General features: G+C 45.0%; 1 protein-coding gene, 1 non-coding gene and 1 pseudogene across 2 annotated transcripts; 2 read left to right on the top strand and 1 right to left on the bottom strand.

Annotated features, from left to right (window-relative positions):
• Positions 1 to 7,810: 7,810 nt before the first annotated feature.
• On the bottom strand, positions 7,811 to 7,976 carry LOC146349449 (U1 spliceosomal RNA). Its single transcript, XR_014789806.1, has one exon. It is a non-coding gene; the product is annotated as a U1 spliceosomal RNA (small nuclear RNA).
• Positions 7,911 to 35,747, top strand: LOC146349448 (interstitial collagenase-like; annotated as a pseudogene).
• A 5,377-nt stretch (positions 35,748 to 41,124) lies between these two features.
• LOC146349447 (interstitial collagenase-like) lies at positions 41,125 to 55,407 on the top strand. Its single transcript, XM_084842670.1, has 10 exons — positions 41,125 to 41,292; positions 44,585 to 44,850; positions 46,208 to 46,356; positions 46,438 to 46,566; positions 47,412 to 47,573; positions 48,717 to 48,834; positions 49,998 to 50,128; positions 51,738 to 51,897; positions 53,226 to 53,329; positions 54,716 to 55,407. The coding sequence occupies exons 1-10, from the start codon at positions 41,152 to 41,154 to the stop codon at positions 54,817 to 54,819; spliced, it is 1,464 nt and encodes a 487-aa protein (XP_084698796.1). The 5' UTR covers positions 41,125 to 41,151; the 3' UTR covers positions 54,820 to 55,407.
• Positions 55,408 to 67,595: the final 12,188 nt, after the last annotated feature.

The raw sequence follows: 67,595 nt of genomic DNA, 5'->3' as shown, positions 1-67,595 counted from the left end.
CCTCATTTCGAGGCCATTTGACAAGAACTACATGTTCAGATGAGGGGCAATTCTTCAAATGCACAACACTCGCCAAACTTTTAGCTCTAAGCCCTTTGGGTGCAAGATTGTAGACTAGTCTTGCGAATATTCAGTTCAGCTCCAGTTTAGAACCATACGCCATTTTCCTGCAGAATGCTTTACAGAAAACAGAGGATAACAAGATATGTCCCTTCTCAGATTTAGCAAAAAGGCAGAAGTGTGAAGTGTGCCAATCAGAAAGTATCAGATCCAGGTAAACTGTTCAGAACGCAAACAGATTCTTGGCTTGTACAAATGTGGCACTCCTTTCTTTATCCTGTAAACAATCCAGCTGTTTTCAGTTAATGATGATGCCATGTTTGGGTGTAAATCATTGATGTGTAACACAGTGTGTATCATGCCAGAAGGCTGTTGTTCTTTTTACGATAGCAGATTAATTTTGCTGATTCAAGGTGCACTACAGCATTGAAGCATAATCTATGCCCATGGGCAACACTGTCTCTGTCTAAAGGTGTGTCATAAAATACCCGAAGCTCTTAGTAACATTCAAGGGAGACAATACTGCCCTTATAAAGACCAGCCAATTAATTATCTTCTATAGAATAATAGTTTCTGTGAGAAAGGGTTTCAGCACTAGTTCACTGGAAAATGTATGAATCATTTATTTGCACAAAGGTACCCAAGACTTTATACCACAAAATACATCAACAACTCTTTTCTCGAAACAATCACACACATAAGAAAGTATCAGGAATACATTTACTTATTTATTTGATTTGGATCTCACATTTCTACTGAAAAAATGTCACTCAGGGTGGCTAAAAAGAAGACTGAGATTAAAACAAAAACTTATTGGAGGGAGCAATCCTATGGCCGCTAGACAGCGGCTAGACAGCCAAAGGATATGTTGTTTTCCAGGAATCAACCTCATAGCCTGCACTCCAAGGTCAGTCCCTGGAGAATCAACCTCCCCACACCTCTGCGCTTCCTCCGAGGCAGCGTGGAACAGCTCCATCCTCCGCACTTGCAAGAGGAGATTGGAGCGGCTGAAAAGGGGCGTGGCTGGGGGTGTTCTGGGGTGGGGAGGGCAGAACTGCCTGTATGTGCAGCAGTCTCCTTCCCCACTCTGTGCTCCCATGGCTAGACAGCCGCAATCAGCTGTCTAGCTGAAAATGAAGAGCAAGAGTAGCACGGAGGGAACGATTTTCCTGCCCTGCTTTGGATAGGCAGTCGCCTCCAAGTTTGGAGGCGGCTGCCTATCTTGATAGGATTGCACCCTAAAACAATCATAAAAAGAGATACATTTAAAGCACAGTGAAAAACGTAATAATAAAAGAAATAAACAGCACCCAACCAATTAAGAAACCCCTTTAGCAACAGGCCAGCTTACGTGCCAAAGCCTGCCTGGATAAAAATGTCTTTGCCTGCTGGCGAAACAACATCAGAGACAGAACCAACCTAGCCTCCTTCAGCATGGAGTTCCAAACCCTGGGAGCAGCCACAGAGAAAGCCCTCTCCTCATCCCCATCAATTGCGCCTTTGGTGGTGGTAGGACTTTGTGAAGGCCTCCCCAGAAGATCTTAACACATGGGCAGGGTCATATGGGAGAATGTGATCTTTCAGGTAACCTGGTGGTCCCAAGCTGTATAACCAGCCCTTCGAGTTGTGTCTGTAAACAGACTGGTAGCCAATGAAGCTGTTGTAACAAGGAAGTCACGTGCTTCCTGTAACTGGCCCTGGTCAACAGTAAAGCACAATAAAAGAGCAATCCTAGGGCCACTAGACAGTGTCTAGAGGGCCAGAAACTGCACTCCTTTCCCCCTCACCCACTGCCTCATAGGCAGTGCAGTTCTCACCGGTCTTCACGCTTGGAAATGGAACATGGAGAGGGCACAAAGTGTGTGTGTGGGGGGGTCTCGGGGGCGTGGAGGGGAGGAGACTGCACAAGCTTTGTTATGAAGCTTCCTATGTGCTGCACAGTCCCATCCCCCCCCCCCCCCGCATCCCTCTCCAAAGTACCCTGGCTAGACAGCCAAAATCAGCTGTCTAGCCACAAAAGCAGGGTAGGCAAAGCATAGCTGGCTGCCTCTGACTTCCCAACAGGATTGTGCCCTAATTTGTACCCCACCTTTCTAGCAAGAAACATGGAACCCAAATCCCACTGCATTTAACACTAAATAATACTAAGCAAAGTAAACAGCTTTTCACTAGAACACTTAAATTATGCATAGTTTTTTGTGGATTTACCGAAAGAAATGCTGCGTCCTTTCAGCGTGTTTTCAGCGCTTAACATGTTGACTTATTTGTTTACTTTGCCCCCTGCAGTGATGCCAGCAGGTAGCCAAATACAAATGGCTCCATTGTAGAGTGATGTTGCACTGTTCACTGCATCATCCCCAAGTTGATGAGATCACCCAGGTGACTAATCCATGTATTCATTTCATTCGGACATGTGACATGTCCCTCAAGGACTCATAGATATCACAAGTGGCGCCGTGGTAAATTTTGAAGTGGTCCTCATGACAGTCTCCATAGCCACGCCCCCCAAGGAGAATCCAAAAATGCAGGCAGCTGTGTCAATAAAACGTATTTTTAGTTCATCTGTGCCTGTCCCATTCTTTCTGTCTTTCCTTAAACTATGTTGCTTTTTAAGAACCCAGCAAAAGCAATCAAAGAGCTCTACAAACATCAAAAGTTCTGGAGAAAGATAACCTCCCTATGATACAGGAAATAACTTTTTATAGAAGACAAAAAACACTTCCTCGTGTAATAAAGGATCAAGTATACATAAGGGGAGGGCGTTTTAGCTTTGAGTCGGAGAGTAACTGCTGGATGTGACCAAATACACATACACATCTTTTTATTTATTCATAAAATGTCAGGAAGGAAAAGGGATTTTTTAAAAAGAACTTCTTCTAGATGATACATCCAGTAATGGGGGGGGCGGTATTTAAGGCCAATGGAGATTAAGACATCATGAGTTGTTAGGTTGCTATCACATATTTCAACACAACGTTGTCATGTTCCTTTGTCCCAAATCATCCTGTCCTCTCCTCATTGCCCAGAAGAAATGTTAGTCTGCTGCCTATGCAGTGATACCATAAAGCAGGATATTGGCAGAAACCTGCCATTTCTTATTTTAATAACTGACAAATCACTTCTGATTCTTATTACAAATCTGGAGGAAGCTGACTTTGACAGAGCTAGTGGTGAGCATGTTGGACTTCAGCTGGGGAAAACTGGGTTCAAATTCCCTCACAACCACAAAGCTTATCAGCGGTTTGGGGCCACTCACCGTCTCTCAGCTGAACTTATCCCACAGAATTGTCTCTAGGTTAAAACAGGGGGACAATATATGCAGCCCTGATCTCTTTAGTTGAAGGGTAGGATAAAAATAACTAGATAAATTATACTTAATAGAACAAATCCAGAAGAGCACATGAGGGATGAGGAGGAGAGTGTCATCAGAAAGAGCTTGTTGTCACTTTAACTCAGCCTTGCAAAAGTAACTCCATAGGAATGATTAATCCCAGTGGAGCCATTTGGGCAAGACTTTGAGACAGAGTTTCATGGCCCTCCCATCAGAATGAGCAGGAGCTAAGGACCTCCAAGTGCAGGCAGGATGGATAAGAATCTCAATCTCTCTGTTTGGATAAGAACTTACCAAAGTTTGCAAATGTCATCATTTATTATTTATTTATTTATTTGTGGCATTTATATATCACTGAATATAATAAAATCTCTCAGCGGTTCACAGTATTAAAATACAATACTAAAAACACAACATTAAAACACCACAATGAAAACACTTCCAACTACAGTAAAATTATCTATCTATCTATCGATCTATCTATCTATCAAGAAGCAGTAAAATGGAGCAGCATAATTAATTTACGTACAGCCCAGGGAAAGCCTGAGTGAACAAGTGTGTTTTCAGGAGGCGTTTGAAGATGTCACATTTTCTGCCTCCTGAACGACATGAGGGAGGGTTTTCCGGAGGGTGGGTGCCGCTACAGAGAAGGCCCACCATCTGGGTATTTCATGGTGACATTTTGTTCATTATTGAATGACCAGCAAGGCCTTCATTAATGAAACAGAATGACATTGAGATTTTAAAAAAAAAAAATCAGCGTGGGAGAAAGCAAAACTGACAGATTTGCCCATCCAGGAAGAGGGCTTTGCATTCTTAGCTCTTAAAAGCCTGGCTTTGAATTCCTGTATATTCAACCATGTCTTTGGTATTGAATTAGGGTTGTCATGTCTTTTTTTTCTGACACACTCCTTATGTTTAACAGCAACGTGGCAGGCAGGTACACCATGATCCTCCTCTCCATGCTGGGAATAGCTGTACTTATTGAACTTGGCTGGTACAGATGGGTGAGAATCCTGCTCCTTTTGTTCACAAATGTCTTCATAAATGGGAAGAAAAACAATCACAAATTTCTTCAGGAATGGGACAGAAAAAACTTGAGATATCAAAAAATTGAAGGTGGAAGAAGGCAAAACTGACAAGTGCTTCCATCCCTAGGCACAGCAAGACAGGCTTGCTACATCTTGGAGCCAGTGAAGCAATACACATTACCATCTAACAGGTGGCTGGTGGCTCCGATTTCAGTGGGGCTGTCAATCCCTTCTGGGTTTCAATCAGAACCAGTCAGGACTCTAAAGGATCAGCTATCCAAGGTGTGGAACACTATCCCCCAAATGGGTTCAGCATCCAAAGTGCTGAACCCTATCTCCAAAATGGATTCAGCAGCTTGGATAGCTCCTTTAGAGTTCTGGCTGGTTCTGAATGAAACTCAGAATGGAATCACACCTCCACCGAAATCAGAGACACCAGCCCCCACTGCCATCTAAAGAGGAAGACACTGTAAGACCATTACATCTAGTGACTAATAGTTTAATCCTATGCACATCTACTTGAAAGTAATTCCCACTGAAGTCAGACTTACTGCTAGTTAGGTGTCTACAGGATTGCGGTCCACAATTACCTAAGTGCACCACTGATTAGCCCACCCTCACAGCCCCAGATCCCTGTCTTAGAAACAACTTCTGGAAAGCTTCTTCACCACGTCACCTAGAGCCAGATTTGCCACAGGCAATCAACTGAGTGGCTATTTATATAGAATCATAGAATAGTAGGGTTGGAAGGGGCCTACAAGGCCATCGAGTCCAACCCCCTGCTCAATGCAGGAATCCAAGTCAGAGCATCCCTGACAGATGGCTGTCCAGCCTCGTCTTGAAGGCCTCCAGTGTGGGAGAGCCCACCACCTCCCTAGGTAATTCATTCCATTGTCGTATTGCTCTAGCAGTCAGGAAGTTTTTCCTGATGTTTCCTGAAGTACTAGGGGAACTAGTACTTCCCGGGATTTGGAAGCTATGCTTCTATTAATGCAGCCCAAAAGAGCATTTGCCTTTTTTGCAGCCACATCACATTGTTGGCTCATATTCAGCTTGTGATCGACAACAATTCCAAGATCTTTCTCGCTTGTAGTGTTGTTGAGCCACGTATCCCCCATCTTGTAACTGTGCATTTGGTTTCTTTTTCCTAGGTGCAGAACTTGGCATTTATCCCTATTAAATTTCATTCTGTTGTGTTTTCTGCCCAGCGCTCCAGTCTATCCAGATCACTTTGAATTTTGTTTCTGTCTTCCAAAGTATTAGCTATCCCTCCCAATTTTGTGTCATCTGCAAATCTGATCAGCATTCCCTGCACCTCCTCCTCCAAGTCATTAATAAAAATGTTGAAGAGCACTGGGCCCAGGACTAAGCCCTGTGGTACCCCACTCATTACCTCTCCCCAGTTTCAGAAGATCCCATTGATAAGCACTCTTGGAGTCCAATTCTGTAGCCAACCGTGGATCCACCAGATCGTTGTTTCATCTAGTCCACTTTGAGCTAGTTTGCTCATCAGGATATCATGGGGCACTTTGTCGAAACCTTTGCTGAAGTCGAGGTATATGATGTCTACAGCATTCCCACAGTCAGACTGACTGGTCTGTAGTTCCCACGTTCCTCCTTTTTACCCTTTTTGAAGATAGGGACAACATTTGCCCTCCTCCAGTCATCTGGCACTTCCCCCATCCTCCATGATTTCTCAAAGAGAATAGACAGCGGTTCTGAGAGTTCTTCTGCCAATTCCTTTATTACTCTAGGGTGCAGTTCATCTGGCCCTGGAGATTTGAACTCATTCAAAGTAATTAGGTGTTCCCCGTATGCCTATCGATCTCAAGTTGCAATCCTGCCCCTTCAGCCTGTACTTCGCTTTGCCAGGGCGGTCATAGACCCTCTTTTGGGAGAAGACTGAGCCAAAGTAGGAATTGAACACCTCTGCCTTTTCTTTGTTGTCTGTTATCATTTTGCCATCCTTATTTAATAGCTGAACCACCATTTCTTTCCTCTGCCTTTTACTATGCACGTAGCTGAAGAAAGCCTTTTCGTTGTTTTTAGCATCCCTCGCTAACCTCAGCTCATTCTCAGCTTTAGCCTTCCTGACACTATCCCTGCAATTCTGTGCTACCTGCCAGTACTCTTCCTTTGTTGGTTGGCCTTCTTTCCACTTCCTATATGTGTCCTTTTTTTTGTTTTCAGGTCATCTCTAAGCTTTTTGTGAAGCCACATTGGCTTCTTCTGTTGTCTTCCACCTTTTCTTCTTGTTGGAATTGTTTGTAATTGTGCCTTGAGAATTTCCTTTTTTTAAAAGCTCCCACCCATCTTGGACTCCTTTTCTCATTAGCGTCGCTTGCCATGGGACTTTACTGATCATTGTTCTGAGTTTATTAAAATCAGGTTTCCTAAAATCCAGGGTACGCGTTTGACTACACTCGGCTTTTGCTTCCCTTAGAACCAAGAACTCAAGTATAACATGGTCGCTTTCCCCCAGAGTTCCTGTGACTGCTACTTTATCCACTAAGTCATCTCTGTTGGTTAGGATCAAGTCAAGGATAGCCGATTCTCTAGTTCCTCCCTCTACTTTCTGTAGGAGGAAGTTATCTGCCACACAAGTCAGGAATTTCCTGGAGGAGCCGTGTTTTGCAGAATTTGTCTCCCAACAAATATCAGGGAAATTGAAGTCCCCCATTACTACTACATCATGCTTCCTTAAAACATTGGCTATTTGCTTTTCAAAAGTTTCATCCTCATCTTGTCCTTGATTGGGTGGCTGGTAGTAGACTCTGACCATCAGGTTCCTTTTATTCTTTGCTCCATTTATTTTGATCCAGATGCTCTTGATGGGGCTACCAAGCTCATCCTCCTATATTTCTGTGCAGAGATATGTATTTTTCACATACAGTGCAACCTCACCTCCCTTTCTGTTCCTCCTGTTCTTTTTGAACAAGTTCTATGCTTCAATTGCTGTATTCCAGTCATGAGAGTCATCCCACCAAGTCTGAGTTATACCTATCAAGTCATAATTTCCCTCCTGTATTAAGAGTTCAAGTTCGTTCTGTTTGTTTCCCATACTCTGGGCATTAGTATATAGACATCGAAGACCATGTGCTTCATAGTCTGGCTTTCTTCCTACATGTGTCTGAAGACTATTATTGGGCGCTATCAGAGCTGTTCTCTCCGTTGCAGTGCATGCGCCTACATCCATTGTCACCCCCAACGTTACATCTCCCATCCCTGTAGGATTCAATTTAAAGCCCTCCTGATGAAGTTCTTCATTCTGTGGCCAAACACATTCTTCCCATCCTTTGTGAGGTGCAACCCATCCCTTGCCAACAGCCCATCTTCCAGGAAGTATAGCCTGTGGTCTCAGAATCCAAATCTCTCTTGTCAGCACCAAAAAAAATAAGCGCAAACGCAGTCTCCCACACTACCACAAATTATGCAGTCGAGTTTCCTGCATTTGGGGAAATTGCAGGGGTCAGTACACCCGGAGTGCAATGGATGAGCCTCACCCTGGGAAAACCACCTTCGTGATCATGGTATCTCCCCTGCCAGGTAAGTATGGAATTAACTACACAAAGGCCAATCTTGACCTTATTTTTACAATCCCATATCCTCCAACATTTCACAGATGAAGAGCTATTAACACCCTAAGTCTCACCCCAAGGATCACTGCCTGACACCATCTCCTGCCACATGCACGCTATTTCACATGTTGCTGCAGACTCCATTTCCCCTGCTTTATGCTCCATCTGTTTACCCTGCAATAGTACTCTTGTCTACTGATTTAAAAACTAAGAGGGATCTTTCATTAAAGATAAGACTTGAAAAACATTGTTCTATGATATGTTCAACATATCCCAGCAACGTATCCCAGAAGTTGCAGCACGGCTCTTAAGAACATAAGAAGAGCCCTGCTGCATCAGACTACAGATCCATCTTGTCTGTTCCCACAGTGGCCAATCAGCTGCCCACTGGAAACTCGCAAGCAGGAGTTGAGTGCAACAGCACCCTCCCACCCATGTTCCCCAGCAACTGGTGCCCATAGGCATATGGCCTCTGATACTGGAGGTAGGATATAGCCATCAGGACTAGTAGTCATTGATAACCTTCTCCTGCAGGAATTTGTCTAACCCCCTTTTAAAGCTATCCAAATTGGTGGTCATCACTATGTGGAAGTGAATTCCATAGTTAACTATGTGCTCTGTGAAGAAGTACTTCCTTTTATCTGTCATGAATCTCCTGGGTTCTATTATTAGGAGACAGGGAGAAAACTGTCTCCCTTTCCACTTTCTCCACACCATGCATAATTTTGTACACCTCTATCATGTCTCCCCACACTCACCTTTCTTCCAAGCTAAACCTCATGATATGGCAGGCTGTGCACTGCATGGTACTTTATTCCCTCTGCACATGCTTTTACATGAATGTGCACTAGGGCCAAGATGAATTCATTCCCAACTCAGATGGAGATTTACTTCTAGAGACCCTGGGGAGGGGACTAAACACCGAAGAATGATCACTCTAGCAACTAACAGATATCAAATGTAAACCTAGTGTTCCCAGATGGCAAAAAAGAGGGACCAAAGAGGCACAGTCGTTTATCAGGGACAGATATCAGAAAATGGGGAGTGTCCCAAGTCAAGAAGGAGAGCTGGGGCATCTGCAATCCAATCTCAGAAATGCAGAAGAAGAATGATGAGTTCAAATCAGTGTCCGTGACAAATTTTCACAGATTTACAGTGCAGACCTATAATGTTGACTCAGTAGGCACACTTGGAAGAAACTGATTATCTAGACCCATTTCAGTCGGGCTTCAGGCCTGGGCATGGGACAGAAACGGCCTTGGTCGCCTTGGTGGATGATATGAGGAGGGCTCTGGATAGGGGTGAATGCTCCTTCCTTGTTCTCCTCGACCTCTCAGCGGCTTTTGATACCGTTGACCACGGTATCCTCCTGGACCGCCTGGAGGGGTTGGGCATTGGAGACACTGTATTGCGGTGGTTCCGGTCCTTCCTCTCCGGCAGGTACCAGAGGGTAGCACTGGGAGAGGAGGTTACGGACCCGTGGCCACTTACTTGTGGGGTGCCACAGGGTTCCATCCTCTCCCCGATGCTATTTAACATCTATGTGAAGCCGCTGGGGGCTATCATCAGGAGGTTTGGGGTGCAGTGTCATCAATATGCGGATGACACGCAGCTCTACCTCTCATTCAAATCTTCACCAAGGTTGGCCGTAGAATCCCTGTCCAAATGTCTGGAGACTGTGAGTGGCTGGATGGGGAGGAATAAGCTGAAGCTCAACCCTGACAAGACCGAGGTACTTTTGGTGGGAGACAAGAGGAGGCTGGGGGATGTTGACCTGGTGTTGAATGGGGTACGGCTACCCTTGAAACACCAGGTCCGCAGCCTGGGGGTCATTTTGGACTCCCAGCTGTCCATGAAGGCTCAGGTGTCAGCTGTGAGCCGGACAGCGCTGTATCAACTCCTTCTGATACGGCGGCTGCACCCCTTCCTTCCCGACCATCTGCTCCCATCGGTAGTACATGCCCTGGTCTCCTCTCGTTTAGACTACTGTAATGCGCTCTACGTGGGGTTACCCTTGAAGACGGTTCGGAAGCTGCAGCTGGTACAGAACGCGGCGGCTCGCCTGATTAAAGGCAGCAGCCGGCGAGATCACATCACTCCAGTGCTGAAGGAGTTGCACTGGTTACCAGTTGTTTTCCGGGCCAAATTCAAGGTGTTGGTTTTGACCTTTAAAACCCTATATGGTTCCGGCCCAGCCTATCTTAAGGAGCGCCTCCAGCAACACCAGACAGGCCGCTTAACAAGATCAGCCTCGGATGGCCTTCTCTCTGTCCCATCAGCCAGGACAGCTAGACTGGTGGGGACGAGGGAGAGGGCCTTCTCTGTGGTGGCCCCCACTCTGTGGAACTCCCTCCCTAGGGAACTCCGTCATGCCCCCTCTTTAATGAGCTTCCGTCGTGCATTAAAAAGTCGTTGTTCAGGCAGGCATTTGGGGTGGGTTAGGGTATTTTTTTAAAAAAAAAATTTATGGTAAAATTTTATTGTTTTAAATTGTTTTATGGTGAGTTGTACATTGCCCAGAGTGGCTGGGTGACCAGTCAGATGGGCGATTAATAAATTTAATAAATAAATAAATAAATAGAGCCTATCGAGTTCAATGGAAGTTACTTGCAAATAAGTGTATATAGGTTCACTTCCTGGCATATGGAAGGGGAAGAAATGGAAGCAGTGACAGATGTTATTTTCTTGGGCTCCAAGATCACCGCAGATGGTGACTGTAGCCATGAAATTAAAAGACGCTTGCTCCTTGGGAGGAAAGCTATGGCAAACCTAGACAGCATAGTAAGAAGCAGAGACATCACTTTGCCGACAAAGGTCCGTATAATCAAATCTATGGTTTTCCCAGTAGCAACGTATGGCAGTGAGAGCTGGACTATAAGGAAGGCTGAAAGCCGAAGAATTGATGCTTTCGAACTGTGGTGCTGGAGAAGACTCTTACGAGTCCCCTGGACTGCAAGGAGGTCAAATCAGTCAATCCTAAAGGAAATCAACCCTGAGTGCTCATTGGAAGGACAGAGACTGAAGCTGAAGCTCAAATATTTTGGCCACCTAATGCGAAGAGAAAACTCCCTGGAAAAGACCCTGATGCTGGGAAGGATTGAAGGCAAAAGGAGAAGGGGACGGCAGAGGATGGGATGGCTAGATAGCATCACTGATGCAATGAATATGGACTTGAGCACGTTCCGGGAGAGAGCGCAGGACAGGAAGGCCTGGCATGCTATGGTCCATGGGGTCACGAAGAGTAGGACACGACTGAACGACTGAACAACAAATTCTCTGCTGCCAACGTTTGAGTCCAGGATTGGTCTTTGGAATATATGCAGTATCGTGCATAGGCCAACAGAATAGGTGACTTTAACCTGTAGGTTGCAACTGTTGCAGAGGTCTTTCCATATGCTTTTGCTTTAAACAAAAGGGTGATGCCAGATGGTTGTTAATTTATCGTTTAAATATGAGATGGCACAGTGCCAATGGTGGCTATCGAGCTACAAGAAGGTGGGTTCTTGAACAGGGCCACACACAATGATTTCAGTAAAATTGCTTAACCTAGAAGTTGAGCAATTGTTAAGCAGAACTGCCAAGGCACACACTGTGGATATTACACATAATAAGTCTGGATGGGAGAGGTAGTTTCTTACATTACATAACAGGAGTGAAATGATGACAGCATCAAGAGCCATGTATAGACCTACAGAAGAGGAGCTTCATGGTGAGTCAGATGTCTGGGAAGAATCCAACAGCGAAACGGACACCACTGGTGGAACAGATTCTCTCTTCCCCCCTGCAGCCCCCATACCCCCAAAAAAATACTCTGCAGGTTGGGGACTGCATGGAGCATATTTGGGGGCATGGGGAGTGCAGCGGGGAGGGGAAGGGAAAGTCCTGTTCCATGAGCTGATGTCCGCTCACAGAACATTGGATAAAGCCCTATCTTTGCAGGAAAGCTTTTTAATCCATGTTCTATTAATCCATCATCCTATAGGTTCTGTTATATTGACCATGTTTCAGCTGGGATTCTATGCAACTGGAAAGTCAGGAGTCGCATTAGAAATAACCGGAAATGAAACCATTTAGGAAGCAATAGTAAAAGAGGAATGAATGGGGAGAAAGAAAGAGAATTGGGGGTAGGGGGGCTTGAGTGTCAGTCAGTCAAGTTTATTTGTTTACATTCACAAAACAAGGCTCCATTTAAAGGCCAAGAGAGGAACAATGGAGAGTTGTTTCGTGGATGTCAACAAGTCAAAAATAATAATGCAGGCCAAATGAATATGACACTTAACTTGACTAAAGTTACCAAACCAAGAAGACATCAGTGTCAAGATGGGACATAAGTGTTCATTTTATCTGGTGAGAGGACTTCCAGTCACGCTGAAATCTCAAGTTGCTAAGTTGCAATGAAGAGAATTTCCCTCTCCTCCCTGTCCTTGTTCCCCTTCCCTCTTTATAAAAACACCAGTATTTTCACTGCTGCCAGCACATGTCTGAATCATTTGAATGGGAATTAGACTTAAACCCAAGTGGAGCCTGCAGAATAATGTTGTATTGTGCTGCACACCCTCCTTGTGTTCAAATCTGCCCTCCAGACCATCTTCGTACAGCCCCCACTCCCATGTGCCCCTAACCCATGTTTCCTCTTCAGCACTGGGCTGGGTGGGGATGGGGGCGCACAGGGTAATTGGGGCTTTCCCAAATTGGGAAGATGAGGCGATGTCACCATGGAGAGCAAATGAAGTCCCTCAGAATGAGTGCATTGTCCACCATGAACTCTCATTGACTAAGAGGTGAGTTCACTCTTTTTTGGAAGAAAGCCGATTTTGACAAAATGGTGCTGCACACAGCCTAAAAAGGGAAATGGTGTAATGGGGTGATGTGGAAGTGGTCATATCTTTGTGGTACAGGAACACTGTTGCCACTTTTCATGGAACCATCCCCAGTTGGTGAAACAGGGAGCACATTTGACAGGGTGGCAATCTTCATGAAAAGTTACCCCTGTCAGGATTCCTTTTGCCCCCACTGAACTTCAAATGCAAAATCAAACACAGGCAAGAGGCTTCAATCTATGGCTTTTAATCCATTACTTCAACGGGTCGTACAGATTAGGGTTGGCGTAGAATTTCTCCCCGAAACTTCGGGGGGCCGAGCGCCAACGCGTTCGGCCCCCCGAACAAGTTTTGGGGAGAAATCCTCCACACACCCCCGCACCCCGCACCCCCCCCCGGGACGGGACTTACCTTCGCCGAATGTCCCTCCCGGCGGCAGGTCCGGCCGGCGGTTCGGCGGGTGTTCGAGTGAGGCGGGAGCGGCAGGCGGTCTTTCAACCGGCTGCCACCGCCGCCATTGCAATGAAAGAAAAAAAAAACGCCCCCTGATAGGCTACATGACGATTCACCTAGCCTATCACGGCTAGATCTGCAAAGTCAGCCGTGATAGGCTACGTCAATCGCCACGTAGCCTATCACGGGTGACTTTAAAAAAAAAAAAAAGTGTGTACGGATAATGGCGGCCCCCATAGGGAGCTGCCATTCCCCTTCCTTATTTGGTCGCTGTAGTCTACATAAACATTTACGTAGACTACAGCGACTAAATAAGGAACGCGAATGGCGGCTCCGTATGGGGGCCGCCATTAGCGTACGCGCTTTTTTTTTTTTAAGTCACCCGTGATAGGCTACGTGGCGATTGATGTAGCCTATCACGGCTGACTTTGCAGATCTAGCCGTGATAGGCTACGTGAATCGTCACATAGCCTATCAGGGGGCGTTTTTTGTTTTGTTTTTTTAACTTTCGCGTTCGCGGCCGGGCGAGGCGAGGCGCCTCCTCCCCGGCCTGAATTTCGGCTGGGCGAGGCGGGAAGCCTCCCCTCTGGCCTGAATTACGGCCGGGGTGAGGCGGGAAGCCTCCCCCCCCGGCCTGAACTTCGCGGGGGGACCAGCGAAGCGCCTCCCCCCCACCGCGAACGGCCTTCGAGGACAGGTAAGTGACTTTCATCCACCCCTAATACAGATGCAAATTCTCAGTGACTCTCAGTCTACAAGGAAATACCTTCAAGGGGCTCAAAAAGATAGCTACGAAAGTTGCCTGCCGAAAGGAAGGCAGTCTCGCTAGCCTAACGTAAGGGGTGGGGGGAGGTCTCTCTCTCTCTCTCTCTCTCTCATGAGGCTTCTAAGCACTGCTGTTCATGCAGGGCCAATTGGGAAGACCTTCTAAGTTCTGCCCCAGCCTTCTCCCTCTTAGCTCTGCGTCTGTGCCTGGCAGCTATTAATTCAGACTCCCCAACCCCCCCTCCCTGTTTGCTATCTCTCATGGGGGCTGTGTGAAGAGGGACCCACCTCCTCCAGCTGGACCTTTGAAACCTGAAACAGGAGTTGGCCAGGGGAGTTGCAGTGGTAGAAGAGACAAAGGAGACAGAGGCAAAGAGGCAAGTGGGCTGCAGGAAGCCCAGGGGGCTGCCTTTTATCCTTCTGAGTGGCTGTGAGCTCACCAGGTGCTCCTGAGAGCTCCGACTGAATTGGGGGTGTGCGGCGTGAGTACTTCCAGCAGCTGTGGGCAGGAGGCTTCAGTCTGTTTCCCACCTCACCCCTGAGCTGAGCAGAGCAGAGCAAGCTGCTCCAGCTGGTACAGGGACTACAGAAGCAAGCAAACTCCCAGAGAGCGAGCGACCAGAGCGAGCAAACAGGGGGAGCAAACAGGAGTTGGCCAGGGGAGTTCAGCAGGGGAGATCAAGGGAGAGGCCCCTAACATTTTTGTAACACACACTTCCACACCACTGGGACTCTGCTTTTAACCTCTACTGAGTAGAGGAGCAGGCACAGGCTAGTCTAAAACAATCAGAAAGCTAGACACAAAAAGGGAATAGAGGCAATGGAAGGACAAGACTCTCCAGTGGTGGTGACCTGCAAGGTCTGTGCAAATTTTGTTTTCTTGTCTGAGATCAGTATGGCCTACATGTGCAACAAGTGCAAGTTGATCACGCTGCTGGAAGAAAAAGTAAGAGGACTGGAGTGGTGACTGTCGACCCTCCGGGGAATAAGAGAACCCGAAGAGTTTGTGGACAGAATGGTGGAACTACAGCAGCAAAGTGAAGACCAGAAGCTTGAAGAGCAACAGCAAGCTGAGGCAGAAGTGGGAAATGCTGAGGTGAGGAAAAATGCAGTAGAGGATACTCCTTGGAAAAGGGTGACAGTTAGGAGAAGAAGAACTAGACCCCTCTCTGCACCAGTGGAAGCAGTGGAGCTGTGGAACTGATTCCAGGTACTTGCAGATGAGACTGGAGGACAGCATGCAGAGGAAGAATCACAGGGGAACCTGCATGAGAGTGAGCAAGAGGCTGAAGGTCAGTCAAATCGTTGATTTTCAAGACGAGGCTGGACAGCCATCTGTCAGGGATGCTCTGACCTGGATTCCTGCATTAAGCAGGGGGTTGGACTCGATGGCCTTGTAGGCCCCTTCCAACCCTACTATTCTGTGATTTTATTCTATGAAGAGCCTGCCTAGCCATATCTGGACCAGCCTGGGAAAATACCTGCCCCATGTCTGGCGGTTCTTCTTCAGAATCTGAACTACTATCCCACTCCCTATGTTCAGAAACACTCCTGACAGCCACCATGTTTTATGTTTGGAAAACACAGGACGTCATCCTGAATGTCCAAGCCTTAATTTCATTGCATTTCAAGCCTCTGTAGGATACTGTCAAAGTGAACAGAAAAGGGACCCTGCTGGATCAGACCAATAGCCCAGCTAGTCCCAGACCATGTCCCACAGAGGCCAGCCAGATGCCTAAGGGAAGCTCAAAAGCAGAACATCAGGATAATAGCAGCACCCTCCAACTCGTGGTCTCGAGCATCTGGTGTTCAGAGACCTACTGGCCTTGTTTGCATATAACGAGGCAGTGAGCCTATGTACAGCCATTTCTGGGGAACATGGGCGGGAGGGTCCTGTTGCACTCAGGGGTTCCTTTTTGTGGGTTCCTGGTTGGCCACTATGTGAACAGAATGCTGGACTAGATAGACCCTTGGTCTGACCCAGCAGGGCTCTTCTCGTGTTCTTATGTTCTTATGTCACTGTGGGTGAATTTCCCTGCAGAGCTTCTTGTTGCGGCAGTGGCCATTTTGAATTTTCTTCTCATTATTTGTGAACCTGGTGAAGGTTGGTTGTTGGGGTAGTTGACAAGCCACCCAGAACCCATGGGCTGTTTTAGGGTTGTGGGTAGCTAGTCAATCACCCCAACAACCCACCCTCACTGGGTTCACACATAACAAGAAGTTGCAGTGCTGGGTGCTTGGATCGCCAACCTGGGTTTCACAGAAGCCACAACCCACCATGGTTAATAAACGATGTTGGGCTGCGGTGATTGTGCAAACCAGGTCATTGTCTCCAAACCGTCAGACTCATCCTCCATGATTTTGCCAATCTTCTTTAAAGCAAAACTATCTTAATTGAGCAGCCGTCACCATATCGTGTGGCCTTAAAGTCCATAAATTAATAGTGTGCTATGTGGATAAGTAGGCATTCCCTATATTTCCTGTAGCAATATGTACTGTCCTGAATTTCCCCCAGGCAGACTGAAAAAGAAAGTGTAAATGACTACAGGATGTTTTCCTATTAGGTAAGTCCTCTTCCTTTCTGATTATCTAAACTTTCCTGAGAATTATTGTTCTGTTGCTGTTACTCAGTAATAAACCCTTCCTTATTATTCCCTTATTGATAATAATCATCATGGGCTGTTGTGGCCTGTGAGTCATGTAAACAAGAAGCACTCAACTTCTATGTAAGCGGAGGATGGCCAAATGGCAAGTAGAGTTACAGAATAAGCATTATAAGGCAACGTAACAATGAAGCAACCTCCATTTCTGTCAATTTTGCTGCTCAGATTCACATTCCCCACTGCCTTTCCAGTTGGTCCGGACAACAAAGATGGAGACATGGATTTTGCCAAGGTAAATATTTATTCTGAATTACCAACGTTCTAAATGAACAGCAATGCATTTTCCTTGCTATCTTTTCATCTCTCCCCCCCAAAAAAGCATATGCATTGTGCTACCACAAAGAATGGCATTTCAAAAGGCCTATAACTGGCATTCTCTTACAGCTAATTGAGGTTGCTTCTACACTAGAGGTTGGATCCAGATTTGGTGAAACTTGGAGCAGACCCATTGAAATCCATGGGATGTAAGTTAGTGCTCTGACCAACATAAGTGCCATTGAGTTCAATGGGTCCACTCCTCCAAGTACGACTAAACCTGGATCCAACTCTACCTTGTTTCTGTGGAATGGACATAATTTGTTTGCTCAGTTATTATGTAGAATCCAGATGATTTTATTCCCAACCCATAGCATTCCAGTGTTTCCTGAGTTGTCCACCATCTTTTAAAGACCTGATCTGTGCCATTTTTTCTGAGTTTAAATGCAATTGTGTAGCATCAGCCTGCTCGTTTCTAAAATAAAAGTTATCTTCGTATCCAATCCTGTCTAGAATCCAGACTGAGGGCGCAATCCTATGCATGTTTAGACAGAAGAAAGTACTACAATTCCAAGCATTTCCCAGCCAGCATAGCTGGCTGGGGAATGCTGGGAGTTGTAGGACTTTCCTCTGTCTAAACATGCATAGGATTGCACCCCAAATTAGTCATGCTTATGTTAGTCATGACGAATTTGTCTTATTGATTCCAGTGGGGTTAAAGTACAACTAACTTTGCCTAGATCCAACTTACCATACCCAAGATACCCATACCTTCCAGACCCCCGATTTAAGATTCACAATTTTGGTGCACTTCAGCTTTATATACAGATATTCCCTGCAAGTCTTCCTTCTCCTTCTTCTGCCTGTCCGTGAGACTACTGAAACAGTGATGTGAGGAATGGCATCATTCAGATGGAAGCATTTGAAATGTATGCTTAAACTGTTGATAAGAGGAGGGGGAAATGATTGGCTTTTGTCTGCTTCTTTTTCCAGAGGGATACATAGCTGCATTAGTCTGTTCCAGTAAAAACAACAATGGGTTTTGGTCATAGGGATGGGGGAGAATTTCTCCCGGAAACTTCGGGGGGCCGAGTGCCAATGCATTCGGCCCCCCGAAATCGGCGGTGAAATTCTCCCCCCCCCCCCGGGATGAGACTTACCTTTCACGAATGTCCCTCCTGGCGGCGGGTCCCGGCGGCGGTTCGTCGGGTCTTCGTCAGGGGCGGGGGCGGCAGCCGGTCTTTCGCCATTACAAGTGCAGTAAAAAAAAAAAAACATGATAGGCTACGTAACGATTAACGTAGCCTGTCATGGCTAGAGTTCCAAAGTCAGCCATGATAGGCTACGTAAATCGTCACGTAGCCTATCACGGGTGACTTTGGAAAAAAAAAAAAGCGCGTACGCAAATGGCGGCCCCCATAGGGAGCCGCCATTTGCGTTCCTCATAGAATCATAGAATAGTAGGGTTGGAAGGGGCCTATAAGGCCATCGAGTCCAACCCCCTGCTCAATGCAGGAATCCAAGTCAGAGCATCCCTGACAAGTGGCTGTCCAGCCTCATCTTGGATGCCTCCAGTATGGAAGAGCCTACCACCTCCCTAGGTCATTGGTTCCATTGTCGTATTGCTCTAACAGTCAGGAAGTTTTTCCTGACATTCAGCCGGAATCTGGCTTCCTGTCACTTGAGCCCATTATTCCATGTCTTGCATTCCAGGATGATCGAGAAGTGATCCTGGCCTTCCTCTCTGTGACAACCTTTCAAGTACTTGAAGAGTGCTATCATATCTCTCCTCAGTCTTCTCTTCTCAAGGCTAAACATGCCCAGTTCTTTCAGTCTCTCTTCATAGGGCTTTGTTTCCAGTCCCCTGATCATCTTTGTTGCCGTCCTCTGAACCCTCTCCAGTTTGTCTGCATCCTTCTTAAAATGTGGTGCCCAGAACTGGACACAGTATTCAAAATGAGGCCTAACCAGTGCTGAGTAGAAGGGAATTAGTACTTCACGTTATTTGGAAGTAGGGTGTACGAAACCCCGCTTACCTGGCTCCGCCGGGTTCCGCTGGGGGGGGAGGCGCTTTGTCCCTCCCCCCAGAATCCTCGCCGGGGGGGAGGCGCTCCACGCCTCCCCCTAGAATCCTCGCTGGCTGGCTCCACGGGGATTCCATGGAGCCACCGGCCGGCTCCGCCAGCAGTCGGACATCCAGCCGCTGGCTAGCAGGGACGCAAATGGCAGAGGCCATAGCCGCCGCCGTTTGCTTCCCTGAATTTAGCCGTGATAGGCTACATAAAGACTTATGTAGCCTATCACGTCTGGGTTTAAAAAAAAAAAAAAAGTGTACACAAATGGCAGCGGCTATGGCCGCCGCCATTTGCGTTCCTTATTTTTGGCCGTTATTTATTTATTTATTGCATTTATACCCCGCCTTTTTTCCTCTTGCAAGGAACCCAAGGCGGCTTACATTATACTCCTCCTCTCCATTTTATCCTCACAACAACAACCCTGTGAGGTGGGTTGGGCTGAGAGTCTGTGACTGGCCCAAAGTCACCCAGTGAGCTTCCATGGCCGAGTGGGGACTAGAACCTGGATCTCCCAGCTCCTAGTCCAACATTCTTGCCGCTACAAGAAAGGGGAACACAAATAGCGTAGCGGATGCTATTTGCATTCCCCTTTATTTTCACCGTCTTATTCTACGTAAATATTTATATAGACTAAGAAGGCAAAAATAAGGGGGAACTAGGGATGGCAGAGAATTTCTCCCCGAAACTTCGGGGGGCCGAGCGCCAACATGTTCGGCCCCCCGAACAAGTTTCAGGGAGAAATCCTCCGCACCCCCCCGCACCCCCCCCCCGGGACAGGACTTACCTTCGCCGAATGTCCCTCCCGGCGGCGGGTCCGGCCGGCGGTTCGGCGGGTGTTCGTGCGGGGTGGGAGCGGCAGCCGCCATTCCAATAAAAGAAAAAAAAAACGCCCTCGTGATAGGCTACATGAAGATTAACGTAGCCTATCACGGCTAGATTTGCAAAGTCAGCCGTGATAGGCTACGTCAATCGTCACGTAGCCTATCACGGGTGACTTTAAAAAAAAAAAAAAGCACATACGGATAATGGCGGCCCCCATAGGGAGCGGCCATTCCCGTTCCTTATTTGGTCGCTGTAGTCTACGTAAATCTTTACGTAGACTACGGCAAAAATAAGGGCAACGCATAGCGTTTGCAGATCTAGCCATGATAGGCTATGTTAATCGTCACGTAGCCTATCATGGGGACGTTGTTTTTTTTTAAACTTTCGAGTTCGCGGCCGGGCGAGGTGGGAAGCCTCCTCCCCGGCCTGAATTTCGGCCGGGCGAGGCGGGAAGCCTCCCCCCCGGCCTGAATTTCGGCCGGGGCGAGGCGGGAAGCCTCCCCCCCCGGCCTGAACTTCGCGGGGGGAGCAGCGAAGCGCCTCCCCCCCACCGCGAACAAGCTTCGACGAAAGGTAAGTGACTTTCGTCCACCCCTAGGGGGAACGCAAATAGCGTCCGCTACACTATTTGCGTTCCCCCTTATTTTCGCCATCTTAGTCTACGTAAATATTTACATAGACTAAGACAGCCAAAAATAAGGAATGCAAATGGCAGCGGCCATAGTCGCCGCCATTTGCGTACGCGTGTTTGTTTGTTTAAACACAGACATGATAGGCTACGTAAGTCTTTACGTAGCCTATCACGAATGGGGGAAAAAGAAAAAAAAAACAGACTGCAAATGGCGGAGGCAGCCGGTCGGAAGACCAGCTGCCTCCACCACCGAAGCCACCGCTGGAGCTGCTGCCATCCGGAACATCCGCCCCAGGTAAGTCTCGTCCTGGGGGGGATCCGCAGGGGGGCGGGGGGGTGGCAGGCCATTCCGCCACAGAGTTCGGGGGGCCGAATGCACTGGCATTCAGCCTCACCAAGACCCGTGGCGGAATTCTGTGACATCCCTATTTGGAAGCTATACTTCTGTTAATGCAGCCCAAAATAGCATTTGCCCTTTTTGCAGCCAAATCACATTGTTGGCTCATATTCAGCTTGTGATCTACAACAATTCCATGATCCTGCTCACTTGTAGTATTGTTGAGCCAAGTAGTCCCTTCTCACCACCACTGTCACCGGCTCCTATTGCTCCTCATCCTCTTTCTCATCACTGCTACCACCTGCTTGCTTGACAGACAGAGAGCTAGTAAGCAAGTAGGCAGGGGCTCCTCCTTCTACTGCTCCTCCTTCTCACCATCACTGTTGTCTGGTCCAGAGCAAGAGGCAGGTGAACAAGCAGGTTGCAATGGTGAAGAGGAGGAGCAAGTCCAGGGGGCTCTTGTCAGTGAGTCCCTGCTTGGGTGTGGGCCCTTGACAGATGCCTGACCATACCTACCCTTAATGTTGGCCCTGCATAAGGTTTTGTGGACTTGAGTCCAATTTTTCAGATGCAAGAAATGTCACGATGAGTTACAAGTATTTATCCACATGGTTGAAGCAGGGATTGCCCATTGCCGGGAAATCGGACCTTTTGGGGCTTGCCAGATTTCCACAGTGCCTCTGACTGGCATTTGGGAGCTGAGCTGGGGGTTCTTCCCAAAATCCAGGAACTTCTTTGGTTTTTCTTTTTAATTGCATAAAAAGCAATTTGCACAAACTGCAACCACATTTTTCACAAATTATGGCTGCAATTTGCATAATTTGTGCAAATTGTTCTTGTAATTTGTGCAAATTTCACTTGTAATTTACACAAACTGCCTGCAATTTGTGCAAATTGCTTTTTACAACAAGAACAAAAAAAGAAAAAACCCAGATATCCATGATTTGATGCAGAACACGTTGGGCCAGCTCATGGGAAAGAGAGCTGAAGTCTGGGGCGCGGGGGAGGCTGAGTTGATTAAAGCTCACCAAGCTTCACTCTCCCTGAAGCTGGATTCCTTCCATAGATTGAAGTGGGTGGAATTATAAACCATGAGATCAGACTCAGAGGGAAATGAAATGCAGAAAGCACAGACAGTAATAATTACCTTATTAGCAGGGAGGGGCCATTCACAAAACGGTTCACAAAACAGAGACATCCTTGCATTGGTTAGTTGATTAACAGATGTAGTACGATTTTTTAAAAAACAAACCCCACCACCTTTGCTATTGTTCAAGCCACAGGAGATAGCCTTGAACATCTTGACTAACTGTAGTACAGCTGTTTCACATTGCAATCTGTCTTTGGAGTTCCTTTGTTCAAGAATGGCCAATCTAAGGTCAGTTACAATGTGCCCTGGGAGGTTGAAATGTCCCCCTGCTGGGGGGGGGGGGTTAGTGGCCATTTCCCATGTCAGATTTGTGTCCATTTATTCTTTTGCATAGAAACCAACCTGTTCGTCCTATGCAGAATGCAGAACGGTACTGCTGAGCAATGATGGCATGTCTCACATTGGAAGATATGCGGATCTATCAATCCCTGATGTTGTGTGTGACATTATTAGCTCCTGTAATAGTGCTGCCAGAATAGACATGGGGACAGAGTTGCCTTGTAGCAGTCCTATTGCCAATAGGGGGGATGGCTTTGATGTTTTCCATAATGTCACATAGAGTCCATGCAACGTGCATTAGTTTCAATGGGGCTTGCAAAAAATAGATTGCTGCCTGGTACCTATGATGAAATGTTGCTAGTGACTTGCAGTTGATTCTATGTGACTTGCAGCACAATTCTGTTCCTAGGGTGTCTGAGGAAGATCTTTGTCCAGTGTGCCACTACACCAGTGCCTAACAAAGCAGGCCCTTTTTTGCCCTCACTGCAGTTGCCTTCACTGCTCTGCCCTCGCTGCAGTCAAGAATAGCAATGGCATTGTTCCTGTAACTGCCCTGCTGCTGGATCTCAGCTGGAGAAAAATGCTGCAGGTCCAGAAGGAGGAGCTATTCATATGATCAAGCTTTACATCTAACTGGAAATATAAGATCCAACCATATAGGGTCTCCAACTCTTCGGTTATTTCATATTTTTTTTTCAAATCAAGAATGTTTGTCTTTGTTTGGAGGTGATGAAGAAGCCTATGTGTGACAAACTCAGTTTGGCAGATGGGAACCTCAAATGGAAGAGAACCAATCTGACATACAAGTAAGTGTATTTTAGCCAATTTTTTGGTCAAGATATGAAAGTTTAAGGCACAGTAGGAAATTATGAGTTTCAGTCTCATTTAAGGCTGCAGTGATATGCAGACTTTGATGCACCATCTATACCCACTGTTTTCAATGAGAATATGCCTATTCCCCCCCCCCCCCCAATGCAGGTGGTGTGCGTGTTAGGGTGACAGTGTATGGCCCTGACAGGGATTGCCAAAGTGGTGATCTGTATGAGAAACAGGACTTCTGTCTTTTTCTAACAGCAGTGCATGCATGCACACACACACACGTACGCCCCTGCTTTCCATGGCCAGTTCATGCAATGAGAACAATCAAGTTTTCCTAAACTTCATAAATTAAGGCTGCAGGTGGCAGTTCATTGTGGGCGGCCTGGTTGAGCCACCCACAGTTCTGGCTGGGAACACTATTTGTTCCTGTCACCGCATACAGAAAATGGGCATTTAGAAGGTTAAGGAATCAGCCTATTCGATCCCTAACATGCTAGATTTCTATATGCAGGGAATTATTGTGTGTTTGTTTTGTACAGCCCAGCAAAAGCTTTACCAGTTGATTTTGCTGAGCAAAATCTCAACAGTGACTTGAAAGCTGCTCACAGGGGGGAGGCAGAAAAGTCAAAAGCATTGTTGTTCCAGCTCTTGCACCTAAAGGACCTCTAAGGCAGCCCTCTTCAACCTGGTGCTCTCCAGATGGGTTGGACTGCAACTCCCAGAACACCCAGCCAGCATAGCCAATGGCCATGTTGGCTGCGGATTCTGGGAGTTGCAGTCCAACCCATCTGGAGAGCACCAGGTTGAGGAAGTCTGCTGTAAAGATTATGGTCCATCTGTCCAAAGCTACCATCTCATTTTATATTTAAGAGTGCAATTCTATGCATGTTTAGGCAGAAAAAAGTCCTCCAATTCCCAGCAATGGGCTGGGGAATGCTGGGAACTGGAGGACTTTTTTCTGCCTAAACATGCATAGGATTGCACCCTAAGTAGTCTAAAGGAACGATCTAACTCATGTTTCTTTTTAAAGGATCGTGAATTACACACCAGATATGCATTCATCTGATGTGGACAAAGCAATCCAGAAAGCAGTCAAAGTTTGGAGCGATGTGTCACCCCTGACTTTTGAAAGACTTTATGATGGTGTAGCAGATATAATGATCTCTTTTCAAGAAGGAGGTAAGCCACTGCCAGGCACTGCCTGCTAAACAAAGAGGAATAATTATTGCACTCATTCTTTTTTCTTCATACAGACCATGGCGATAATTCTCCTTTTGATGGACCTGATGGGTTTCTGGCACATGCTTTTCCACCAGGAGAAAATGATGGTAGAGACGTCCATATTGATGAGGCTGAACACAGGACGAAACATGGCCCAGATGGTACATGTCTAAAGCTCTTTCACTTAACACCAAATAATTTTATTTATGTATTACTTATTAATATCACTTCTGTACCACCACATTTGCTAAAAAGCCATCAAGGTGGTACACAGCAATTAAAAACAATACAACCTTAAAACAATAAAAATAACAATGTAACAACACTAAAACTGTAGAACATTGAAAACTACATCATTTAAAAGGCTAGATCAGTGGTGTAGTGGAGGCAGGGCTCACAAGGACACAGCCCCTGCACTTTTTCATGAGCAGGGACTCTGATGTCATCTGCCACCCCCCTCAGAATTCCCTGTTCCCTCTGAGCTTAGCTGCAGTCCTCACTGTGGCTGTGGGGGGAATGAATTTTCCAAGAAACAATATATCATTCCATGTTGGAATGCAAAGTATTTGGGATGACTTGATCTACAATGGGCAATTAAGACCTATTCACTTTACCAAAGACGTGCTCCTGGTGGAGATGAAAACTCCTACAACGGGTTTGTTGATATGGATCGACACAGCTGCCTGAAATTTTTGGACTGCCCTTGGAGACTGTCACAATGAGCTCTGGCATTTCCAAATTTACCACTACACCACTGTGTGTGTATGTGTGGTTCAATCCAGCTGGGTGTGTGGACATTTCTGTTCGAGGGGGAGGACACCCTGCATTTTTTTCTCAGACATCCAATAGAAATACCACTGCCTTACTCTCAGCTGCACTATTTTTGGATCCGAGTTGAAGGCTGTATATCTTACAGGGTTGTATAATCTTAGAAGGGGGTGTGGCTGTGAGGGGGCATGGCTGTGACTGTCACGAAGAGACCCTGCATTTCTGAAGTTGCTGCTATGCTATTGGGCTAGATTACAAAGATGTGTCTTCACACTTTTTCGAAAAACCAAGAGAGCAGAAGCCAGTCTTAGCTTTTGAGGAAGCACATTCCGTAGCTTGGGAGCAACACAGGAGAAAGCCCTGACTAGCAGGCCTCTGTCAGAAGGGCCTCACCTGCAGATCTTAATACCCAGGGAGAGTCCTAAGGAGGCAGGTGATCCCTTAGATAGCCAGGTCTTAAGCTATTTAGGGCACAACCCTATCTGGATGCCTAGTAGCCTCCAAACTCAGAGGCTGATGGGCATCCTATGCAGGGCAGGGCTCTGCAGAGTGGGAGGGAAGGAAGCTGGGGCAGCCGGAGGATTCTTCATCAGCCAGCTGCCCCAGTCTCCTCTCCTCCTTGCCCACAGAACTACCACCTTTCCCTCCTTTCTGAGCTCATGTTTGCGAACTCGTGGAGGCAGCCAGTGCAGTTCTCTCTGTGCCAGCTGCAAGGGGGGGAGAAGGAGCCCGGACTCATGGGTCCAAGGTCAGAACACAGTCCCCATCCTCGGATCAAGGAATCCAAAGTGTTGCATGGCCCTCCAGACTCCTGTCTAGGAGCTATAAGACAGCTCTCCCTGGATTTTACAGGTTAAAACCAACACCTTGAATTCAGCCTGGAAAGCCATTGGCAACCAGTGCAGGTCTTTCAAGACAGGTGTAATATGGTTCTGATACCATGTACCGGTTAGCAGCCTAGTTGCTGGGTACTCTTCAAGGGGAGCCCCATGTAGAGTGCATTGCAGTAGTCTAAACATGATGGAACCAAGGCAGGGGCAATTGTTACCAAGCCAGAATGAAAGAAGATCGATAGCTTTGTGAATGAGGAGTGCTATATAAGTAATACAATGATACAAGGGCCTGCCTTGTACTGAAGCTGGATCCGCACTTAGAGCACAATGACATGGAAGAATGGACTGCATCTCTTCAGATTATGGGTAGGGGATATAATGGGCCTTTCCCTGCTGTGCTACTTTCTATTTATGATTACTCTTTTACAAAGGGGAGTATTCAGAAATGGTATCTCCCAACTGCAGTCCAAGTGGTTCCCATCTATTCTACCACTTTAGAAATGTGATGCCTCATTCTGCAGGACGTGTAGACCAGGCTTTGAACCAGCATGAGTTGGGCCATTGTTCCATCAAGCTGAATATTGCTTGCCATGAACCTCAGTGGAGCCCCATGGTAGACTGGTCTCTTTCCCATCCCTGTAGGGGTTTTGACCTTTAGAGCCCCAGAGATATCTGTTGGACCACATTCTCCCATATCAACTCACCATTTCATGAAGATCATCATCTCAGGCCTTTCTCTGGCTACCTGCGCCATCTGAAGCATGGCAGGGTGGCAAGTGGGGAAAGAAAGATAGAGCCCTTCCCGTGGCAGCTCCTCAGCTAAATCTCACATTATCATTTCGGTGCCAAGCAAAAATATTCCTGTTTCCCAGGCTTTTAAGTATCTATGAGATATTTGGAACTCCACATTTCTTTTAGCTTTTCAAAAAACTAAAGTGTTTTTTTAAAACACTTTTAGGGTGCAATCCTAGGCCTGTTTAGACAGAAAAAAGTCCTATAACTCCCAGCATTACCCAGCCAGCATGGTTGCCTAGGTCATGCTGGGAACGGTAGGGCTTTTTTCTGTCTAAACATCCATGAGATTGTGCCTTTCAGTAGTTTTGTGGTTTATACTGTTTTATCTGGGGGTTGGATTTGATGATCTTATAGGTCCCTTATAGGCCCCTTCCAACCATACTATTCTATGGTTCTATGATCTGCACAGGTTTGAAGTTGCTTTTTTAAAATATGTTTTTGGGATTATAATTATTATATTGTATATTGGTCTTATTACATTTCTATTAGCCTCCCGGGAAACATGATTGTGTTGAATATGCAGGCTCATGCTGGCTGGGGATGATAGGACATGTAGTCCAACATACAGGCACACAGATTGGGGAAGGGTGGTATGAATAAATGAAATCAAATTGAACTTATAGACAAACAGTTCAAATCTCATTCATTTTATTAGTCATTACTTCTTTAATCATTAACAACTTTTGTTTGATTGTTGTCCTGGGTCTGCTTCATGCAACGTATGTGCTCTGACTCCAAGCTGTGACCACCAGTGATATATTAGAATACATGATCTTATTTTGAAACATACATGATAGATTCCGACACATTTTTCATTGTTTTCCCAAATGAAAACATGACTTCCTCATCTGTTTTCCAGGCCGCAACCTATTTCTTGTAACTGCTCATGAGATTGGTCATTCTCTGGGTTTGAATCACTCCACTGATCCTGGGGCACTGATGTACTATGCCATCGCTTACAGCGACCCTCGCTTATTTCAGCTTCCTCAAGTTGATATCAACAGCATTCAAGCCATCTATGGTAAGGCCAAAAAACATTGAGGGAGATGCAGCAGGTTATTGGGAGGTGAGGGAAGGCATGGTAGAAGGTTGGGAGAAGCAGCAGAGGGAGATATGGTGGGTTGCTGAGAGATACCGGGGTGGGGTGGGATGAGACATGTCAGGGGATGAGACATGTCAGGGGGTGGGCAAACATGGCTGTCCTGTTTCCACACTGGCAACGGCCTTAGGCAAGGCACAGATAGTCCCAGGAGCAGTGAGAAAGTGACCAGTTCAGTCTAGGGTCATGCACAGGAATTCCAAGGAGGTTTTGCAGGCACAGGTGAGGTCAAAACAGTCCAAAGGTCAGTTCACAAGCATCAGTTTTATCAAGCATCAAGACAGCCCAGGGGGTGTCTGAAAGTATCACACAGGTGGGTACTAACTGTCTAGGAGCCTGTCAGGTGCAGTGTCTTGAAGCACACTGCCAAGATTAAGGCACTTTTGTTCACAGCACAAAGCTGGCGTCAGCTGGGCTGATTTATAGCTGGTCATTAATCAGTACAGCTGACTAATGAGGTCAGCTTGTTGCTTTTAAGGGAGGCCCCATGCTATGATTTCTTTTTGTTCTTTTGCTGCTCATGTCCGGTTCTATGCCGTTCAGAGGGATGGATTATCTCAGGCTCTGCTTCCAGCATTTGGGGGAATTCAGGAACTGTTTGAGATGGGCCAGGTTGCTCCTGTAATGTTTCCAGGGGAGGCCTGTCAGCCAAGGCCTCCTGTTCCTTGCTTAGCATTGGCTGGGGCCCATTGTGCTGGCTCTCCCCCTCCTCTTCCAGAAGAATCCTTCTCCAGGTAGGGCATGACAATGGCAGAGACACATATGTGCTCTCCTGTCTCAGGAAGCAGGAGAGCACCAGCCATGCAGCAAGCAGAACTCCTTGATAGATTGTTCCCGTTTATTATTGCATGAAAAAAAAAGTCTGATTTGCTAATGAAAACAGGGATTAATTATGTTGCAGCAGGAGCCTTTCCCCCCTTCCCATTGTATTTTGCTGCCCTGAACTCTGCTTTAAAGGCTGACCTTGTTATCTAAGATATTGATTTCTATAAATACAATGCATATTTGTATCATTGCTTTTCTTTTATGGGGTTGCTGAACCTCAGGAGCCCGTGTTGCTGAAGGTGCAGTCTATAAATCTAGCAAACCTATTTCAGCCTGAGGGCAGAATTCAATTTCAGGGAAGCCCTTGAGGGCTGGATTCCAGTGGTAGGTGAGGGTGAAGGCAAAAGGGGTGGGGCCAAAAATTAGCCCAAATACCAACATACTTTAGCGTAAAGCTCTTACTGCAAGGAACTAAGCCTTAGAAGAGGTATTTCTACCTTTTTGAATGGGGGGGGTGAACCATGTGCAAAAGCTGGGAAACCACCAATCTGTGGTCAGAGGAAAGGGGGTGGAGCCAGGAGAAAGGGTCATGGCCATCTGGGAAATCCTGAATGATCAGGTTGAGACCCCAAGTGGGCAAGATTGGCCCAGGGGTTGAGGCCCAACACCCTTGCTTTGAAAGGTTTGGAAGAATAAGATATGTTTTTGCCTGATGCTTAAAAGATAACCAAGCTGGAAAAAGTGGAGAAAAGGGCAACTAAAATGATCAAGAGGCTGGAGCATGTCCCTTATGAGAGAAGGTAACAACAGCTGGGATTGTTTTAGCTTAGAAAAAAGGAGGGTAAGGGGAGCCATGATAGAGGTGTGCAAAATTATGCATGGTGTGGAGAATATGGATAGGGAGACATTTTTCTCCCCCTCAAAATACTAGAACTCGGGGTCATCCCATGAAGCTGTTTGCTGGGAGATTCAGGACAGATAAAAGGAAGGACTTCTTCACAGAGCACAGAGTTAAACTATGGAACTCGCTACCACAGGATGTAGTGATGGCCACCAACTTGGATGGCTTTAAAAGGGGGTTGGACAAATTCCTGGAGGAAAAGGCTATCCATGGCTACTAGTCTTGATGGCTATGTGTTCCCTCCAGTACCAGAGGGAGTGAACCTATGTGCACCAGTTGCTGGGGAACATGGCTGGGAGGGAGCTGCTGTGCTGATGCCCTGCTTGTGGGTTCCTGGTCGACAGCTGGTTGGCCACTGTGTGAACAGAATGCTAGACTAGATGGACCCTTGGTCTGATCCAGCATGGCTCTTGTTATGTTCTTAAGTCAGTGTAAGTTGAGTTTCTTTTTGGGGAAGGGGTTTTGCAGACAGGTTGCCACCACTGAAAATGCCTTTCCTCTCCGGTTGTCACCTGCCTTGCCTTTGATGGTGAGGGCAGCTGGAGGAGGGCATTGTCAGATGACCTCAGTGTATCAGGGACTTGACATGAAACAGGCATTCCTTTATGTGCCTGCATCCCCTCCTGAGCCATTTTAACCATTTCCATATGATGCATCAGATAAGCCAGCACCCCCTGGACCAAAAACTCCAAAAGCTTGTGACTCCAATACCACCTTTGATGCTGTCACCACCTTTGGTGGAGAAATTATGTTTTTTAAGGACAGGTGATGTAGCTTTCTTAAAACAAGTGCCAACTTGGCACGTCATTCTCCTCCCTCGAGACAGGGCTTGCACCTCAGTTGCCCTCATCCAGAACCACAGGGCGGTACAGTGCAGACCCATAGCTCCTGCGAGTGTAAGCTTCCCCATTATTTTCAATGGAGGTGCCAACTATGAACATGCAAAGGCACAAACCTGCAGAGCCTTTAGCAACACCATTGAAATGAATGGGGAAGCCCTTGTGGGCTGTGGAGGAATGTACACATATTGGAGACCCTGTGCACACAACAGATTTGCTGACTACAGGTCAGATCCAAAAAGGAGTTTGGTAAACAAGCATGAGGGCCAGTGTGGTGTAGTGGCTAGAGTGTTGGACTAGGGATGGGGAGATCTGGGTTCTAGTCCCCACTCGGCCATGAAGTTCACCAGGTGACTTTGGGCCAGTCACAGACTCTCAGCCCAACCTACCTCACAGGGTTGTTGTTGTTGTGAGGATAAAATGGAGAGGAGGAGGATTATGTATGCTGCCTTGGATTCCTTAAGGACGAAAAAAGGCAGGATATAAAAGTAATAAATAAATAAGAATATTTCATTTTGGCACAGGTCTGGATCATGCAAAAACAACTAAATGACATGTCATTCCCTTTCTTTCTTTCTTTCTTTCTTTCTCTTTCACTCACACACACACACACACACACACTCAAATTGTCACATCCAACCCCCCTGCTCAGTGCAGGAATCCACTTTAAAGCATCCTTGATATATGGCTGTTCAGTCTCTCCTTGAATACCTCCAGCAACAGAGAGCCCATCACCTCCCTAGGCAGTTGGTTCCATTGTCTGACTGCTCAGTTTTTCTGATGTTCAACCAAAATCAGCCTATCTGTAAGCTTCTTCTACACTGCAATTCTGGTAACTGCCTAAAATGGTGGCCACTCCCTGTCTCACTCCTTTACTGAGCATGTGCAGGAATATTCCTCAGAATTCTTAAAGAAAAATATACCAGTGGGTTACACTGTCATATCCCTGAAAGCTTATGCTAGAATTAATTTATTAATCTTTAAGGTGCCGCAAGACGCTTTCTGCTGCAGTAGACTAATGCAGCTACCATCTGGAATATACTATATTGTTTGTCTATGGAATATGGCAAACTCTTTGAAATGTACAACACTTGTATTTTCAAATTAGTTTTCTCTGGCGAAAACACCCTCAGAGGGAAGATGTGATGCTGTCTTTCATTTCCATCTTCTGGCCAAGTCTGCCATTTGGAATTTGGAAGAAGCTGCTTATGAAAATTATGAAAATGGGCAAGTTCTTCTTTTTCAAGGTGAGGGGTAAAATTCTCAAGCTTCCCTTCCTTGTATATTTTCTGGGATATATTGATGCTACAGTATTTGAAGAAAATTTGGTCAGTGCTTCAAGTACAGTTATGTGAACCACATGTTAAAGCATTTAATGCCACACTCTTTGACATACAGTACATGCCCAGTACGAATAATTTCATGTAACTTTCACTGCAGGAAACAAATATTGGGCTGTATATCAATCTGATGTCCTATCCAGCTACCCTAAGAGCATCTACCATCTGGGATTCCCACCAAATGTGAAGAAAATTGATGCTGCATTTAGCGAACAAGAATCTGGGAAGACATATTTTTTTGTCGGTAACAAGTACTGGAGGTATGACTAAATGTTCTTGTATGTAGCCTTAATGCAGGGGTAGGGAACTTTGGGGGGCTGTGGGCACAATCGGCAATTTGGGAAACTGTCCTGGGCACCACCTCAAAATGGCTGCCATGGGAGGTGTGGCTACTTGCAAAGGACAAGTAACTTGCCCCAAAATGGAGTACAAGGCAGAGGTGGGGGCTGAGCCCCAACACACTAAACAACTCCTCTGAAGCCACAGTTTTCAGCACTAACATAAACCTATTTCATAGCAAGCTCAGGTGCCGGTAAGAAAATGTGTTAATAATAATAATTTTAAAAAGTGGGTGGTAGGACACTTTGGCAGGCATCAAAAAGTGTCCATGGGTGTATTGGGATGTGGGATGGAAGCTCAGAAGATGGCAATGAGGGAGAGGGCCTTTTTAGTGGTGGCCCCCCATCTGTGGAACAAGCCCCTCAATGATGTTCGCCTGGCACCAACACTGTTATCTTTTTGGTGCCCGTTTAAGACCTATCCCTTTTCCCAGGCATTTGGCAGCACATGATGAATTTTAATCAGTCCTGGATGTGTCTTTAGTTATGCCTGACTGTTCAAAGATGTTTTTAGTTGTATGTTGTTTGTGTATATTGCCTGTGCGCTTCTATGTAAATGGCTTTTAAACTTTGTATATTGTATTTTAATGTTTAACTTCTGTAAACCACCCAGAGAGCTTTGCCTATGGTGTGGTATAGAAATAATAATAATAATAATAATAATAATAATAATAATAATAATAATAATTGTCAGCAATGGAACCAAATGGGTTCAGATTTTCATGAATCTGACCCATGGATTCTGCAGCGGACTGGCTTTTCCCCTGTCGGGCGGATTCTGTGGAGCTGCAGACTGGTTTTCTAACTTTCCGAAATTTCATGGTAGAAAAATATGCAAAATTTAAAAAAAAATGGCCAAAAGTGTGCATTTCCCCCATTTGGGAGGAATATGTGCATTTTTGCATGTGCACATTTGTGCAAATTCGGCAACAACAACAAAAATTGTGATTCCGTTGATGGGCAGGCAATGAAACGAAAGGCGCCTGACAATTTGTGAGTCACAGACGGAATGGATTTTACACAATCTGTACATCCTTTCTGTGGGTGCTGTGTTGCCTAGCCCTTCCTTAATGGATAGGGCTACATGATTGTTCTGTATTCAGGAGAAAGTTAATGCCTTTCCTTCTAAAGAAGATTCCTTCAACATATTTCCACGTGACCCTTATTTTCTGGCCTGGGCAGATTGAAAGACCTTTTACCATGAGCTTTTCCTATACCCTGTCTGTGTGCTATTCGTAATATCAGCTGCTCATTGGAGTCCACTCTGGGTCAAGCAGAAAGCAACCTCATTAAAGGCCAAGGCATACTTAACCAGCTTAAGTATGGGAGTCCCTTTGCTATGGCTTCTTCCTCCACCATTCGAAGACCATTTGGATATAGGAGCCATGTGAGCAGAGCGAATTGCATTCCTGATGGTGACACTGGGAAGCGAGGGAAGCACACCAGCCCTTGGAGCGCCAGTTTCCAAACAGCTCTGGAGAAGCATGGGAAGACGTTGTAAGGGAGTGCCTCCCACAGTGCTGCCAAGAACTGTAATGGGAGACTGATCCATGGTGCCAAAAACCAGCAGGGACTTGAGGAAAGGAAGTCAGATTACAGCCGTGGGAAGGGAAACATGCAAGAGAGAATGTCAATGACAAGATTCTTATTGATTACTTGATCCATATAAACATTTCAAGTGGCTTCAGACAAGCAATCGGGATGAGTTACACTCGAAGATAAAAAGACTTAGGAAATAAAAAAATAGTTCAAACTCCTTTAGTGAAGCAAAACAGCAGTGTGGTCTTTTTGGTAGTGGCCCCACACCTCTGGAATGAGCTTCCATCAGGTGATCTTCTGGCCCCTTCTTTGCAGAGCTTCAGGAAAGATCTGAAGACCCACTTGTTCTCATTGGCTTTTCCTTGAATTGTATTTTTGTGCTGCTGACAATGAGATTTTTAATTAGGCTTTTCCCCTTGAATGATGAATAAAAGTGACTTCTGCTAAAGGCTCTTTTAAAAGGTGACAGTATGCTTGCTGTCTTTGTTCAGATATGATGAAGTTAAGCAATCCATGGAAAAAGGCTACCCAAAAAGAATAGCCCGGGATTTTAAAGGAGTTGGGCCCAAAATTAACGCAGCTTTACAGCAGGATGGTAAGTTTTTTAAAAAGTTGTTTGGGATAATTTTTATTAGAAAAAATGGGGCAGATCTGGAATCCAACATGGTTTAAAACCACAGAGATTTTAAAGAGATTTTTTCTCTTGAGGGCTGCATTTCCTAGGGATGTCAGAGGAATCCATCTGGGGGGTGGAACTTGCCCAAGCTGTCATCACCTTGGCCCCCTGGACTTTGGCTTGTTTCCCACAAACTGGCCCAATTAGTTGATTTGCATCAAGTTGGGGCAATTTGCAGTTTTTCCATTTATTTTTTAATACATAAATATAAATTTGTACAGATCGTGTCTGTATTTGCGTAATTTGCAGCTATAATTCATGCAAATGGTGGCTGTAATTTGTGCAAATTATTTCCTTGAGGGTAAGCTGCCAGGGGTGGCATGCTGGCATGGGCAGGGTGAAGGCCAGAGGCAAAAGTGTGTGGAGTTTTACTTCTCCTCCCCTCCCCCCTCCCCCCCTCTACCACCTTCCTCCCCAAACAGACTGCCAGAGGAGGCATGGATCAGCCTTGACAGAGGTCTGAACTAATTGTTTGCAGAGGTCTTTTTGAAATCAGGCTGAGAGCTGCATGTTTCCCATCCTGGTTTAAAGAGTGCGCATATGAATTGTTTGTTATATTTTTAATCTGTCCAATAACTGTTGTTCTCTGGGTGGATTACAAAAAGCTAAAAGAATAAAATAAAATACAAAATAGCCAACAGAGGAATAAAGATAAAATAGACAAAAACTGCCATAAAATCAAACAGCTAAATTCTAAAATGGCTATCAATGGCTACTTGTCCTGATGGCTATATGCTGCTTCCAGTATCAGAGGCAGTATGCTTATGTACACCAGTTGCTGGGCAACATGAACCAAAGGGTGGTGTACTCATGACCAACTTGTGGGTTTCTCACAGGCAGCTGGTTGGCCACTGTGTGAACAGAATGCTGGACTAGATGATTGATCTGATCCAGGATGGCTCTTATGTTCTTAAAATGCCCAGGAGAAAAGAAAGGTCTTTGCCTGGTGCTGAAAGGATAGCAACGCAGATGCCAGGTGAGCCTTCTTAGGGAGAGAATTCCATAAATGGGGTGCCACCACTGAGAAGGCCCTCTCTCTTGTAGCCATCTGCCTAACTTCCTTTGGCTGGGGCACCAAGAGAAGGATCTCCAAAGATGACCTAAGTGTCCAAGCAGATATATATGAAAGGACACATTCCTTTAAATACTTTGGCACCAAATGGTTTAGGGCTTTCAAGGTCAACACCAACACCTTGAACTGGGCTCATAAATCAGGCCAATCTAAGAACAAATATCTTTATACAACCTCACTCTGATTTAGGGGCAGTCATGGAGAGACAACTTGCATCCTTATAAATAACTTTATTTCTGCACACACAGCCCACCTTTTCTGAGCAACCAGATTCTACATCTGCATAGTGGAGGGTTTGTTTTGTTGTACAAGAATGATTTGTGGAAGGAAGAAACTTTTCCCATTTTCTTTCTTTTATTCATTCATTCGTGTCTATTTCTGTTTCTAGATTACATCTATTTCTTTCAAGGAACAAAACTGATCCAGTTTGACCCTTACAGCAGAAGAGTGGTTCAGAACAATCAAAGTAGCAACAGCTGGCTGAAATGTTAAAACATCTAATTAATGCTACCTAGTCCTTAGTTTACTATTACTATACCACAGTTCCTAATATTACTTTATATTTACAATATATTTCATGTTTTATTGAGTGTTGCAGATGAATGCTAATTAACTCTTGCACCTGTTATGCTGCCTCACTGCTAACATGTATGGTATAAAACCCATCTTACTCCATGGCTCTGGGTTCAGAGAAGCTGTCTGATCCAACTATTGGGTATGCCTGTGTGCTGTAAGTACTTGGTAAAGTCTCCTTATAAGCAAACCTGGATCTGGCTTATCACTATCTCAGCACCTCTAAATTCTGGAAGCCCACTGCAGGGGCATACACCCATAAAGTACTTTCTATGGGTGACATAGCTGTTGAATCTTTCTTAATTATTATTAGCAGGCCAGTTTCTAAAATCACAATCGCTACCAATCAACCCATAAGCATGTCTAAACGAGAGAGAAAAGCTCACCCTTTTCCCACTCTTTGTCCTGGTTGACACATGCATTTGTGTTTCTCGATTCCACTGGGCTGGGTAACTCACAGCTGAATGAAGGACTCCATAGGGAAATCACTGCATTTGTAGTGATGTGAGGCAGAAGTCACAGGGAAGGGCCATTGCGCAGTTTGCATGCAGAAGGCCCCAGGTTCAATCCCCGGCATCTCCAGGTAGGGCAGTAAAAATTCCTGCCTGAAATCCTGGAGAGCCACTGACAGACAGTGTCGAGTCGACAGATGAACTAGATGGACCAATGCCCTGACTCAGTTTGTAAAGCAGCTCCCTGTGTTCCTATGTTTCCCCCTGTGGTGGTTGACTTGCAATGGCTCATTCACATGTGCAAGTCATCACTTCATGGTGTAGTCATCAACTGGCGAGCATGTCTGTGTGAACTGTAAAATAGACCCTTAACTACCCTGATTCTGAGCATGAAAGAGGAAAAGGGTGCTTCCAGCTGTAGCTTTCATTATTCAATCACCCTGCCTCATTCACAGAATTTTACGGGAAAATCCAAGCAATGTCATCTCCCATTTGAAAACGTTCCCATGTTTTCCCACTGCTTCCTCTGTCTTTTTTTTCTTACCACAAAAAGAAATCCATTAATGAGGGAAAGATGGAATAGCTACATAATGTCTTTTGATTGGTGGAACTAGAAGCCTGCCATCTCAAAGCACCCAGAGTCTGTTGTGGAATAAATCACTGGAATTTCAAAAGCCTGACTATGCACCCTGCCATAGTCTCTGTAAACTGAGTTAATACCCTTGGCAGACAAGTTTATTTTGTTTATTTACTGCATTTTAAACTGCCTAATAACCAAAGTCCTCTGGGTGGTGTACAAATTAAAAACATAAAATACAAAGTGGCAGTGAAAAAAAGAAAGAAATCAAATAGAAACAAGATAAAACTAGCAGCAGCACATAATAAAAATGTAAGTAAAAGCATCATAAAACAATGTAAAGATCTAAAAGCAAGAAAAACATTTCCTAAAGTGCCTAGAAAAATAATAATATCTTGACCTGGTACCATAAATACCATACTGGAGGAACTAGGGAAGTGTCTCTGGGAGGGCATCCCAAAGATGGGGCATCACCACTGAAATGGTCCCCTGCTTGAGCCACAAGGGTGGGCATGTGTCCTACTTTACAGAGGACAGTCCTCTATTTGGAGGGCAGTCAGAAGACAGTTCTGTCTTTGAAGCTGTCCTCTATTTGGAGGGCAGCCAGAGGACAGTTCTGTCTTTGAAGCTGTCCTCTATTTGAAAGGCTGCCAGAAGACAGTTCTGTCTTTGAAGCTGTCCTCTGTTTGGAGGGCAGTCAGAGGACAGCCCTCTGTTTGAAGCGCAGTCCAGTCTAAGTCCAGTTTAAAGATAAGGAACCATATTAAACAGGCTAAGCAGCAGTCCTCTTGAAATCGTCCATTGACTTGAATAGCAGATAGAGCAGGCACACAGGCTGCGGTATTGTATTTCTGTTTAAATGATAGTAATTATTTCTAAATTTGCATCTACACCTCTATATTAGCACACGCAAAACGTATGCAAATCACTGCCCTCTTTTCATCTTTTTTGGTGATGCATGTCCTCTTTTGGGGTGATGTGGGAGTGGCCAGCCGAGGAGTCACCTACCTTGCCTCATTTGGGCGGATCACTTGGCAGAGGGCCTCAAGTGACAATGTTAAGGTCTGGGTGGGTGGGTGCACATGGGAGGAGACAAGTCTGGAAAGCCAGTGCAGATTGCAAAGCACCATGATCAATTTGACTATTCCTGTTCACAATCTTGCTACCCTACGTTGAGTCAGCTGAAGGTTTGGGACCATTTTCAAAGGTGGCCCCAGATATAATGCATTGCAGTAATCCAAATGAGAGGCTAGCAGAGCCTGGTAACTGTAGCTAGGTATCTCTGACCAGGTCGGGTTGGAGCTGGTATATCAGCCTACACCAATAAAAGGCATGCCATGCCACTGAGGCCACCTGAGCCTCCAGGAACTATGCTGAATCCAACAGCACCCCCAAACTACAAGGGCCTTCTCTGTGGTGGCCCCCACTCTGTGGAACTCCCTCCCTAGGGAACTCCGCCATGCCCCCTCTTTAATGAGCTTCTGCCGCACATTAAAAACGTGGTTGTTCAGGCAGGCATTTGGGCTGGGGTAGGATATTTTTAGAAATATGGTGTTTTTACTATAGAATTTTATCGTTTTCAACTGTTCTATTATATACTTTGTACATCGCCCAGAGTGGCTGGGTGACTGGCTAGATGGGTGATCGATCAATAAATAAATAAATAAATAAATCCCCTTCAAATCAGGGTAAATGCCCCTCAGCCAGACAGAAGAAACATCCAGAAATAGAGCCCAGGTTCACATGGTCATGGAGGGGGATATAAGCCGCAGTGCTGGTCGCAGGAAATAAGCAATTTGTCCTGCTCTCTGAAGTACTCAGATTCTCAAACAAGGAGGAATCAAAAACAGGTGTAAGAAATATCCATAAAAAGTAAAGACCTCCATAGCTTGGTCTTTATTCCCAACACATGTCAGTATATGAACTTTTAAGGGGGGGAATTTATATCTTCTGTCGTCCTAAACTCCTAATACTGCTACTGTAATAAAAGAACAAACAGAACACGAATAAGGTCTGTCTTTTAAGTACTGCTTAAAAACAGGACTGTTGAAGCTCTTTCAGCTGGAGGGACAAACTCCATTTCAGAGAAGCTCTCAGAGGCAGCATTCCAGTGTGGGTGGGACTGTGAGGGAGAGAGCTGGGGCCAAGAATACCAGGATATTTTAGCTTAAACCTCTTAATGCCAGTAAATAAGCCTTTGGTGAGGCATTTCAACCTTTTAGAACAGAGGGGAAAATTTGCAAAAGCCGGGAAACCACCATATGACTGGTCGTTGTGAGAAAAGAGGTGTGGCTCTCTGGGGAATCCCAGAGCCACACTGGGAGCCACACTGGGCCCTGGGAGGGCCAGATTTCCCCCCCCCCGTCTTGAGGTTCTGCACCCCTGCCTCCCAGTGGAGGCTGGTGGCTCCAATGTTGGTGGGCCTGTGAATCCATTCTGGATTTCAGTCAGAACCAGCCAGAACTCTAAAGGAGCTGTCAAAGATGCTGGACCTATTTTGGGGATATGGTTCAGCACCTTGTATAACTCCTTTAGAGTTCTGGCTGGTTCTGACTGAACCCAGAATGGATTTACAGCCCCACTGAAATCAGAGCCACCAGCCTCCACTGATCCCTCCAGCAACATTCCTATCTAGTGAAATTGGTAAATATACATTTATTCCAAAACAGACAGCAAATGGCAGATCATTTGTATTAATGCTCCCCATCCTCCTTGCATGCAGGAAACAAGCATGTCAAGGGATAGGAAATCAGCTAGGCCAATTCCTGATATAGTTTTGTATATGCTGGAACCTCCCCCCCCCCAAAAAAAAACAGGATAGAGTTCACAGAACAGAATGCTGGATTAGATGGGCCAAAAGTCTGATCCAGAGCAGCTCTTCTTATGTTATAATGTACATAAGCCCTGTCCAGATGTTCAAGAGAATGTGTGAGGACTTCAAGTGTGTCCTGGGATGGGTCTGGGCACATTGACATCATAGAATCATAGAATAGTAGGGTTGGAAGGGGCCTATAAGACCATTGAGTCGAATCATGCCCTATGGGTCTTTCTACACGAGACATTTATCATGTGCTCATCATGCCCTACTCATACTTGTTTACAGGTTCTTTAGAGGTTTACCAACCCTCTAGTTTTGCTTCTGTGTCAGCACTTCCGGTGAGTTTTTTTTTTAGAACAGGGAAAATGCGGCATTTAATTGTGAAAGCAAAAGAAAGTGCGATTTCCTCTTGCGTGTTTGAGCTATTCTGCTACACCACAGTGCCACCTAGAGGTTATGTAGCAGAAAAGCAGGAAAAGAAAAGCTCCTTGTGTAGTGACAAAACTGAAAGCAGATACAGTGGATTAAGAGCTGATTAACAGTGTTATATAGAACAGCTCTATGTCTCCAAGGTGCCCCAGCCCCTCAGTTCAAACTTTGCTGTGTTGAACCAGCAAGGTCTGAACAGGAGTTTTACGTGAACACATGCAGAATGCTCAGTGTAGTTGGCAAGCTTGATAAAGCAGGAACTGTGATCATATGGAGAGTTCTACACACATTCGCTCCAACACCTGAACAGAACAGGACCATAGTTACCATTTCATTCGATATTTAGGTTGACTTTCAGCCTCAGAAAAAGACAGTCTGAGAGTGATAAACTGGAGAGAGGGGTTTGAATGGTTGTGGGGGTACATTAATATTTCTGTATCCTTTTCCACACCTCACCTCAAAAATAAGTGGAAAGGGGTGGATTTTGTGGGGACAGAAAAATGTTGCAAAATGCATACCAATTCAGCCCAGCACTAGTTGCATGACCGATATTGCAAATTCTGTGCTTCTTTGCATTTTTGAATGACTGAATTGTTTATTATGGTCACAGACCAATACCAATTTTTTGTACAAAAGAAAGATACAGCTAAGCGTAATTAAATAAAACCAATACATTTTAAAATGGGCCCAACATAATTTTTTCTGTGTTTGCATTGAAATAAGAAAGAACCTAGCAACCTTCCCAGTGACGTCTTTGCATTTTTAACTTTCAACCATGTAACCCTCCCGTGGGAAAAGAATGATCACCAAAGAGATTTTATTATGACAGTGTGTTCTGAGATTGTGTAAAAACATCTTCCTTGCTTATTAATCTAAGCACTTGTGAAAATGACCATTCTGCTGCTATTGCCTAATGAAGTACCTTGTCTGGTTGCTAATCGGAGGATGTGGTTGCCTATGAGTCAGAAGAGAGAGAAGTTATTGACTGCCATATAAGTAAAGGATGCCCCAAACACGAGTAGACTAGGGGAATAAGCACAACACAGTATGGGCAGGGAAGACACTGCTGTCATTGTAAGAATGAAAAGTCTCCCAATTCTGCCGTTTCTGCTACTCAGCTTTACATTTTCCACATTTGCTGCTCCAGTGGATCCAAACAGCAAAGATGTTGACATGAATTTTGTTAAGGTAAATATTCACTCTAATGGATGAAACTTCAACTGAACAAAAATGTGCTTTTCTTTGCTTTCATTTTCCTCCCCTACCCAAAAACGTCTCTCTTGCCATGCCAGGACAAATTCAAAAAAACTTAACAGTGGTGATTTCTACACCTAATTTAATTACCGCATTTAGATCCAACCATTCTTCCAAGAAGGTCTGGACTGAATACAGGTGTTTCCTCCCCATGTTACCCTTATATCCAGTCCTCCCCTAAACCTAATCACTGATTTGGGGTTGTAAGATGTCTGGGGGGCGGGTTCTTCCCTGCCTTATGATTTTTCCCCAGAACCCTTAAGTTGAGAAATAGCCAATAGGCAAATGCCACCCACAGGCTGGACAGGGATTTGAACCCAGAGTTGCACAGCTACCCAACATTCTAGCCACTACAGAATGGAACAATTCATACATTCGTTTCTGAGATGGTGCTATTCTCACACAGGGACTGTTGTATATCTTTGTTGTATATTTTTGATTTAATGTGGGAAGATATTTGTCTGAAATGGTCCCAATGTTCACACTGGAGCAGGGCCAGCGCTATCATATGGCAGACTGGAGTACTTGCCTCAGGTGGGAGATGCTGGGAGACAGCAGCAAAATGTTGGAGGAGAGAGCTGTGTGCTACACAGGTTGTCCTGTGCTCTCTCAGCTAGGTGTGATGGAGGATGCTATCCCATTGTCAGGGTTGAAGAAAGATTCAAGTCCAGTTGGCTTTTGTGCATGGAATGGGAGGGGGCACCATCTTGTTCATTGTCCAGTGGAGGCTGGTGGCTCCAATGTCAGTGGGGTGCTTCACACCTTAGATAGCGCCTTGAGAGTTCTGACTGGTTCTGACTGAACCCCAGAGCGGATCCATCACCCCACTGATATCAGAACCATCAGCCTCCACTGTCTTTGTCTCAGGAAGCAAAATGTCTTGGGCCAGCACTGCATTGGAGAACTTACCACATAAAAAGGGGGGAAGACAAATTTAAAGTATTTTTGTTCTGTTGTGGCTTTGTCTCTGTGTAATATGTGAATTCAGTGGGGGCTGGGGGCTCTGATTTCAGTGGGGCTGTGAATCCATTCTGGGTTTCTGTCAGAACCAGCCAGAACTCTAAAGGAGCTATCCAAGGTGCTGAACCCTATTGCCGAAATGGGTTCAGTGCCTTGCATAGCTCCTTTGGATTTCTGGGTGGTTCTGACTGAAACCCAGAATGGATCCACAGCCCCATAGGAATTGGAGCCACCAGACTCTACTGTGTGAAACGGTTCTCAGTTTGCAACAGCTACAGGTTTGACTTCCTGAAGCAATCTCTGTTTCTTTCTAGTCACATGGCATGTACTCTGTTATAAGCATCATCCATGTTTGCCACTTAGTCAACCATTTACCTTAACTTTAGGAACATTGGGATATTAGGGAATAAGGAATTTTCCTACAGTCTTTTGGAGTACCAGGTTTCCCCCTTGTGGCTGTGGCAGTCAATCGAATGAATTTTACTGTATGACCAAAAGGATTATATGAGCATCCATCAATTGGTTTGTAAGACAAAAAAAATTATCTTTATATTGCAGCCTGTCTATGTTTCCATGTCTATGATGTCACCTATTTCTATTTAAATTCTCATAATTTTCCCTTTTGCCCCCTTTTTTGGTGATGCAGTTCCTGTTTTTTAACAATGCATAAGCGGCCACCCTACCTCCTCGGTCCACCCATGGGACTATGCTGTAGTAGTAGGCTGAGGAATACAGCCTTTGAAGCTTTTGAAATTCATAGACTTAACAAATAGAATTCAGCATATGATGCTTGGTTGTCACTTATTGCTAGTGGGATGGGATGTCCTTGCCGTATTCCTTAATGTCACATTGAGTCCATACAACTTCTATTTGGGTCTTGCAAAAGAGCAGCACGTGATGGATTGGGGCCTGGTAGGTAAGTCCTGTGGTTTGATTAAAGTTGCAGCCATGCAAGTTGCCACTTGTAACAGAAAGTACAATTCTGTGTATTGGAAGTGGGACAGGGTCAGTTGAATATAGCATGGGGCATGTGCGAATTGCCAACAAAGAGGAAATGCATCACCAAAAAAGAGGACCAGCAGCGATACGGCAATGGCAGCCGTATCACTGGGGCTTCGGAGCCGGCCGGTGGCTCCGCGGAATCACCGCGGAGTGGAGCCGGCCGGCAAGGATTCCGGGGGGAAGAACAGATTGCCTCCCCCCCACAGACCCCCCACACACACCAGAACAGCAGGTAAGTAATTCGTACATCCCTACATATAGCCACCTTGAGTTCCATGATGGAAGAAAGGTTAGATATAAATGCAATAATAAATACAAATAAATCTTTAAACTGGATTTGGATTGGACAGCCCTTCAAATAGAGGTCACCTTCAAAATAGAGGATAGTCCTCTGGAAGCCCTTCAAATAGAGGACTGTCCTCTGTAAAAGAGGATACATGGCCACCCTACAAATATCTTTGTCCAGCATACAACTACGCCAGTCCCATCAGTACCTATGATACCTCTTGAGATCGGAGGCACACCGACACCTTCCCCAACTCTCTTCTGCCTTCCCTGTAGCAATGTGCCATCTCCTGACATGGCACCATCATCCCAGATGGGTGCTGGAGAAATTCAGCAGCTCAGCAGTACTGTGGGACAAGCTTATCTCCTTATGTTGGTGCTAGGATCCTTATGCTCAGCTCTGTTCATAGGGTTGTTATAGAGCTTGGGACATCTAGGGATTGCCCAGAACCTAAGCATGCCTATGTTGTGCATTGGCCAGCCTGGGGTTTTTTTTGTTTTGCTTTTTTAGCTTTCATTTAAAAATCAAGTCTCTAGTCCTCATCCTTAAAGGTGCAAAGAAAAATGGGCAAGCCACATCAGGCCACAGTCTGCCCAATCATTTAGTAAGAAGTAAGCCTGCTCCACCCTCCCAGTGCTCAAATCAATGAGCGAAATTAATTCACTAATATAACTGGCATGGAAGAGAAGTGGTAATATCCTGCTCCATTGCCCTCCAGAGCACATACTGATCAATCAAGAAAGAAAAAGGTGGGATTTTCCTGTTTTCCTTCTTGCCAGTTATAGCAATGGTTTTCTTCTTCTGATCAGCCAGAATTAGAAAGGAAATGCTGCATCTCTGGAACTGTCGCCAGGTTTTAGTTTAGCTGGAAATACAAGATCCCAGATATGCAGGGACAATCATTAGGTTTATTTCATTTTTGAAATTCAGTGTTTTTGTTTCTTCATGCTTTTTGCTTTGTTCATTTTTTCCTGTCAGAAATATTTATTTAGCTTCTACATAACTTCTGAAGATGTGACCATTCCACCATCCTATAATGGCAGTGCATCACTCTATAACGACAGTGTCGTGGTGTCTGAAAAGCTGAAGGAAATGCAGAGGTTTTTTAGGCTGAAAGTGACTGGAAAAGCTGACACTGAAACATTGGCTGTGATGAAGAAGCCCAGGTGTGGCGTACCTGACTTGGGATCATTCACCCTTACTGATGGGAATCCCAAATGGGAGAAAAAAGAGATCACATACAGGTAAAGGTTTATGGTGGATTTTTCTCAGGAGGTACAGGCTTAAGGCAGAATAGATAAACATGACTTCTAAAGGCTCTAGTCCTCAGTGTACTTACTCATGAGCAAATCCAGTTAAAATTCTTAGGACTTTATGGCTGCTATTCTAGGCAAAATTTGGCACACCTAAGCTTATTGATTTCAATGGGCATAGGAGCACCTAATTCTTCCTAAAGTTAGGCAGCACAGGTGCTGGGAAGATAGCCTAATCCATGATTGGGATAGCCATATAGTGTGGTCTTCATGTGCAGCAGGCTTCTGACAGCAGTATGAATGCATATGCGTACACACATGCACACTCACACACTCACTCTCTCTCTCTCCCTCACACACACACACACACTACAGTGGCTTTTGAGACCACTGTATACAAAAAGCAGAATCAGGTGATAAAGCTTTACCTCAGTCATACAACTGCAGATGGCAGGAGCAGATAAACTGTATTAATGCCTTCTTCCCTGCACAAAGAAAGGGCTAAATTCCTTCTCCCTGCTAGCTGTGATCCTGATAATTTTCTCCACCTTCCTGTAGCTGTTATTGGCATTAAAACAACAGCAGCAAAGGGCACATTAAATGGAAAGAATTATTTAACATCATGCCTAGTTTGAATTGTAGGGAGAAGAGAAGATTCAGATGTCCTTCTACACCTGGGGTGCAGAACCGCTTTCAGCCTGAGGGCTGAGTTCCATTTCAGAGAAGCTCTCAGGGGCCACATTCCAGTGGTGGGAGAGGCCAAAGCCAAAGGCGAAGGGGCTGAAAAAGGTCCTACTGCCAGTAAGTAAGCCTCAGGAGAGGCATTTCCAGTGGAGACTAGTGGTTCCAGTTTTGGAGGGGTGGTGATTCCATTCTGGGTTTTAGTTAGAACCAGCCAGAACTCTAAAGGTGCTATCTAATATGTTGAACCCATTTTGGGGATAGGGTGCAGCACCTTGGATAGCACCTTTAGAGTTCTGGGTGGTTCTAACTAAAACCAAGAATAGAATCACAGCCCCTCCAAAACTGGAGCCATCGGCCTCCACGGGGCATTTCAACCTTTTAGAATGGAGGAAAAAATGTGCAAATGCCAGGAAACCACCAAACAACTGGTGGTTGGGGGAGAGGGGCCATTTGGAGAGCCCCAGAGGGCTGCTGCATTGGGTTCCCCAGAAGGGTTAGATTTGCCCCCTGAACCTGAGGTTATGCGCCCCTGCTCTACACAGATGTAAGTATTTGCCCCAACTAAAGGCCTTCTCAGGACTGTGGCCTTTCTATCCAAAATCAGCATCTCATTCTATATTCAGGGTGCCCAAAGGAATGACTTTGCTCATGTTTCCTTTTAAAGGATTGTGAATTACACCCCAGATATGCATCCATCTGATGTGGACAAAGCGATCCAGAAAGCACTTGAAGTCTGGAGCAATGTGTCCCCCCTGATTTTCACAAGACTCTACGATGGAGAAGCAGATATAATGATCTCTTTTCACTCAAGAGGTAAGTGCACTGCAATAGAGATCGCCATCAGGCAGTGTTCCTCTAAAACCTGGTTAAACTCACTCATTCTTCTCCATTCAGACCATGGTGATAATTCTCCATTCGACGGGCCTGATGGGATATTGGCACACGCCTTTCAGCCAGGGAAGCACATTGGTGGAGATGCCCATTTTGATGAGGATGAAAAGTGGACAGCAAAAGGCCCAAGAGGTACACTTGGATGACTCTTTCCCTTGAGGCTAGTAAGCACTGTAAAAAGCTTTGCAAATTAAAAGTGGGGCAGGCAACCACTTTTGGTCCAGGGGCCAGATTGCCCCGTCAGACCCAGCTGGCAGGCCAGAGGATGTCAAGGCATGGGGACCCACCCCAAAGCCCCACGCCCTCCTGTGATGTCATCCACCCCATCCAGTTTCCTCTCTGTGCAGAGAGAGGCATAGAGCTCCACGCCCCTCTCCGCATGGAGAGAGGCATTGGCTCCTGCAAGCCATGGGTGAGATGTGTGGGTGAATCCCCGTGTTATTTCCAAACTCTATTAGCTCCAGGAGAGAAGATTCTGTTGGCAGCAATGTGAGTTTTCCTCCCCTGCCAAATAGTAGCTTTGGGATGGGGGTGATTTTCATCCAGATTGTGATGGAGGGAAAGGGTTAACCCCATCTCCTCATATGCCATGGTCCCAATCAGTGGACGGTGGCGGCTTCAATTTCAGTGGGGCTGTGAATCCATTCTGGGTTTCAGTCCATTCTATACCCTATTTGGGGTATATGGTACAGCACCCTGGATAGCTCCTTTGGAGTTCTAGCTGGTCCTGACTGAAACTCGGAAGGATTTTACAGCCCCACCAAAATAAGAGCCACCCGCCACCACTGATCCCTGCCCTGACCAGACCTCCCTCCTTATTTGTAATGCTGGCTGGGGAATGCTGGGAGTTTTTTCTGTTTAAATGTGCATAGGATTACGCCCTTAGTGCATTTCATTTTGACACCTTCTTGCTCTAGTCCAACACATTTCTCACTGTTTTTCCTAATGCAAACAAAACGTCTGTCTCTGTCTTTTAGGCCGCAACCTGTTTTTTGTTGCCGCTCATGAGCTTGGACATTCTCTGGGTCTGTCTCACTCCAGTGATCCTGGGGCACTGATGTACCCCACCTACTCTTACATAGAACCTAGCTTATTTCGACTTCCTCAGGATGATATCAATGGCATTCAAGCCATCTATGGTAAGGCTAAGAAAAACTATGTCATGTTCCTTCATCCTTCCCCTTTGCAATCAACACACTCCAGGATAACAGGCTTCAGGCTGTTCCTATCCTGGAGTGTGTTGACAGGCCCTAGCATCCCTCATATCACACCCCTCACTTTCCTCCTCCTGCAAAACCTGGGTTCTCATGGAAGAGGAAAGGGGGGGGCCTTCAGGCTGAGCCATCTGTGTGCCAAGATCGGGGGGGAAATGCCTTGCCATATCTGAGCTCACTAGGGAGGGAGCCTCCCCCTGTTCCGGCTGTTCCCATTCTGAATCTGAGCTGCTAGATATCTCCACATGCTCAGATTCATTCCTGACAAATTAAAGCATAAATTTGAGCTCATTTTTAACAGAAACCATTTCTTTTTCAGTTTGACCACAATTACAGGTGGGCAAATCTGTCAGGTTCAGTTTTTCTGTTTCCCATTTTTCCAATCTTAAATTTGGTTCATCTCAAACTTTGAGTATTTTTTTAAAGATCGCATGAAAATTCATAAGCATTTTTGTGCACATTTCTCCTAATACATGCCTTTTTATATGCATTTTTGCCTGACATATACATTTTTTGCAAACACATTTCTTAGTTTAATGTACTTTGGAACACTATTTCCCTGAATATATGCAACTTTGTACATATTTTTAATTGAGCAATTCCACTGCAAAATTCAGAGAAGTATGCATTTCAAAGGATAATTCTGTTTTGGTTTGCATAATGGTTTGAAAGCATGAAATTGGGTGAGTTCACATTAAAATTAAAATATGAACTGAATGAATTTCTCCTACATCCCTAACAAGAATGTACTGGAGTATAAATTAACATTTCAAGGAAAATGGTGTACCATCAGCTGGTACTTTTCCACAGCTTCCATTCATTTCAAAATGGTTTGCACACTTTGATAGATTGTGCTCACATATCGTTGCATGAAAAATTGTCTTGCTTGCTAAAGACCAAATGGCTTAATAATTACTTGCATTGCAGCAGGAAGATTCTACGCCCTCCTTCCCCCCCAACTGAACTTGACTTCCCTGAACATCAAACTGAAAAAATGAACTCCCATATTTAGGATTGTTTTTAGTGTCCACTCAATGTGTGGTTTCATTCAGTTTGTCTTTGATTTAGGAAAATCAGAAAGCCCGATACAACCAACTGGACCCACAACACCAAAAGCTTGCGACCCCAGGACCACATTTGATGCTGTCGCCACCTTCCGTGGAGAAATGATGTTCTTTAAGGGCAGGTAAATTGCTTACTTAAAAACAAAACAAAACACCAGTTGGGACAATTTCCCCCCTCTAAATAGGACTTAAGGCAACTGAGATTCAAATCAAGGCGACCCAGAAACCCTGTTGTGCTCCTATTAGATTGGGCTTCCCCATTATTTTGAATGGATGCATCATCAGCCCTGAAACGTGCAAAGGAACTAAGCGTTCTTGGCATGGTCAAAATGAATGGGAAAACCCTTGGATTAGAGCATTTCCCCTGCAACATTGCTGGATAGGAGCAAATGATTCAATATTGAGCCCTAAAGGAGGAATGTCCAGATCTAACGCTAGGAGTGTATAGTATGAAGAACTAGTAATACCCTACATCTGCTGCCTTCTGAGACAAAATAAAAATATACAGCCACGAAAAAGGACATTATATTAAACAAACAACTGCGTTAAGTCAGGCAGGCACCAACATTGTTTTGTTTTTGGTGCCTGATGAAGACATTTTTATTTAAACAAGCCTTTCCTGACTAACCAGTCATGGCTTTATTGGCACATTTTGATTTTAAGGGGTTTAATTCTGTATTATTATTATTATTATTATTATTATTATTATTATTATTATTTCCCTTTTACTGTTCACAGCTTGGATATCTTGTGAATGTAGAGGGGTATATAAACTGTGTAAATAAAATAAATACATAGATTAAACCCAGATATAAACACAATATAACGTAAGTTGCAACATACACAACTACCAACTACTGCAACTCTATGGGGCACGGGGGGAACGGGGGGACACAGTTATATACGAACTTCACATTAACTCCTATGGACCAAGAAAATAGATCCACACTATATAGCAAACTGACTTCACCTAGGGGAGGGGTTGTAGTTCAGCGGTAGCCCACGTGCTTTTCATGCAAAATGTCCCATGTTCTGTCCTCAGCATCTCCAGGTAGGATTTGGAAAGAATCCTGCCTGAAACCCTGGGGAGCGGTTGCAAGTCAGTGTCAACAGCAGTGGAGGCTGGTGGCTCTGATGTCAGTGGGGCGGCGAATCCGCTCCACCTTTCAATCAGAACTAGTCAGAACTGTAAAAGAGCTATTCAAGGTAAAGATATTGTAATACAAGATGCCTTTCCATGAAAGATGTCAAATGTTCTAATATGCCACTTATGCTTTAACACTAGGCATTTCTGGCGTAGACACCCTCAGCTCGAAGTAGAACTCTTTTTCATCTCCCTCTTTTGGCCAAATCTGCCAACTCCAATAGAAGCTGCTTATGAAAATTATGAAAAAGACCAAGTTCTTCTTTTTAAAGGTGAGTGGTGAACTCTTTGAATTCTGCTTCCTTGGAAAATAGCTGGGAGTATTACTGAAGAATATGCAATTAAAGAAATTTGGTCAGGACGCCAAGTTGATTGCATATATAGGTACCTCACAAATATTGCCTGTCTGTGACAAATACCTTTATTTAACAGCCTCTGAAATGATTCAACCAATTTTCATCTTCATGGTGCCATGAAGACATATGTCATGTAGGTAATATATGACGTGCTGCCTGATCCTATTTTTGTTTACTCTGAAACATGCCCCATTGAGTTCCGTGGAAAAATTGCACATGGAAAAATTGCTTGCGCAATGTGGAGTTCATGCTCTAAGTTCTGCCGTGTTCCCACCATTAGGACCCAGCAGCCTAGCAAAGACTGTCAGTGACATCATAACAACTAAGCCAATGGAGGATAGGAGGGCAATGATCTGTGATGGTGATGGTGATGATGATGATGATGATGATGATGGTGATGAAAGCCATTTCTTAGCTGCCTTTCAAGACTATAATCTTCCCAAGGCTGCTTATAGCATATGAACAATACAAACATACTAATAAAATCATATTAAACAAAGGCAATTTTTAAATGAAACCAGTTTCAATCAAATACCATTTCAAAATACTCTTAAGCATTGACTAACATAAAAGTTTGCTATTAAAAGCCAGAGAGGGGCCACCACTGAGAAGGCCCCATCTTTAGTGCCCACCAACCTTCCTGGTCTTGGTGGCAAGCCAGAGACGAGAGCTTCCAAAGGTGATCTTACAACAATATACATCTTAAATCTACCCAGATGCCCATAAGCTCTTTACTGTTGGAAAACCCACAACTCACAGGCTGTGAAAACGCTAGTTGTGTAATAGTTTAGTTATAAAGTAGCTTCTTCCATCTCTTAAACCTGGCATTCACACCTAGCTTTTTGAACAGTTCTTTATCACTGAATAGACAATGGAAGGAAATCCATTCTGCTGTAGCTTACTTCCGCTTTCCCTTCAGTGGTAAAGTACTTCACTTGGGTAATGTTTGCACCTCCATTACAAGGATGAAAGTGCTGTTGTTTGTCTCTGCTTTTCTCCTAAGCTTAGAAGACAAATATTGACTACCACATTGTCCTTTGCATTGATTAAAGGAAAATGGAGGATTTTGTTGTTGTTGTTCAGTCGTTAAGTCATGCCCGACTCTTCGTGGACCATAGCCTGCCAGGCCTTCCTGTCCTCAAAATGGAGGATACTGCGCCCTTATTTCTACTCAGGATAGAAGGAGTTAAATTCTATTCTAGAACAATCCATGTGCCCATTTTCTCTTTCCCTCTCAGGGGAAAAAGCAGTAAAATGGGAAAAATCAGTACTGCTTGAACTGCAAGTAGGCTTTCAGTACCAAACTACATTGGATATAATAATAAGAGAATGCCCAGAAGTAACCATTCAGTCATTATTAGAATATTTATACCCCAGGTCTCAATTAATTATTTCTGAGCTACCTAAAAGGTATATATAAATTAATACATTTTAACTCCAGATTGGCTTTTGGGGTGGGGCGGGGTGGGGGCAGGGAGAACATTTGAATTTAAATTAAATGTAACTGGATTTTACTTCTCTGCAGGAAACAAATATTGGGCTCTAAATGGATATGATATCCTGCCTGGCTATCCTAAGAGCATCTACCATCTGGGATTCTCCAGAAAAGTGAAGAAAATTGATGCTGCATTTAGTGATCCAGAATCTGGGAAGACATATTTCTTCGTTGGTAACAAGTACTGGAGGTATGGCTGAATGTTCTGCAATCCTCACATGCCATACTTGCTACATGGTTACTGCATAGGAGAAGGGAATTTACTTTTCAGTCATAGGCATATATTACAGATTTCGTCAAAATATTGCAGATATTTCCATATGCCCCTTATTTTCCATGGCTGGCTGGGACATGCCATGGCTGGCTGGGGCATGCTGGGAGGTGTAGGCCAACACATATGGAGGGCAGATTGGGGAAAGATGGTATCATTGTACTGTGAAAGTCTTCCATATCATTTAGGGCACAATCCTATGCATGTTTAGACAGAGAAAAGGCCTACAACTCCCAGCATTCCCCAGCCAGGGGCATACTGGGAGTTGCAGGCCTTTTCTTTGTCAAAACATGCATAGGATTGTGCCCTTATTGTGCTATCCATTTCTAGAATTATAAAGAGGACATTGTTAGCTCCTTTTCTTGGAAAAGGTGGTCAGTTGTTCTACTTACATGAAAATGTACTTCCTTTTCAATGGCACTGATGATTTTAAAACTTGTAGGGCAGCTAGACTTCCACAATTTTCAAATGAATTTTGAGAAAAATACATTCAGAGAGAAAAAAACTGCTGCAGAGAAAATGAATTATCAACTTTTTGCTATCATGTCATTTTATTTTTATGGTGTGTGATTGTAGATATTAAATGCTGTTGAATTAATTTGATATGACTTTCAAAGTTTCCATTTGTTTTGTCTCTTTCAACTAATAGAGAGAGTGATCCTATGTCCCTAGATGGTGTCTGGGGAACTTAGTTTTGGGGGGTTTCCTGGCTCTGAGCTCGTAAACATTGCTATGAGCTTGGAGCCAGGAAACCACGCTCGCCACCCCACCCCTCCCTCTCATAGCTGGCATGGAAAGAACCATGCCAGCTGCCCCTCCATGCCTCTCCGTGCTCATAACACAGAGTACTGAAAGGGTGAAAATGGGGTGTTCCTGGGGTCGGGGAGGAGAGGAGACAGCGGAAGCTGTTTTAGACAGCTTGCTATGTGGTCTCCAGCCCCATTCCCACCCCCTCCCTAAAGCTGCACTTAGTTGCCCGAAATCGGGCATCTAAAGCAAACTGCATGGCAGCTGGAGCACAGAGGGAATCCTCTCCTCTGTGCTTCAGCCATCCTGCATTGGATGGGCAGTCACCTCCAACTTCAGAAGAGGTCGGAGGCAACCGCTCTCTTGATAGGATTGTGCCCCAAGCTAATGAATTTGTTGATAGTACTGAGACTTACTATTTCCTTGAACAGTGAATAAAACTCACTTATGTTTTTTTAAAAAATATTATAAAGAAGTGACAATAGATTATATTTGTTCAGATATGATGAAATCAGACAATCCATGGAAAAAGGCTACCCAAAATTTATAGCCAAAGATTTTCAAGGAGTGAAGCCCAAAATTGATGCTGCTTTAAAGCATGACAGTAAGTAAAGAAACCAATTGACACAATTTTAATTAGAGAGTCTGGATTCCAATATGGCATAAAGAAAGTTCTTATAAATTGTATGTATTATTAAAATGCTTATTTCAAGTTAGAGAACCAGTGGGGAACTTACACTGTGAATGCAGGAGCATGAAAGGGACTATCTGGAGGAACCATTTTCAAAAGGCCTTTTTCCCCATAATGCTCCAGTTCATACATAATGCTTCAAGCCTCAGGCTTGTGTGTTTCCCCCTCCTGTCTCCTTCTCTGCCCAGCCCTTCTCCAAACTCTGGAAAGCATCACATTTCAGTCATCATGACAACCGTGCAGCGATGTCCTGAGGCCCCAGCTCAGCTTCCATTTCCTGCCCCACTGCCCATTGCCAAGGAAACTGCTACCTTGGCTTAGGTCTTTGGGCAGCCAGCAGCTCTCTTCAGGGCTTGGCTGTGCTGCTTCCAGCTCCTCTGTGCGGTGGAGATTTGTCTCTTGATTCCAGGGAAGGTTGCAGAGACGCATCGTAAAATACCAGAGGGGTAGCCATGTCAGTCAGTTGCAGCAAAACCAAAAACCAAAGAATCTCGTGGCACCATGAGGGCTTACAGATTTATCATAGCATAAGCTTTTATGGACTTTAAATTTGTTAGGGTGCAATCCAAAGCATGTTTAGACAGAAAGAAGTCCTACAACTCCCCAGCCTGGCTGGGGAATACTGGGAGTTGTAGGACTTTTTTCTGTCTAAATATGCATAGGATTGCACCCTTGGTGACTGAAATGTGTTGGTCTTTAAGGTGCCGCAGATTATTGGTTATTGTTTTAATAGTACAAATAGTATTAGTACAAAGGTGAAGCAAAGGAAGGGTGGTGCACATTTCCTGTTATTTATTTATTTATTTATTTATTTATTTTGAGTGACCAAGGAAGAGTGACAGGAAGACATGCTTCCCCCAAACACTCAGGAAGGAGGCATGCAGTGGACATGTGCCAGGATTAGTGACAATTCTGAACCAATGACAATTGCAGACAAGAAGAAGCAGAGGTCTGTTGTAAGAGTTCAGCAAGCCTGATGTACCTTGTGCATTGCGACAGTTAGAGCAGATAATCTTGCAGCATGACAAGTTACAGTTATAAAAATACAGGAACTTTGTCCCTGTTGCAAACATATCGTAAGACCAAACCTACCATAACACTAGATCTGTTTATACAATTTTACCTGAGCTTCGGGGCAGACATGAAGGCATAATTTTAATCATTGTAAACCTTTTTTTTACATATACAGTTCAAATCTTCCTTACAACCAGATTCTAAATCTGCATAGAGGAGGCTTTGTTTTGATTTGTTGGAAGAAAGAGACTTTTTCATTTATTCTTGTTTCTTTCTCTTTTTTAGGGTATATCTATTTCTTCCAGGGAACCCAGGTGATCCAGTTTGACCCTAACAGCAGACGTGTTGTTGATTCCAGTCGAAAGAGCAACAGCTGGCTGAATTGTTAAAACATTGCTGCCTAATTATTAGCTAGTACTACTGTAGTGCATGATCCTGATCTATTAACAGCATGTTTTACTGAGAATTCAGCAATTAACTGTAGCACTGCTTTCTCACCCAAACCAGTTTTGGCTGAAGAACCCCAGTGTGCTCTAACTAGAGATGGGTGAACAAAAAATTCTTGTGTTTGTCAAGGCTCTCCTTTTCCCAGCTCAAAGCTCATTATGACTTGCTGTCACTCACTCCCAAATATGATGATGCAAGATTTTTCAAAAAGGAAAAACGCACACTTTTCCCCCCATTCCTTAAAAGTATGAATGTGCATCCTTTGGGGGGGGGGGGGGAATGCACATTTTAAAGTGCACATCTTTCAAAAATGATGCATTTTTCTGACACAATTGCAAGCTTGAGAATATGCAAGCTTTTCCTGAAAAATGTAATAGCATTTGCCCTCATTGTGAGCAGGGCATTTTTGTCAATTTTTTTAAATAAATGAAATTCTCATATATCCACAACTCTAACCTGCTTTGTAATCTGTTGTACTCTGTAACATGTCTGGCTCTTTCTCATCCATAAAGTACTTACTCTGGGTGACATATCCGTGTGCATTTCTTTTGTTATTATCCCATACAAATGTTTCATATACAAGACTGTGTCTTTGTATTCTTAATTAATTAATCCAGAACAACTGCAGTGCTAGATTTTAAAAAAGATGGCTGCTACCCTACTCAGCCCATAAGCATTCTCTGAAAATAAGGAAGATGTTCACACTTTTGTCACTCTTTGTCCCGGTTCGCACATTTACGTGCATGTCCCGCCATCACTTAATTATACATAAAGGTTTGAGGCTTACAGAGGGAAAGGAAAAAAAAGGTCAGGCTTAGAGGCCTGGAGTTTTGGGGCGGAGGGAGGTGTCCTTGAGAGGAGTAGTTTCATTTCCCCAGTTAAGTTTCAGTTTTGTTTCCTCAGTTAAGTTTCATTTCTTCATGTTTGAAAGAGTACTTTCAGTTTTGAGGGAGGAGGGTATAAAAAGAGATCAAGATAGCCAGTAAGAGCAGAGTCAGAGAGAACAGAGCCTGAAGAGAGAGCAGGAAGAAGCAGCCTGGATAAATCTAAATGTAGCTAGGATAAAGTAACTTGCGTCTTGCGACTTTTATTATCTCTTAATGCCTTTTGTATCACTTAGCTGCACTGTGTTAATATCTTTACTTGTGATTTGCTTGCTCTAGTTTACCAGTAAACTGTTGTGGCTAAACTCTGTGCCTAGAGTGTCAGTCTGTCCCTGCCCCCCCACCATCTACAGCCTAAACCCCACAGTACTGGAAAGAAGGTAAAAGAAGGAAGGTGGGACTCTTAAAGGAGGCAAGAGACCCTTAAGGAGTTGCTCAGGGGGTCCAGGACATAACGGGAAACTTGACAACCACACTGGGTAACTCATAGTTGAATATGTGAACTCCAAATACAAAAGCATTGCATCTGTAATAAAGTGAGGTGTTATGGAAGTTTAATTTGTGATGTTTGATCTGTGATGGCTCATTCACACATGCAAGTTATCAGATGTCCATGGGTACGATCATCAAATCATGAACATGCATATACAAACTGTGAAATGGACTTTCAGCCATCCTGATTCTGAGCATGACTGTATGGTTAAAGTAATCTCAGTTATGCACTGACTATCCTGCCTGTGCACTCCACCATGTCTCACATGTCACAGCTGTGGTTTCACCATTCCTATACATCCTGTAGATTTTTAAACCACACAAGGATCTAGTTTAGTGCCTTTAAATTAGGGATGGGAAGAAATTTATCTTGTTCGTTTAATGTGAATTTACCTAATTTCACACTTTCAAACCTATACATGAATTGAAACTCAGCATTTAAAATTCGCACTTTAAAATTTGCACTGCAGTCCTGCACCTTCAGCCTGTACTTTGCCTTTGCCAGAGGGGCCAGAGACCTTCTTTCGGGAGAAGACTGAGCCGAAATAGAAATTGAGCACTTCTACCTTTTCCTTGTCATCTGTTATATCGTTTTGCCCTCCTTATTTAATAGTTGAACCGCCATTTCTTTCCTCTGTCTTTTACTATGCACATATCTGAACAAAGCCTTTTTGTTGCTTTTAGCCTCCCTCGCTAACCTCAGCTCATTCTCAGCTTTAGCCTTCCTGATGCCATCCCTGCAATTCTGTGCTTCCTGCCTGTACTCTTCCTTTGTAGCTTGGCCTTCCTTCCACTTTCTATGTGTGTCCTTTTTAGTTTTCAGGTCTTCTCTAAGCTTTTTGTGAAGCCACATTGGCTTCTTCTGTTGTCTTCCACCTTTTTTTCTTGTTGGAATGGTTTGTAATTGTGCCTTGAGAATTTCCTTTTTTTAAAAACTCCCACCCATCTTGGACTCCTTTCCTCATTAGCATTGCTTGCCATGGGACCTTACTGATCATTATTCTGAGTTGATTAAAATCAGCTTTCCTAAAATCCAGGGTATGCGTTTGGCTACACTTGGCTTTTGCTTCCTTTAGAACCAAGAACTCAAGTATAACATGGTCACTTTCCCCCAGAGTTCCTGTAACTGCTACTTTATCCACTAAGTCATCTCTGTTGGTTAGGATCAAGTCAAGGGTAGCTGATCCTCTAGTTCCTTCCTCTACTTTCTGTAGGAGGAAGTTATCAGCAACACAAGTCAGGAATTTCCTGGAGGGGCCATGTTTTGCAGAATTTGTCTCCCAACAAATATCAGGGAAATTGAAGTCCCCCATTACTACTACATCATGCTTCCTTGAAACATTGGCTATTTGCTTTTCAAAACTTTCATCCTCATCTTCTCCTTGATTGGGTGGCCGGTAGTAGACTCCAACCACCAGGTTCCTTTTATTCTTTGCTTCATTTATTTTAACCCAGATGCTCTCGATGGGGCTACCAAGCTCATCCTCCTGTATTTCTGTGCAGAGATATGTATTTTTAACATATAGTGCAACTCCACCTCCCTTTCTGTTCCTCCTTTTCTTTTTTTAACAAGTTATATCCTTCAACTGCTGTATTCCAGTCATGGGAGTCATCCCACAAAGTTTCAGTTACACCTATCAAGTCATAATTTCCCTCCTGTATTAAGAGTTCAAGTTCATTCGGTTTGTTTCCCATACTCTGGGCATTAGTATATAGACATCGAAGACCATGTGCTTCATAGTCTGGCTTTCTTCCTACATGTTTCTGAAAACTATTATTGGGTGCTATTAGAGATGTGGGCTTGCACCCCAGCTCCAACATGTCCTCCCCCAACTGTAACTAGGAATGTCAGAGAAATCCACAACAGATTCAAATGAGTTCAGATTTCTACGAATCTGACCTGGGGATTCTGCAACGGGTAGGTTCTTCCCAAGTCATGTGCATTCTGTAGACTTCCTGACCAGTTTTTCACTTGGGAGGGGGGAGATTGGTGGTGATGCGAATTAGCGCTAATGCAAATTGGCACAAGTAGAATGAAATTATGTTTTATTAAAAAAAAAAAAACCCAATTCTGCTAATGAGGGGAAAACCCCGGATAATCTACAAAAGACCCCTGACAATCTATGAAACACAGATGGAATAGATGTAACAAAATCCATACATCCCTACCTGTAACCCCCTTCCCCAAGCCAAAAAACTTTACCTTACGGAAAGGGGTAAGAGGTGGCAGAGGGCACTGTGGGGCACTTCTCGGTTGCAAATGGCATGTAGCCTTCGCAGACGGGTATTGTCTGTCAACAGGAGCAGGTAACAGCAGGTAGTGCCTGGTTCCCATTCCAGCCAGATGGATCTTCTCAGCTGCATGGTTTACAGCTGGGGGTCAGGAAACCTCCATTGCCTGTTGCCCCCTTCCCATTTTACAAGGTAAGGAACTTTTGGCCTGTAGAAAGGGGAGTGGGAGAAAGGGAGAAGGAACAATGGCAAAATCCAGGACTGGCCCTACCATTAGGCAATGTGAAGTGGCTGCCTCATGCGGCAGATGCTGGGGAAGCCGCTGTAAAATTTTGGAGGACAGATCTAGAGATGCTACCTTGTTGTTCTCAGATGTGGTGGATGACACTGTCCCATCGCCAGTGTTCAGCTTTCACTGACATTGACTCCAGTATGTGGAATGGGGGGTGGCAGCATTTTATCCTTCACCTCAGGCAGCAAAATCTCTTGGACTGGTCCTGCTAAATCAGCAGTTTTATATGTTCCAATCAAACACTAACAGCAAAACAACAACAATATCAACAACAACAACAACACTCACACGTTTTTACAAGTGGTCAAGTGGAACACTCACACAACCAGATTAAGTTTGGGTATGGAGGGGAAGAGATTGCCTAGCCCCCATTAGGACTGGACAAATCTGTCAGTTTCATTTACTCCTACATTTAAATTTCTTAAATCTCAAGTTCTCGCCATACCGTGGGAACTGGGCAGATTTTGGCAAATTCTTAACAAAAACAAACTCAACGGGAATTCCCACTCATCTGCCCTGACCAAATTCAATGGGTACAGCTATTCCTGGAGTGGAGGGGACCATGTTGTATCTGCCTACCATGTAGCTGTTAAAGTTGAAGAGTCTGTCAGAAAAAAAGAGGTGGCAATACTCATTCAGCTCCACAAACATGGCTAAATGCTTAAAGCCCATGCTGGCTGAGGCATGCTGGGTGACGTAGAACTTCTTTCTGCCTAAACATGCATAGGATCGCACCTTTAGAGATTTGAACCCAGACTTTTATGAGCTAAGCAGTCAAAACTCTGTGCCAGGATGGACAAATTTGTCGGTTTTGCTTTCTCCCACTCTCACTTTTTTTTTTTTTAACATGTCAAGCTGTTTATAGGGGGAAAGAAGCGCATTTTGGTAAGTTCTTGTTTTTTTAAGAGAAAAACCCTGAATGAAATGATCAGCCATCCCTAGTCTCAACCCAGCATTTGTGAAGATGTGCATTGGGAGGATTTGTGGGTGTGGAGGGGGAAGATTTCATGCTTTCTGTACCTGCCAGTTATCTTCTGCAAATGCCCCCCTGAGGCCATTCATCCTTGTGTTGGCTCACTTCCCACTTTGAAGCCTGATTAAGTTTTTTTAAAAAACACAACCATTTGAAAGCACTTGGGGGTGGAGGGGGGAATTGCAGGGAAGATCAACGAGGAAAGGGATTTGGTAACAGGAACTGTGGTTTTTTGCGTGACTCAGAATGGAAGTAAGAAGGTAATGACACAACACAAAGGACTGTTGTCTAATCTTATCTTATTTACAAGCAGCCATTGTGACATTACTCCATGACAGCAGGGTAAATCCCTTGACAGTTTGAATCCTGGGATGAACTTCTGTGTGGAGAACACATCGCATCTTGAGGCTATCCCTTTTTAACATACACCGACGCCGGACTAACTGGTTAAAGGGCAAGAGGCTTACTTTTATTTAATGAAAGCCAGACTTGAGCTAAGGGCCTTAGAAGATGGTTGGCCACAAAAGACCTCCTTCTCATGATTAGGAACATAGGAGGCTGCCATATACTGTGTCAGACTGTTGGTCTATCTAACCCATTATTGTTGACACTGACTGGCAGCAGCTCTCCAGGATTTCAGGCAGGATTCTTCCTAGCCTTACCTGGAGAAGGTGGGGATTGAATCTGGGACCTTCTGCATCCAAAGCAGGTGCTCTGCCACTAAGCCACAGCCCCTCCCCATAGATTATGACTCTAGGTCAGGAGTGGGCAACTTGTGGCCTACAACTGCCAACTCACCAGCCAATGAGATTTGTAGGGTGATACATCTGGGATGGCCACAAGTTGCCCACCTTTGTTCTAGTTACACTGGAATATTTTTTAAAAGAAACCACACATCAGTCACCATGCATTGATCCTAGGGTGGCCACGTATGCACTACCAAAAGAGAGGAAACGCATCAGCAAAAAAAAAAGGACAAAAGAGAGCATCAGTACAATACATCATACTGGGGGAAGACTGTGACCCAATGATCTATATGTCTGTCTGCTGTGGAGACAGCAGCTAAGTGTTGATGGACAATTTCAAGGTCCTCTGTTCTCCCTTCTTATGGTTCTTCATCTTTAAACTGGACTTGGACTGAACAGCCCTTCAAATAGTTTTTTTTTAGTCAGCCATTTTTTTTAGTCAGCCATGATAGGCTACGTAAACATTTACGTAGCCTATCATGGCTGACTGCAGGGATACAAATGGCGGCTATGGCCGCCGCTATTTGCGTCCCTGCTAGCCAGTGGCCGGATGCCTGGCGGAATACCTGCGGAGAATACCTGCGGAGCACAGCCGGCCAGCCAGCATTCCGGGGGGGGAGGAACGGAGCGCCTCCCCCCCTGGCGAGGATTCCGGGGGGAGAGACGGAGCGCCTCCCCCCCAACCATAAACATAATCCGCGAAAAGTAAGTACCTTTCGTACATCCCTAGATTTGACCTCCTTGCAGTCCAGGGCACTCGCAAGAGTCTTCTCCAGCACCACAGTTTGAAAGCATCAATTCTTTGGCGCTCAGCCTTCCTTATAGTCAAGCTCTCACAGCCATACATTACAACTGGGAAAACCATAGCTTTGATTAGATGGACCTTTGTCGGTAAGGTGATGTCTCTGCTTCTTATTATGCTGTCTAGGTTTGCCATAGCTTTCCTCCCAAGGAGCAAGCGTCTTTTAATTTCATGGCTACAGTCACCATCTGCAGTGATCTTGGAGCCCAAGAAAATAAAATCTGTCACTGCTTCCATTTCTTCCCCTTCTATATGCCAGGAAGTGATGGGGCAGATGCCAAGATCTTCGTTTTGTTAATGTTGAGTTTCAAACCAGCTCTTGCACTCTCCACTTTCACCCTCAACAAGAGGCTCTTTAGATCCTCTTCGCTTTTTGGCATTAGGGTGGTATCGTCTGTGTATCTGAGGTTGTTGATAATTCTCCCAGCATTCTTAATTCCGACCTGTGATTCATCCAACCCGGCATTTCTCATGATGTACTCTGCATATACGTTCAATAAGCAGGGCGACAATATGCAGCCTTGTCGTACTCCTTTCCCAATTTTGAACCAATCAGTTGTTCCATGTCCGGTTCTTACTGTTGCTTCTTGACCCTCGTACAGGTTTCTCAGGAGACAGGTAAGGTGGTCTGGTACTCCCATCTCTTTAAGAATTTGCCACAGTTTGTTGTGATCCACACAATCAAAGGCTTTAGCATAGTCAATGAAGCAGAAATAGACGTTTTTCTGGAATTCTCTTGCTTTCTCCATGATCCAGCGAATGTTGGCGATTTGATCTCTAGTTCCTCTGCCTCTTCAAAACCCAGCTTGTACTTCTGGTATTTCTCGGTTCACATACTGCTGAAGCCTAGCTTGTAGGATTTCGAGCATCATCTTGCTGGCATGTGAAATGAGCACAGTTGTACGGTAGTTTGAGCACTCTTTGGCGTTGCCCTTCTTTGGAATTGGAATGTAAACTGACCTTTTCCAGTCTTGCAGCCACTGTTGAGTGTTCCAAATGTGTTGGCATATTGAGTGCAGCACTTTAACAGCATCATCTTATGATGATGATTTAACATCATCATAAGTTATTTAACAGCATAACTCGGCCGGCTCCGCTCCGTGGCAACTCCACAGAGCCGCCAGCCAGGTGCATTCAGGCGGCTACAGCAGCCGCCATTTGCATTCCCTTTTTTTGCCGTGATAGGCTACGTAAATATTTACATAGCCTATCACAGCCTCTGCAGGGATGCAAATGGCATCCCTGCTTTAGTATTTACATAGCCTATCACGGCAAAAATGGGGAAGCGAATGGCGGCCGCAGATGCGGCCGCCATTCGCAAAGCAGCGAGAATGGCACCAGGTAAGTGCTCCATTTCACGTGCTTTTCACGGGGTGGTGGGGCAGGGGGCTTCGTTCTGCCACGGATTTCAGGGGGCCAAATGCACTGGCATTCAGCCTCACTGAGATCCGTGGCAGAATTCTCTGACATCCCTACCTCTAGGGCAGAGAGGGAGAGACAGCTTGTACACAAAATGTTAGGACTTGTTGTCTGTGAGACAGAGAGAAGTGTGGCTCCTTATGTGACCTGCTCTCTTAAGAACTAGTTTTATTTATTTTTATATATATTATTGTCTCTTTTAGTCACTTCAACCACCATTTGGTGGAAAAGTGAGATACCAGTTGACCAGATAAATACATTAAAAAGGAAGGAAGGAAGCTAGATGGGTAGGGATGTAGCAGGAGTTCAAGAGACAGTTGGAGTCTGGCAGAATCCCCCCCACTCAGTCTCCAGGACTCCAGTCCGCAGCCCTGTGCACTTGCCCAACTTGGCGTGTGTTGAGTCGGGCAAGGACAGCAGTCCTAGCTGGTCCACTGAGCCACCATTCTGCATAAAAATGGTGGCTCATTCTTTTTTTTAAAGGGCCTTTTACGCAAATGATGGCTGTAAAGCAACCATTTAAGCAAGATTACAGGCATAAATGGATTATTTATGCCTGTAATCTTGAGTAAATGGCCGCTTTATGGCCACCATTTACGTAAAAGGCCTTTTACATAAATGAACGAACTGCCATTTTTACGCAAAATGGCAGATCACTGAGGGATCAGGCAACCACGCAGATTGCTTGATGTCTCACCACACACAGTGAGCAGGAATGGGCAGCTGGCAGGAGTCCGGTGAGTGGGACGCAAGGCAGACTTGGGTGAGTCTGTCCATCCAAACAGATGGGCTTCCTATGGAAAGGAATTCCATAGCCTGGGGACAATTGCTGAAAAGACCTTCTTATGCCACTCGCACCACCTGAGAGGATGGGAGGGGCACATGGAATAGGACCTCTGATAGGCTTATATTAAAGGTTTGGAGGTTATAGCTTTGAGAGGTTACAGACAAAACTTTAGCAGTGGTGGGAGACCACAGAGGAAGAGAAGAGAGATGCAAGTAAGAGACAAAAGAAAGCTGGCTCAGGTGCAACTTTATCTGCAGTCCAGCTGCTTTCTGGTGGTGACCTTCCCCCATCCCTGCCGTGCAAATATTCATCATGTGAAAGGGTGTCCTAATTTATTTATTAGATTTATATTCTGCTTTTCAACCATCAGGTCTTCTAACCAGTGTGCAGTATTTTAAAATACAGTTTTAACTTCTTAACCACCATTCCCAGACCTTTATTCTTCAATATGGAATATGGTTCCACTGTTGCCCACCCTTCCTAATATCTTATAAAGCAGCCTTCCCAACCTGGTGTCCTCCAGATGTTTTGGACTTCAGCTTCTATCTTCCTCAGCAGCAGCATGGCCAATGGAAAAGAATGATGGGCATTCTAGAACAAAACTTCTGGAGGGCACTAGGTTGGGCAAATTTGTTATAAACCCTCCTCCACCACCGCCATTTTGACATTGATTAAAGAACACCTTCATCTGGTGAGGGAGGGTCTCATTAATGAAGGATTCCACTGAGCAGGTAAAAGCTTAGATTTGGTGATATTCTAGCCCCTTTTATTTGACGATCAGCAAGTCACATTATGCTATTAAAAATGGTGTTGTACTCCAGGGGAATCAGCTGATGATTAAGCAAGAACTACAAAACAAAATAAGACAAGCATTGCCTCAGAGTGATGAAAGCCACCGAGACAGGAAATTTAGTCAACAGACGATGTTGCAGATGAGGAAGCCAATTTCTCTGCTTCACATCCCTTTGAAGTTCTGAGTACTTCTTCTCCCCCTGTAGTACCCTGACAGTACTCAGTCCATACAGGGTCAGACATCACTCTGTTGACAAGAACTTCTTATGGAGGATGTGATTTTTGAGACATATTTCGCAAAATTACACAACAGAGGAAATATCAGCAACTTGTGGTTAATGGTGGAATTTTAGGAAATGAGTCCCAGCTGCCAGGGAGAAAAAACAGGAGAGTTTGATTGCTCTCAGACCATCCTTGTGAACTTTTGTGGGGATTGGGGTGGCCATTGCAGGAAGCAGAATGCTGGATGAGATGGATCTTTGGTCTGATCAAGCAGGTCTCCTTTTACATACATAAAACTCTAATTCATTCCCTCCCTTTCAAATTTTATCCTATGGACCCTCCCAGGCCAAATAAATAACTATCTGAGGAGCCTTCATAAGAACAGGAAGACCTGATCAAGAAAAACTAGAGGTATCTAAGCTTCTTCCTTCTAATGAAGTGGACAAGGTGCTTTCATCTGTAAAGCCAACCACCTGCTTACTTGATCCTTGCCCATCTTGGCTCATTATGAGCTGCAGAGAGAGGCTGGGTGAGGGGATCAGGGTGGTGGTGAACGCCTCCTTTGATGAGGGAGTGATGCCATCAGCTCTCAGAGAGGCAGTGATAAGACAGGTCTTTAAAAAAGCCCTCCTTGGATCCCCAAGTCCTGAACAACTTTTGCCCAGTTTCAAATCTGCCATTTGGGGGCAAGGTGACTGAGCGGGTGGTGGCAATGCAGTTGAAGGCACACTTGGGAGAAGCTGATTATCTAGATCCATTTCAATCGGGCTTCAGCCTGGCATGGGACAGAAATGGCCTTGGTTGCCTTGGTGGATGATATGAGGAGGGCTTTGGCTGGGGGCAAATGCTCCTTACTTGTTCTCCTCGACCTCTCAGTGGCTTTTGATACTGTTGACCACAGTATCCTCCTGGACCGCCTGGAGGGGTTGGGCATTGGAGAAACCGTATTACAGTGGTTCTGGTCCTTCCTCTCTGGCAGGTACCAGAGAGTAGCACTGGGAGAGGAGGTTTCGGACCCATGGCCGCTCACTTGTGGGGTGCCACAGGGTTCCATCCTCTCCCCAATGCTATTTAACATCTATGTGAAGCCGCTGGGGGCTATCATCAGAAGGTTTGGGATGTGGTGTCATCAATATGCAGATGACATGCAGCTCTACCTCTCGTTCAGATCTTCACTAAGGTTGGCCGTGGAATCCCTGTCCAAATGTCTGGAGATGGTGAGTGGCTGGATGGGGAGGAATAAGCTGAAGCTGAACCCTGACAAGACTTTTGGTGGGAGACAAGAGTAGGTTGGGGGATGTCGACCTGGTGTTGAATGGGGTACAGCTACCCTTGAAAGACCAGGTCCGCAGCCTGGGGGTCATTTTAGACTCCCAGCTGTCCATGGTGGCTCAAGTGTCAGCCATGAGCTGGACAGCACTGTACCAACTCCATCTGATACGGCGGCTGTGCCCCTACCTTCCCAACCATCTGCTCCCATTGGTAGTACATGCCCTGGTCTCCTCTCGTCTAAACTACTGTAATGCACTCTATGTGGGGTTATCCTTGAAGATGGTTCGGAAGTTGCAGCTGGTGCAGAACGTGGAGGTCACCTGATTAAAGGCAGCTGCAGTTGTGATCACATCACTCCGGTGCTGAAGGAGTTGCACTGGTTACCAGTTGTTTTCCGGGCCAAATTCAAGGTGTTGGTTTTGACCTTTAAAACCCTATATGGTTCCGGCCCAGCCTATCTCAAGGAGTGCCTCCAGCAACACCAGACATTCTGCTCATCAAGATCAGCCTCAGATGGCTTTCTGTTTGGCCCATCAGCCAGGACAGCTAGGCTGGGGAGGACGAGGGAGAGAGCCTTCTCTGTGGTGGTGGTCCCCACTCTGTGGAACTCCCTCCCTAGGGAACTCCACCATGCCCCCTCTTTAATGAGCTTCCACCACACATTAAAAATGTGGTTGTTCAGGCAGGCATTTGGGGTGGGTTAGGGTATTTTTTAGAAATACGATGTTTTAATGTGACATTTTATTGTTTTAAACTGCTGTATTATTGTACATTGCCCAGAGTGGCCAGGTGACCAGCCAGATGGGCGATTAAGAAATTTAATTAATGAATTAATTAATACAGCAAGCAAGCAAGCAGAGGCTGGATGGCCGTCTATCAGGGACACAGTAGTTGCATCCTGCATTCAGTAGGAGGTTGGACTAGAAGACCTCAAAGGTCCCTCCCAACTCTATCATGCTATAAAGTCATCCCTCTTTAAAGATGCAGTCCTTAATTTCTGGTACCAGTCCCTGGTAAATCATTGTCCCTATTTTGCATTCTGGAGACATTTTGAGGATTCCTTTAAAAAAAAAAATCCTCTGTGTTCATACAATATGCAAGGAAGCTTCAGCCATTGGGTGGTATAGAAATCTAAGGAATGAAACAAATAAAACATAATTAATTATGCATATGATCAGGGCTGGCCCAAGGCATTTTACTGTCTGAGGTGAAGGATGAGATAGTTTCCCACTATCACCAACACCACCAGTTCCATTCACAGAAGCCAACTGGACCAGTTGCTGAGTCTTACTTAAATGCTGGTGATGGCATGGCAACTTCTACCACATCAGAGGGCAGCAGGCTAGCTTAGGGGAACAGGGCTGGCCATGTGGCATGCACATATCTGGCCTTCAACAACTTGCCGTGGCTCACTCACTCCTCTGCCTGGCTGGTGCCACTGCCCACCACACCCAGCATCTGCCTCCTGAGGTGGGTGCCTCACTCTGCCTAATGGTAGGGCTGGCTGTCATACATTGGACTTTTTCAGCTGTCCACCCTCTCTTTCCTGCAAGAACTTAAGGGTACAATCCTACATACCGTTACTTCGGAATAACTCTCACTGAATTCAGTGGAGGCTGCTGGCTCCGTTGCCAGTGGGACAGTAAATCCACTCCAGGTTTCAGTCAGAACCAGCCAGAACTCTAAAGGAGCTATCCAAAGTGCTGAATCCTATCCCCAAAATGGAGCTCCTTTAGAGTTCTGCCCAGCCACCACTGCCTGAACCCCTTCCACAGTTCGCCCTGCACATCTCACGTGGTGGCAGC

Source organism: Heloderma suspectum, chromosome 3 (assembly GCF_057233095.1).
Source record: "Heloderma suspectum isolate Gila_16-S chromosome 3, 16-S_ref, whole genome shotgun sequence".
In the NCBI taxonomy this organism is placed as follows: Eukaryota; Metazoa; Chordata; class Lepidosauria; order Squamata; family Helodermatidae; genus Heloderma; species Heloderma suspectum.
The sequence above is the reverse complement of the archived record's forward strand: the minus strand, read 5'-3'. Positions and strand labels throughout refer to the sequence as shown.

Bases quoted from the DNA above. Each gene is read 5' to 3' on its own strand.
- LOC146349447 (XM_084842670.1), top strand. From the start codon at position 41,152: ATGGGCAGGGAAGACACTGCTGTCATTGTAAGAATGAAAAGTCTCCCA. The intron at 44,851-46,207 runs GTAAAGGTTTAT...TTCCTTTTAAAG, and splicing joins AAAAAAGAGATCACATACAG to GATTGTGAATTACACCCCAG. The intron at 50,129-51,737 runs GTGAGTGGTGAA...ACTTCTCTGCAG, and splicing joins CCAAGTTCTTCTTTTTAAAG to GAAACAAATATTGGGCTCTA.